The sequence below is a fragment of the Ursus maritimus genome, unplaced genomic scaffold (assembly GCF_017311325.1).
Source record: "Ursus maritimus isolate PB19 unplaced genomic scaffold, ASM1731132v1 scaffold_26, whole genome shotgun sequence".
Taxonomy (NCBI): domain Eukaryota; kingdom Metazoa; phylum Chordata; class Mammalia; order Carnivora; family Ursidae; genus Ursus; species Ursus maritimus.
In genome coordinates, this window is record NW_024425119.1 from 28,578,946 (window position 1) to 28,651,034 (window position 72,089).

The 72,089-nt window shown below is 39.2% G+C and overlaps 1 protein-coding gene and 1 long non-coding RNA gene across 5 annotated transcripts; one reads left to right on the top strand and one right to left on the bottom strand.

Annotated features, from left to right (window-relative positions):
* Nucleotides 1–1,673: 1,673 nt before the first annotated feature.
* LOC121105410 lies at nucleotides 1,674–12,892 on the bottom strand. Its single transcript, XR_005837895.1, has 2 exons — nucleotides 12,430–12,892; nucleotides 1,674–2,546 (listed from the first exon to the last, which is right to left on the bottom strand). It is a non-coding gene; the product is annotated as an uncharacterized LOC121105410 (long non-coding RNA).
* Nucleotides 10,265–40,009, top strand: RESF1 (retroelement silencing factor 1). Of its 4 annotated transcripts, none has more exons than XM_040642311.1 (6): nucleotides 10,265–10,368; nucleotides 11,700–11,793; nucleotides 14,507–14,702; nucleotides 30,345–35,418; nucleotides 36,707–36,790; nucleotides 39,290–40,009. In XM_040642311.1, exons 4-6 carry the CDS (start codon nucleotides 30,402–30,404, stop codon nucleotides 39,454–39,456), a joined length of 5,268 nt encoding a protein of 1,755 aa, XP_040498245.1. In that variant the 5' UTR covers nucleotides 10,265–10,368; nucleotides 11,700–11,793; nucleotides 14,507–14,702; nucleotides 30,345–30,401; the 3' UTR covers nucleotides 39,457–40,009. The 4 variants fall into 4 exon arrangements, with proteins under 4 accessions (XP_040498245.1, XP_040498246.1, XP_040498247.1 ...); XM_040642312.1 differs by having other exon boundaries at nucleotides 11,700–11,775; XM_008683464.2 differs by lacking the exon at nucleotides 10,265–10,368 and adding an exon at nucleotides 10,677–10,776.
* The last annotated feature ends 32,080 nt before the right edge of the window (nucleotides 40,010–72,089 follow it).

The window sequence follows — 72,089 nt, forward strand, 5'->3', positions numbered from 1 at the left end:
AGGAGTTTGAAGGAAATGAGAGTGAGGTAGGTTCAATTCCCAAATAATCCCATGGCAGTTTTGCCTTCTTTTGAATGAGGAAGAACAGTGGTGGGTTCTAGAATGTCCCTGCAATGGATAAATAGGTACAGGGGAGAGGAGATTATTTTGATGTGCAAGAGCAAAGTTCTTGTCTCACAGAGTCAAAAAATGAATCCCTCGAACAAAGGAGAGTGAGAAAAACAATATTAGTTTATTTAACAAGGATATAGAAAAAAAGCTTTCAGGAGTGAGAGGGGTCCCGACATGGTTGCCACTGAGGGCTTTTAGGGATGATCTTTTATAGAAAGCTAAGCACGAAACTTAAATCTTTTTAACATCTCTATTGATAGCACCGTTGAATAAGGACTAGTGATAACACCTTCTTGTTATAACAGCTATTTGTGACCAACCAAGACCCCACCTCTGACATCTAGGACAGGCTGGTCTGGTTTGTTCCCTTATCTCTGATTTCCTTTCATCTCCCACATTTTGAATTTTGTGAACCTGATCGCGTGGCCCCCTACCTATCTCTACCTACCCAGCCCCACCTGTCCCTGCCTTAAGCCAATCTAGAAGCAGAAAAATGCTAGCTATTTTCAGTTAACAATAAAGTCTGAGCAATGTCAGGGACTGTGAGGTTAAGTGCAGGTAATAAGGCTAAGTCACCAGACTGTGGCAGCTGCTTCATCACACCCAAACAAGGTGGGTGGCCTTTTGCAATGGGGTCAAATTAGGGGATGTAAATCAATGAGTCTCTGGTGTCCATGATGTTGTTGTTAAGACCCTTAGAGTTTGTCCTGATTTTTTTTATATATATACAAATAGAAAGAAAGGGTTGTGACAATTGGGGAACCCAAGGGTGGTGAGTCTATTCAGAGCAAAGACCCAGGTGTGTATAGGAGCCAAGGGCCAGCTATCCTAAAATGGGCCACTTTGGCATGAAGATTACTTCAAGTTAAAAAGCAACCAAAACCCAGTAGATTCAGGAAAAGCTCTTTATCTCCCTCTCAACTGTCTAAAAAGAATTTAGATAGGCGACCTGCTCCAGGAAGACAGCTAATCGGCATCACATTTTGAGGAACTAGGTATAGGGTACACAGGGAGGAACCTAGCAAGGCCTGTTTGAGCCCAGTCCTCTACGTCTCATTATTCCTGAGTAACCCCCCAAACATTTGTTTACCAAACATTTTCTTTTTTTCATCTTCCTGTGAATTGCATGCATTCCTTCCCTCTGAAGTCCCAGACCCCTAACCCCTTCTCCTTAGTTCAGAACGACATGTACACCTCATTTTTGCCTGACCATCTGTGGAATTTCCATGTCCATCTGGATTCCCTGTACATACAAAAGTAAATTTGTTTTTTTTTTTCCTGTTAACCTGTCTTATATCAATTTGATTCTTAGTCTGGCTAGAAGGACATTGGAGGGGACAGGAAATTCCTGATCCCTGACATGTGTCAACTACAGATCATATAAAGGGGCAGCCAGTACCAAAAGTTAGGAATGCGATGTCTACAATATCCCAGGAGTCCAAGAACTCTTCTACGTTATGCTTTGGTGATTAGTAAGGTAAGGTCCTGAAGAGCTTCCACTCTGTGATGGGAAAGAAATTCTCCATTTTGTGCAATAATGTCATGACCAAGTTAACATTTCCTGCCCTTATAGAAACAATGTTTATTGGAGAATGCCAGGTATGAGAAGTCTCCAAACAAGCAGTCTCACTTGTAAAAGGACGGCATGTTAACAGGAGGGGTCAGTTGAAGTCTGGCTAATTTGGGGAACAGAATGTCAAAGATGGTCCTTAAGAAAGAGAGGAACAATTCTTGTAGATTGATAATCATTGTTTGGTCAAGAGCGAAGCAGGAGACGAGGGTCTTCTCTCACAGAATTGAAGAATGAATCTCGCAGACAAAGGAGAATGAGCAAAGCCATAGAATTTTACAAAGCAAAGATACAAAGCTCTCAGGAGTGAGAGGGGTCCTGACCAGGGGTTGCCAGTGAGGGCTTTTATTGGCATTGTTTTATTTAAAACTGACCAGGAAACTTGTAGCCTTGCAATTCCCATGACGTCTTTTGTTGAGCAAGGTTTTATGATAACATCTCTGATGGTTAACTTTTCCTTTGAGGACTGGTCATTTTTTTGTGTGTGGTCATTTTCTGTTTTCTGTGGTCACAATGTAATTATCATCAAACATTTCGATCCTAGCAGTTAGGTCAGGGTGGTCTGATTTTTCTTCCTGATTTTTGTTTTTGTTCTGTCTCAGCGCCTGCATACCTGAAATACACTCGGAGCCTAGTTGGGGCCCCTATTCTTTCCCTACCTATANCAAAGTCTGATCCCTTCCCTATTCATTCTCCCCCCTGGAAGAGGATCCCTAACTGCTTTTAAAGAGTAGGGACGATGAGAGCTCTGACTTCTTCATGCTGGAAAGGGAGGGTGTGAGGGTGTGGCAGTCAGAGTCTACCCAGGGGTTGGTCAGGAGGTCCACGGTATGGCTCCGGAGATGTCGAAAGGCATGAGGACAAGCTGGACAAGCATCGACAAAAACAGAAAAACACAAACCAATGATTATTTCCACTAGCAAAATAGCATTCCTGAAATAATGACCCCATTCTCCAACCCAGCTGAACAATCTAGGAGAGACCCTGATTTTGTCCAGTTTGGCTTGAATGTCATTTATTAATTGTGAGACTTCATGAGAATTGTCAGTTACGTAAAAAGAACACATGTGTGGAAACTCTTTACAATCTAAGTGATGTAGAAGTAGTTAAGTAATCAATGGCTGCCCGATTCTGCAGAAGTCCTGCCCTAACTGCTTAGTTCTTGATTTAGAGCATCTATCTCCTGGGACATGTCATTTAAGGTTCTACTGAGTAGGCAGACAGTTTGTTTTATCTCATGGTGTAAGATTTGTCCAAGTGCGGGGAGTCCCACCAGGGAGAGGGCCAAGGCTGCTATTTCCCTCTCTGATAGGAGAGCTACATTATCATCACAATGGGGGTGGGAGGGTGGGATGAGGCAACTCTCATTGATAATGCGTCCCTGGGTGTGATATATCAATACTCCTAGTTTGCCTGTAGAACACAGCCCCAGGAATTGTTTAGGGATGATGTAATAGGCCATACAGGCACAAAACAGCTCCCATCTCTAGGGAGGTAAAAGTTCTTAGTTGGGGATGGGAAGTGTAAAATAAAATTGTATTGAGTAGTAGGCTCATTACTGGCTATGCATATGCAGTTGGCTCTGATTATATGTTTTAGATGTATTGGGGGTCTGAATTGCAGGAAAGTATTCCAAACTGAGTGGCAAGACTCTTGAGTTGTAAAACTTTGGCCTGGGTGGCCCCCACACCCACCAGACTATTGAAAAGCAAGTTTCGTGAGGAGTTACCGTCAGCATCACAAGACTGAGATTGCTTCATAATATTTAGAGCCATATGTATCCAAAAGTTGGATGGGGCCAATGGTCTTATGGGTTCCAGGTTTATAGTAATGGGAAGGGAACTTTTATAGTAACTATGGGGAGATTCTTTTCATATTTTTACACGGGTGTATTTTCCTGCATCTAATAATATACTGGAGGCCAACTGAATATGCATAGCCTGTAATGAGCCTACTACTCAATGCAACTTTGCTTTACACTTCCCATCCCCAACTAGTAACTTACACCCACCTAGAGAATGGGATCTGTTTTGACAAGAGGAGTGGAGGGTAATAATAGGTAGGGGCTATGGTCATGTGCAAGAAGGTGTGATGAGGAACAGCTGTGGGGACAAGGACAGTAGCAGGTGTGGAAAATTCTCAGACCATCAGTGTCTCTAACAACATTCAATGTCATTTGGATATCACCACTGATAATGAACTGACCTAACAAAACTGGGCTGAAATTCAGTCTTTAAAAACTAGTTCCCTACAGTGGTAGAATTTATCTGCCTTGACCATGAATCTAAACAGAATAGTAGTTTCAACAAAGAATGAATTGATGCCTCTTACATTCAGTTTCCCAAACTCAAGCTCTTAGCATCTGAATTGCTAGGGTATTTTCCTTTTTGACAGCGGAACTCTATGGCCACCTCCCACCCTCTTTCCTTTTTGTTTTCCAAATTGGCCTTGAATTTTGTTTTCCAGTTGGTAATTCAACTCACCTGATCTTTTTGGCTGTTCAAATAAACACAACAAGGAGATCACTTTACATAAATTGAGACGTAAACAGCGATTGTTTTTTTTTTTTTAAGGCTTTATTTATTCACTTGAGAGAGTGAGCACAAGCAGGGGGAGGGACAGAGGGGGAGGGAGAAGCAGGCTCCTGGCTAAGCAGGGAGCCTGACCTGGGGCTCGATCCCCAGACCCTGAGATCATGACCCTAGCCGAAGGCAGACGCTCAACCAGCTGAGCCACACAGGCGCCCTGAGAAGTAAATAGCCATTGTTAATGATGGGGAAGGATAACTTTCTGGGTGTTAATGGAAATTCTTACAGCCTTCAAAGGAAATAATCTGGCAATACCTGTTATGTTAAAATTACAATTCAACCCCACAGGCCTCCTCCTGGGAATCCTTCCAATGTTTATGGATTGTTCTTAAGTGGCAAAAATTGGAAACAAAGTGAATTTCAATTGGATAATGATACATTTTAACTAACTATTAAAAATGACTATAGCAACTGCCATGACCTGGAGGCATTGCTATGGCTTGTTGAATAAAGCCAGAATCAGAGAAGTGTGTACCATATGCTATTTAATAAAATGGTGACTAAAATATCTCTGTATGGGTGTGTATTTATCAATACATGGTTGAGTGAACATGGAGAAAAACACTGAAGTACAAATGGATGAAGGGGAATTGGTGGTTCATCCCTGCACCCAAACCATGTGTATTATTATTGAGTAAGTCTTGAAATCAGGTTGTGAAAGTCCTTCAAGTGTTTTTCAGGATTGTTATTGCTGTTCTTGTTCCTTTCTATTTCCAGGCTCATGTCTTCAATTATTCTCTTCTTGTCAAATCCAAAGGAGATTTTCCTATTTACTTTTCCTTGGTATTTAACAAATGGAACATTTTTTACTCACCTAGCTCATTCTCTTTCTTTGCCTGTGTAACAACATTCTCCTGGTTTTCCTTCTTTCTTTCTGGCTATTCCTTTGTATCTTTAAGGCTTATCCTTCTCTTGTGCCATTAAACATTAGAGTTTTTTGAGGCTTTGTCCTCATCACATTTCTCATTTTCCATTTCACATAAGGTAATACTCCTTCATATCCAGAGTTTTAATAAACTTTCAAAAGACTGAAATTTACTTCTCTCTCAGTTAAATAATCTAGCTGTTCCAGGCTGGTGGAGAGTTCTTCTTTACAGATCTTTCAGTATCTATTTTCCTTCCACTTCGTTCCTTAAACATTGCCTTGGGTAGGGGTTATAACCTGGAGTCTGTTATATTACTTCTCTCTTACTGCCATAATAAATTACCACAAACTGAGCTGCTTAAACAACACCTACTTATTATCTCACAGAATTCACTTCCAAGCCCTTTCAGGTTGTTGGCAGAATTTACTTCCTTTTCATGTTTTCCTTGTGGTCCCTTCCATTTGAGCCAGCAACAGTGAGTTGAGCCTCTCTTGTGCTTTCAGTCTCAGACTACCACCTCTGCCACATCTCTCTGACCTCCTCCCCCATCTTCCTCTTCTGCTTTTAAGGGGTCATATGATTACATTGGGCTGGATCCACCCAGATAATCCAAACTCACTTGCTTATTTTAAGGTCAGCTGATTAGTAATTTTAGTTATCTCTGCAAAATCCCTTTTGTAGGTAGACAACATAACCATGAGGTAACATCAGGAAGTAAAGATTACAAGGGCCAAAATTCTGCCTACTACATTCATGGATAGAATTTAATAATACCATGGATTTGGATGGTGAAGGAGTTTGGGACAGTGGGACAACCCCCCCCCAAACCACCCCCACTTTGGCATTTGGCATGTGGACTATTTTGAGCTGAAGGCAGTTAAGACCTTGTGGCCTTAGGAGAAACTTTTGCCCCTCCCTTTACTATATAGAAGAGTCTAAATTGGAGGGTCTTTCCAGAATAAGGGTTATTAGCAAAGATAAATTTTATCTGAGTGACCCATCTGTATGGCATGGCAAACATCTAATTACCAAACATCTGCTCTTTTCTTATCACCCTGTGAATTACATTCCTTTCATCTGAAGTCCCAGACCCCTACCCCATTCTCCTTAGTCCAGAGTGAAACATAGCACCTCATTTTGCCTATCTTTGGAATTTCCATGTGTATGTGGATTCCTCATACATACGCTATTAACTTTATGTTCTCCAGTTAATCTGTCTCATGTCAATTTGATTCTTTTTTTTTTTTTTTTTTTTAAGATTTTATTTATTTATGTGACAGAGAGACAGCCAGCGAGAGAGGGAACACAGCAGGCGAGTGAGAGAGGAAGAAGCAGGCTCCCAGCGGAGGAGCCCGATGTGGGACTCGATCCCGGAACGCCGGGATCACGCCCTGAGCCGAAGGCAGACGCTTTAACGACTGCGCTACCCAGGTGCCTTCATGTCAATTTGATTCTTAATCCAGTTAGAAGGACCCTTGAAGGGGACCTTGCTCCCTTGAAGGAATACTTGCTCCCTGATAACGGCAAACAATTAACTCTATTTTCACTAATGTTTTACTGAAATGTACCATATCCTTTGTTGATCGATTAAGAAGAGGGTGTGAAGCAACTAAAGTATTTATCTGGGGTGTTAGAGATTGCAATCTGGAAAACACAGAGTCCATCGAAATCCAAAGTATGCTTGAATTGGGAATTCGCAAATTATGAGTGGGAATCGCAGGCCTATAAAGGCAAAAAACACAAGTTAACGTAATTTGTTTTGGAGGAATTCTGATTGGTGCTGGCAGTTTCAACTGACTATCTAATACATGATTGGCTGTTTAGCTAACAAGTATTAGGTTATCTCTATTTCAGTCCAAAGTAGAAGGATGTGTCCCAAGAGGTGGTCCAGTTGCAACTGACAAAAGTCAAAACCTCATGGTATTCTGAGAATTGAAACAGAAGATGTGCACAGGTCTTACTTCCTCAATATCCTTCTAACTCCACTTGGAGTGACTGTCTTAGCAATGGTTACTTCATTTTGAATCTTCTTTCACATCTTTTATTATGAATGTTGGCAAAAAAAAAAAAATCCACAGTAACATAGCAGTATTAACAGTAAATTTGTCAACATAAAAATCACAGGGATTTTCATATTATTAGAGTTAATGCAGATGACCTTGAAATATCATTTTGGTCCATCAGTTAAAAAAAAAATCACAGCTGTTATTGGATCTGCTACTAGATCTTATTTGTCAATAAAGAAATACATATTACCATGTCACAATTAGTTTTTAAAATATTTTGAGAACTTTCATATTGAACTAATTTCCTTTGTAATCTTATATATTTTACTTTAAGCATTCCCAAACATTATTCTAAGTAGGAGTCTATGGGTTCTACTAAGCTACCAAAGAGGTTTATGGCCCCTAAAAGGAAAAGAATTCCTGTCCTCAGGAATTATGGTCCTTTGTATGGTTGAAATTTGATTATTGCTTTTTCTACATTGCAACTCAAACAAATGAGAATGATAGAGGAATTTTGGGTTAAAGCATTCCCTTAGGCAGAAGTTGCATACAACATTTCTGCTCAGACGTCATTTTGAGAACTGAAATGTGGCAATACTTAGCTGCAAGAGAGCTTGGGGAATGTAGCCTCCAGTTATGTGACCCTGTACCCAGTTAAGTATTATTAACAGGAAGGGGAAACAGAACATAGGAGACATTCAAGAAAAGAAAAAGAAAACCAATGACCTAATTTACAACTTAAATGAATAATAGTTACATTTGTATACCACTATAATTTCCTACTATAGACATGCTAATGATGTCATGCACTTTTCTTTCTTTTTTTAAGATTTATTTATTTATCTTAGAGAGTGTGTGTGCATGGCGGTGGGAGGGGCAGAAGGAGAAAGAGAATTTCAAGCAGACTCCCCATTGAGCACAGAGCCTGACATGGGGCATGATCTCATGACCCTGAGACCATGACCTGAGCCAAATGCTTAACTGACTGAGCCAGCCAGGTGCCCCATGTCATGCACTTTTCTAAAACATGTTTTATAAGTTTAGGAGTTAACAAGCCTTGAGGCTAAGTATTATGCTTTTGAAAGATTGAGATAGTATCTATAGTCAAATTAATTTTGAATTTTTGCTTTTGAATGCTGGGAAACATAGGGAGAGGATGTGTAATTTATGATAGGAGAGACAGCATAGAGCAATCTAATCTTTTGGGGAAATCTTTCCTCAGCCTGAACATCTGGATAACAAGATGTTTTGGCACACTGTTGTAAGTACCCGAAAGAGAAGGCAACGTAGGCGTGCCTGGGTGGCTCAGTCGGTTAAGCATGTGCCTTCGGCTCAGGTCATGGTCTCAGTCAGGGTCTGCTTCTCCCTCTCTCACTCTCTCTCTCTCTCAAATAAATAAATAAAATCTTTACCAAAAAACTTTTTAAGAGAAGGCAGTATAAAGTCTAGCCCTGGATTAAACATACTTTCAAGTCCTAGAGATTGTGTTCCCTTTGCAAGTCTCCTTGCTGGGGATCCTTCAGGGCTGCTATATTGATGAATGCCAGTTGTACTTTAGGATTTGTGGAAAGACCAAACACTTTCAGGAAGTCAGACAAGCATCACTTATCTAAAGGAGAAAGGAGAAAGTCAGCATAAACACAAAGATACATGGCAGAGAGACCAATGACTTCATCCCAAATACTGCTGTAGCTTCCTCGGCATTAAATCTTGCTGGTAAGCCTTCCTTAGGCTGTATAGGAGGGGGGTGTGCATCCGACTTTCTGGCAATGAAACTCCCTGCCCCTTGGGTTGATTTCTCGCAGCTGATCTGTGTGGCATAGGCTCTGGAAAACCCCTTCTCTGAGCCAAGTGCACCACTCCATCCTCCAGGACACAGTCTAAGTTATGTATTCGTTTACGTAGTGATCTCAAAAACCTATTAAGTAAGTACAGGTATCCCCTGCTTTTCACTCTTCAAAAGGTCTCCTAATGCCATTTAGCTTTTACTAAAGACCTACATTAGTACTTGTTTTCGCTAACTCATAGAAATCTGAAGAAGATTTTTGTGTTCATGAAAAAAGGTGATAAGTTAAAATAGCATTCAGCATTTATTTTACTGCGTGTACCCTGAGCAGCCAGAGTGGCACCACCAAGCTCCTTCCTTGGGAACTACATTGAGTATCTCAGCATTGAGCTGCTTTAGCTTTTAACTATGTCTCTGAGCATCTGTGCTTTATCCCAATTCATTTCATGCATCTGTTAGCAAGATGTGTCCTAAGGAAAGCCTAAAAGGAGTTGTTTTTTGGGTCTGGGAATGCCCAGAAATGTTTCCATATAAATTAATGGTAATTGCTTCCTCACTTTACACCATTTTGGCTTAGGAAAGTTTTCATAGGAATCCTCTACCTTTGGGTAGCAGGAGAAACCTGCACTCCTGTTATTCTTTTAGAGGCAGGAAAACTGAACAGAGACAGGTTAAGTGATTTTCCCAAAGTTGTATGGCTAGTGAATGGCATAGCCAAGATCAACCTCAAGGGCAAGGAATATCTCACTACGGCAACTACCCACGTCTGCCCTTTCTTATTCTTAACCACTCAGTCGTATTCCCTTATTTACTTCTTCCTATACAAGCCCTCAAATAAAAAAGGTCTATTTTCTTTGAGAAATTTCCTCTGTGTTAATGGATGTTCTCCCTATTCCAATGGCCTGGGCAAAAAAATTATCTCCTTAGCTTCACTTGGTGCGCTTTTTTTTCACATGTTTTATAGAAAGTTTGCTGACCCCATTCGCTAAATTATTGGTTCTGAGACCAGCAGCAGCAGCCTATCCCGGGAACTTGTTAGAAATCTACATTTTCAGCCCTACTTTAGCCCACTGAATTGGCAATTTTGCAGGCGGTGCTCTTTAATCCTTTTGTAACGAGCTCTCTCAACGATTCTGATGCAAGCGAAAGGCAGAGAACCACTGACAGAGACGGTTTCTCAGTCAGACAAGAGAACGTGCCTTTGCAAATCTCGCCGCCAGGGACTAGAAAGCCAGGCTGGCCACAACCTTACGTATGCGGGAGGCACTAGGACCCGGGCGGACCGCTGCCGCCCACGGCCGGGGGCGGGGCCAAGCTGTACGGGGAGCCGGGGCCTCGCTGCTCGACCCGCCCCTGGAGGCGGACCGAGCTGACTTAAACTCAGGGGCCCGGGAGGCCGAGCGTCCTGCCAGCTTGCCCGCGCTGGGCGTTGCGCCCGTTGGTAAGTGTGGGGCCGGGTGGTTCGCAGCGCGTCGCTCGCCTTCTCGGGTCCCCGGCGGGGCGCTGGGCGCCAGAAGTGCAGGCGCCCGCGGGCTAGGGCCCGGCGCGCGGCGGCGGGCGCTTTTGTTCTGAAGCGAGGACGGAGTCGCGGGGTCGCGGGCGCTCAGGCGGCTCCGGGCCTCGGCCCGGCGGCTCCCGCGCTCGGCCGCCAGCAGCTCGGCCGGCCGCCCCGCTCGTGGCCCTGCGGGCGGCGCGGGACTGGCTGTGGCCAGCCGCGGACGCCGAGCCCGAGCCGGAGGGCGGCGCCTCGCTGGGTGTTTTCTTTAAATTGCCTTACTCCTTGCGGTGGAGGTCGCGGGTGGAGAGAGCGAGTACGCATTTTGTTGAACTACAAGCGGTTGTTTAGGCGGTAGGTGTGAGAAAAGCTTACGTTTTTAATTATTTCCTGTCGTCGGCGTGAAAAAAAAAAAAATCTTTGTTTGGCATTTACTGTTTCTCGAGCGTTCCTTTCCTCCCCACCTCCATTATGCTGACCCTCCTGAAACTGGATTGCTCGGCTTGTATCTATCTCCGAGTGGCCCGCGAACGCCTCTGTTCCGCAGATGCTTTCTGTTCCTCAGCAGTAGTTAGTTCCTCGAGGCATTTTTAAATGCACAAATGCATATCGATTCTAGGTGTTCTCCAGGGATGCGAATGCCCTAAGCAAGTGTCCTTAAGGTCTTGAGTTCAGCAGCAACCTTCAGGGGAATCCTTTCAGTGAAAACAATTCATTTGTGATACTTTAAAGAGCCTATTTTTAAAATAGAACAGCCGGTGATGTGATTCAACTTGGGGTGAATAGGCGGGTCGCAGAGCTTGTTTGGGGGATTTTTCTTTTTAATGTTGGCTGTAAACCGTATGTTTCATTCAGTGTGAACATGCATGAATGTTAAGATTTCAGTTACTTTTTTCTAATGTACAGAGGAGATTCGGATTATCTTAAGTATTCCAGTCAGGAAAATTGCAAAGATAAAGTGTTTTTGTTTTAGAATGGTAAGACAGTAGTGAACCTGGAGGACCGCACATGAATTCTAACTTAAACAGTGAATGATACTTTAGGCCACACCTAGTTTCTATTTCTGTTACTTTGCACACCTAATACGAATTTTGTAAACTTAGTATGTTTTTGGTGCAACCTTAAAGGAACACAAGTTTTGCACAGCAGTGTCATACCAAGTAAACAGATTAGCATGTGTTTTTATTGTAACTTTAAGGTAAATTTCATATAAATAAAAATATATAAACTTTATATTGAATTATTATTAATTACGAAACGTTTCTTGCTCTTCCTAGGACCAAAGAAGTAAACGCTGTGTGAAGGGGGAACACATGTTTGGAGGGAAATGGGAACGTACACAGTAATAAAAGAGTAAGATTGTACTTATAAGTAAGTATGTTACCTCCAAGTAACCTACTTTAATTAATCTGTTAGGGAATAAAATTATTAATTAAATGAATCAGCATTGGTTAAACATTAAATGGTAGGACACAATGGATTCGATGACAGAGCTTGAGGAGAAATACTATGGTTGACATAGCATAGAGAATTCAGTTAATCTTCCAAAGATAAGGGAGAGTAGATAATGGTGAGGTGACTGGTTCAAGTTACTCAGGCAGAGGTCTAAAGATTGTTTCTTGATTTTTTAAAATTTATTTTTATTATTTCTGGCAAGGGATTGGGGTAAAGCAGCACAGAGCACAAGAGAACCATTCTGTGAGATACCAACCTAGAAAGCCGGAGTGATCACCTCCAGTGCTTCCATTCTGTAAACACCAAGTTGCATTAGGAAATATTCTGTAGTAATTGAGACCATGGCCTTGCAATGGATTGCTGAGCTTCAGATCTTGGCTCTACCATTTATTATCTATACAACCTTGGGGAAATTATTTAATCTTTTGCCTCAGTTTTCTTATCTGTAAAATGGGGATGACAGAGCACCTAGCTCATAACGTTGGGATAAGTTACATGATTTTTATTCATATAACATGTAAGGGGGCGGAAATTAGGAATGTCACACCCTACCTTAATGGACGCGGCAACTCAACCCCACGAAGTCGAGAGAGACAGTTCTTGATGCAATCACACGACGCTTTATTGCAGGACCAGCGCGCTGGGGCTCATCTCTTAACCCATTCAGGGGCAGCGGAGAAGAGCCCCGAGCTATGAATGGGTTAGGTTTTTATGGGGGCTTGTGGGCGTGACCCTCAGGAGACAGTCTTTGGGGTGTTTGCAGTTTCTACCCAATTAAGAGTCCGGTTGGCCAGTACAAACTGTCCAATAGGAAATTTAGGTCATGCCACTTGGCGCGAGGAACTATCAGAGAGTTCCAGAAGGTGCAGGGTGGTGGTCTTTCGGAGGGTCTCTCTGGGCGTCATCCTGGGTGGAGGGTGGGATGGTAACATGCCGGGGGGGGGGGTGATAGCTCTGGGTGGGATACAATTAGGCACCCCTCCACCCAGGGGCTCGATTTATCTGTTTATCTTTCGCAAGCAGGCGTGCACAGAAGCGAGAAGGCAAAGCTGTGGTTAGCATTTTTCCAAGTAGGTCCCTTCCTTAAAGTATTTGGGGCGCCCAAACTTTGCTTAAGGGGATTTTCAGTTATGTTCCTCCACGTATGTTTTCTTGCAACCAAACAACTTCAAATATGTCCTTTCATTCACACTTGGAACAGCTGCTCGCTGTAAGTGGTAAGTGGTCAGTAAATTTTAGCTGTTGACCTGTTAGAGGAAAGATATGTTATAGTCTAAGACAACAGTATGTCTAATAGGAAATTCAGTTTGCTCATTTAAGCTCTACGTTTATCAACTCTTTACCAGCTTTGTGTTGATTAAACCCTTCACTATAGATCCTTCTGTAGGTTCAAATTTTGTAGGGAAGTACCAAACACAGCTCTCGTTTTTACCTGCAGGCTTAATTTGTTGTTGTTGTTGTTTTTTGAAAGATTTTATTTATTTATTTGACAGAGACAGCCAGCGAGAGAGGGAACACAAGCAGGGGGAGTGGGAGAGGAAGAAGCAGGCTCCTAGCGGAGGAGCCTGATGTGGGGTTCAATCCCAGGACGCTGGGATCATGCCCTGAGCCGAAGGCAGACGCTTAACGACTGTGCCACCCAGGCGCCCCTACCTGCAGGCTTAATTTGAAATCAGGAATGCTTCTATTAAATTCCTTATTTAGGGCTGATTTGCCCAAAAGCCTTGTTTTTCCATATTATTGTGTGATGAACAGGAATCTCTTCCCGTTTAAATTGTCGATGTCTTGCACAAATAGTGCAGATGTTTAGGGAATTGATCTTGCTTTTAAAAAGATACTTATCGGGGGCACCTGGGTGGCTCAGTCAGTTAAATATCTGACTTTGGCTAGGGTCATGGTCTCAGGGTCCTGGGATTGAGCCCCATGTCTGGCTCTGCATCCAGCTCTGCTCAGCTCTGCTCTGTCCAGCTCCTCCCCGTTCTGTGCTGGGGGATGGCATCGTTTGCTTATCCTCCTTCCTCCCCACTCCTGCACGCACCCATGCTCGCTCTCTCAAATAAGTGATGTAATCTTTAAAAATAAGTAAAAAGGTATTTATAAAGGTGAATTTCCAGATTTATTTGTGTGTGTAACGAGGCCTTCTCCACCCTCCTGCCCCAATCCCCCTATGCAAGGCATACTCTGAAACAGACGTGGAAAACATTCAGTTTGAGATAGAGAGACACAGTTTACCAACTCTGTCTCCAGAAATGCAAGTTAAAATTTACTTTGTAATAAGCCTTGCAAAGAAAGAAGTAATCTTGTGGACTTTGAAGAATTCTAAATGCTTTGTTGGGAGGGAGCGTTGTGTGTATATTCTTGAGATCTTAAGTGTGCTTGTAAATGGAAGAGCAATGTTGGAGGCTGGCCTGTAGAGGTAAATGTCTCAAGTGAGACACTGGCTTGTAGTTATAATGACTACAGAGATTTAACGACAATCTCTAGGATTCTCTTGAGATGTATTAAATTACAAGACTTTATTTCTAAGTAAAATCTTTATGGTTAAGGTTGCAAAGTGTGTTATAAGAACTATTGTCCACCTTAGCTTTTAAGAAACAAACAAATCATAAGCAAATTATTTTTTTTTAAGCCCCAAAAGGTAATTTATTGGATCACATCATTTAGAAGTTCAAGTAGCTGCATCTTCGACTGGATCTATCATCTGAATCTAAGGAAAGAATATTTTAACGACTTTTGAGACACTCCATCTTTGAGCTCTGCTGTGTTCAGCATTGACTTCATTCTCAGACACACCTCCCTTCTTTAAGTGGCTGCAGCATCTCCAGGTATATATCCAGATAGCTTCAACTTGGACATGCCTTGTGTTTGGTTGCTTTACCAAAAATCTATAATTTCATTGGCTTTCATTGGGTCATGTGCACATATGTGCTAATAACAGGGAAATGCTGTGTTTGGTTTTTTAAACTACGGTTCAGAGATGTAATTCATATACCATATTCACTAATTCAGTTTGTCCATTTACAGAGTACAGTGATTTTCAATGTATTCACATGGTTTGCAACCATCACTGCAATCAATTTTAGAACAATTTCTTGACCCCCCAGAACAATCTCCATGCTCACTAATGATGTTGACTCAAATGACGATGAGGCTGTAAAGCGACCTAAAGGGTTTCTTTGGCGTCTTAGGGACTGCAATCTGGAACACAGAGTTGACTGAAATCCAGAGTGTGCTCCAACGGGTGGGGAGTGCAGGCTTATATAGGCAGAAACCACAAGGTTACATAACTTGTTTTGGAAGAATAATGATTGGTGCTAGCAGAATTTAAACTAACTGTAATACACGATTGACTGTTTGGCTAATAGGCATTAACATTCTCTCTATTTCAGTCCAAAGTAGGAGGGTGTGTTCCAGGAGGTGGTCTAGTTGCAGTTGACAAAAGTCAAAAGTTCATGGTGTTCCAAAAATTGAAACAAGACGAGCACAGGCCCTATTTCCCTAATATCCTTCTGACTCTATTTAGAGTGACTCTTAGTAGTGCTTACTCTGTTTTGGAATCTTGTTTCACAAATCACTCTCCACTCACCCCCAACCCAAGCATTCCCAGGCAACTATTAATCTAGTTTCTGTCTCTAGGTTTGTGTGTTCTGCACATTTCTTATAGATGAATTAATAATATATGATCTTTGTGACCTTTCTCTCACCTCACTTGTTGTTTCCAAGGTTTATCCATGTTGAAGTATGTATGTACTTCACTGCTTTGGCCAAGTAATAGTCCATTGTATGGATATGCCACATTTTGTTTATCCTTTCATCAGTTAACAGGCACTTGGGTACTGTAAGTAATGCTGCTGTGAGCATTCACGTACAAGTGTTTGTGCAGACATACAGTTTTAATTCTCTTGGGTATATACATATCTAGGAGCAGAATTGCTTCATCATATGATAACTATATTTGATCTTTTGGGAAACTGCCAGAGTGTTCTTCCAACTAGTTGAACCATTTATCTTCTCAGCAGCAATGCATAGTTCTGGTATGTCCACATCCATGGCAAACACTTGTCTTTTTGTGGTATGGCAGTGTTTTCGATTGGTGGTTTATGATGTTGAACATCTTTTTTATGTGCATATTTGCTCTTTGTAGATCTTTGGGAAAATTTGTCTATTCAGAATCTTTGTTGACTTTCAATTTGAGTTGTCTTTGTATTGCTGAGTTGTAAGAGTTCTTTATTGAATTCTGTTCCACTGATAATTGTCTATCCTGTTTAGTACCACATGGTTTTGTTATTGTAGGTTTGTAGTAAGTTTTGAAGTTGGAAAGTGCGAGTCCCCCAGATTTACTCTTTTCAAAATGAATTTTAGGATCAGGTTCTCAATTTCTGAAAAGAAGGCATCTGGGATTTTGGTAAGGATTGCACTGAATCTGTGGATGAGTTTGGGGAGTATTGCCACCTTAACAGTATTAAATCCTTTATTTCATTGAATATGGGGTGTTTTTCCATTTTCTTAGATCTTTAATTTCTTTTTTTTTTTTTTAAATTTTATTTATTTATTTGACAGAGACAGAGAGCCAGCAAGAGAGGGAACACAAGCAGGGGGAGTGGGAGAGGAAGAAGCAGGCTCCCAGCAGAGGAGCCTGATGTGGGGCTCGATCCCAGGACTCCGGGATCACGCCCTGAGCCGTAGGCAAACACTTAACAACTGAGCCACCCAGGCGCCCCTAATTTCTTTTTTTTTTTTAATAAAACTTTTTTTTTTTTTTTTTTAAATAAACTCCATACCCAACTTTGGGCTCGAACTCACCACTCCGAGATCAAGAGTTTTATGCTCTACCAACCCAGCCAGCCAGGCACTCCTGGTCTTTAATTTCTTGTAGCAGTGTTTTATAGAGTATAAATTTCTCATTTTTGTTAAATTTTTCCAAAATGTTTGATTCTTTTTAATGATACTGTAATGGATTGTTTTCTAGAGTAAGTGTTGTTTAGAAATACATTTGGTTTTTGTATTTTGAGCTTGTACTAGGCAACCTAGCTAAACTACTTACGTTAGTTTTTTTAGTGGATTCCTTACAGGTTTCTATATACAAGATGATGTCGTCTGCATTAGAGGTAGTTTTACTTCTTTATTTCCAATCGGATATCTTTTTTAGTTTTTTTTATTTGCTTAACTGCCATGGTTTTTTGCTTAACCCTCTTGTACAGTATTGAATGGAAGTAGCAAGAACAGACATCTCTGTCTTGTTCCTGATCTCTTACAGGTTAACCATTCAGTCTTCATTGTTCATTATGATGTAAGCTGTAGGTTTTTTGTAGATGCCTTTCATCAAATCAAAGAAATTCCCTTCTGTTTCTAGTTGAGTGTTTTTATCATGAAAAGGTGTTGGATTTGAAGGTGCATTTAATTTCCACCTATTAGATCCTTCTGCATCTACTGAGATGATCATGTGGTTTTTATTCTTTATTGATATGTTATATAACATTGATTTTTTTTTTTTAAAGATTTTATTTATTTATGTGACAGAGAGACAGCCAGTGAGAGAGGGAACACAGCAGGGGAGTGGGAGAGGAAGAAGCAGGCTCCCAGCGGAGGAGCCCCACGTGGGACTTGATCCCGGAACGCCGGGATCATGCCCTGAGCCAAAGGCAGACGCTTAACGACTGCGCTACCCAAGCGCCCCATAACATTGATTTTTTTTTTAACTTTGAACCAATCTTACATTTCAGGGATAGGTCCCACTTGGTTGTGGCGTATAATTTTTTATTTTTTTTAAAGATTTTTTATTTATTTATTTGACAGAGATAGACAGCCAGCGAGAGTGGGAACACAAGCAGGGGGAGTGGGAGAGGAAGAAGCAGGCTCCCAGCGGAGGAGCTGGATGTGGGACTCGATCCCAGAACGCCGGGATCACGCCCTGAGCCGAAGGCAGACACCTAACGACTGCGCTACCCAGGTGCCCCTGTGGCGTATAATTTTTATATGCTGCTGTATTTGGTGTGCTAGTACTTTGTTGAGGATTTTTTGCATCTGTATTTGTAAGAGATTGGTCTCTAGTTTTATTGTGATTTCTTTTCTGGTTTTGCTATTAGGATAATATTGACCTCATAGAATTAACTTGGGGGGCGCCTGGGTGGCACAGCGGTTAAGTGTCTGCCTTCGGCTCAGGGCGTGATCCCGGTGTATTGGGATCGAGCCCCACATCAGGCTCTTCCACTATGAGCCTGCTTCTTCCTCTCCCACTCCCCCTGCTTGTGTTCCCTCTCTCGCTGGCTGTCTCTATCTCTGTCAAATAAATAAATAAAATTAAAAAAAAAAAAAAAGAATTAACTTGGGAAGTGTTCCCTCCTCTTTTGTGTTTTAGAAAAGTTTGTAGAATTGGTTTTTAATATTTAAATTTTTTGTATGATTCACCAGAAAGCTATCTGGGACTAACCATTTCTTTTTGGGTAATTTTCTGGTTACTAATTCAGTCTCTTTATAGGCCTATTTAGATTTCCTGTATCTTCTACAGTCAGTTTTGGTCAGTGTGTCTTTTGGGGTTGTACACTCAATTCCATTGTACGTGTGGGGGGAGGTTCCCCCCACACCAACAACAAGCAACTCTCTGAGGACATGATGTGGGTATCCTACAATTCAACACAATTCTGACACTATATACCTGGAAGTAGCATCAGATTCTATAGCTTGAGGACTGAGTCCCACAAGACTGTCCTCGCCCCCCATTTAAGATACCAGTTCCAAGCCCAGGTTGTCCCTTCTGCTTCTGACCAACAGGCCACAGATTGGAGGTTTCTGTGACCCTCCTTGGACTTCAGATACCAGTCACAAGTCCAGATTGTTAACCGTACTTCTGACTAACTGTCTGTAGATCAGAGGTTTCCACAAACCCTTCTGTGGAGTCTATTAATTTGCTAGAGAGGCTCACAGAACTCAGAGTCATTTTACTTACTAGGTTACTGGTTTATTGCAAAGGATTTTAAAGGCTATGAATAAGTGGTCGTAGAAGAAATGCATAGAGTGAGGTATGTAGGCAGGAGAGTGGAATTTCTCTGCCGCCTCTGAGCATGCCACTCTCCCCAAATCTCCATGTGTTCACAAACCTAGAAGCCCTCTGAATCCTGTCTTTTGGGGGTTTTTTTGAGGCTTCATTACATGGTCATGATTGATTAAAAACATTGGCCATTGATTCAACCTCCCATCTATCTCTCCTTTGCTTTCTAGGGGTGGGGTGGGACTGAAAAGTGCCAGTCCCCTAATCACATGGCTGGTTTTCTTGGCAAATAGACACCATCTTTTGGTGTAGTCTAAAAGTCACCTTATTAACATAACCAAAGGCACCTTCCTTCATCACATCCCTTAGGAAAGCCTAAGGATTTTAGGAACTTTGTGCCAGAAATGGGGACAAAGATCAAATACATATTTCTTAATATAAATTGCAATATCACAGGGGTTTGTTCATTTCATCCAAATTATCAAATATATTGGCATACAGTTGCTCATAGTATTCTCTCTATTTTCAGTGAAGGGTTGGTAGTAATGTCTCTATTTCCTGGTTTTAGTAATTTGAGACTTTTTTCTTGGTTAGTTTAGATAAAAGTTTATTAATTTTGTTAATCTTTTCAAAGACCCCAGTTTTGGTTTTGTTCCTTTTCTCTATTTTTATATTCTCATGGCTAAAGTTTATGACAGCAAAGGACACAATATATGACCAACAGAGAAAAGAGAGAAGGCACAGGCAAAGTCCATGGAGGGGAGGTGCATGTTTCCAGGTTCTTCTTCCACAAGTACCGCATGGGTATGCCATCTCCACAGCTACAGATGGCAGGGACAGATGGTCTCCGAAGCATTTATGTACATTAGAAATTCTTTAGGACCCCAAAAACTATTTGTTTATGTAGGTTATATCAAATCTGCTTCTGCCTTCAATTTTTAGCCATGTCCTATTTTAGATGAGTAGTTGAGGGTGTTTATTGGATACTTCAAGTAGGCCACTGCTTTATGACAGTGCTAAAGATTCGCTGTCACAACTTCTATTGTTTTTTTACATTTTCCTTCCATGTGACCATGTTTTTGGACAAAGTTTGTGGCTAGGGTGGTTTAGAGCATAATTGATCAGTTCACAATTGAGTGATTGTCGTGGCTTCTCACCAAAACTTGCATGCTCCCCTGTGCTGGTTGGAGAAGGAAGACAGTAGACCCAGGGGATCAGGGTTGGGGGAGGAGGCAGAAACTAGTAATCTAATTTACCCCAGGCTGTTGCTACCTACCACCCTTAGTCAACATACTGTTGGCCAGTGGAAGATCTTAATCTAAGGACTCTTACAGCTCTTCAGTAGCTGCTGATTTTGGGAGTGAATGTCCTTGGGAGTGGTGTCCTTTGGGCCAAGGCTTATATACCTTATCCTTTAGTCATGATTTTCTTTGGTTTCCTGATAAGGCAAAGCAGAGTTCTCGTGTATGTATTTTCTAGACTACAGTTACAGCTCTGGATTTAAGTGGATATGTTATTCCTTGCCTGACCTTGCTAACAAGAAAATAGATTCTGTCCTATAGGTCTCTTCTGGTACTTCAGGTCCCCTTGCTTCATTAATCTCAGCCTTTAGTTTTATAAAATCTGGATCTTAACTCCATGCCAACAAAATGCCTCTGTTAACATTCTTGCAACCCAAACTTTAAACTAAACCTGGGACAACCAGAGTAGACAATAGAATGTGGTCTGTAGTGACAGAGGTACTGAGAGTGTGTAAAAATTCTCAGATTTTTCTTTGGGCCAATTCAGCCTGCTTTTTTGGTACTTATTTAGTTCTGTTCAGAGAGTTCGTCCACCTCAAGAGGCACAGAATTGGCTCACTCCTGTTACAATAGCAATACTTAGACTCCTAGTACTCTTTGTACTCCAACAGCATATTGCATCTTAGGTACCTTATACTTGCCTGACAAACTACTCGTGTACTTGAGGCACTTGTCAGGGATTTCTAGATATTTGAGACCACTACCCCTCTAATGAATCCTGTTTTCTTAATGCATCCTGTTTCCTTCCTTACCTGGAACACTCTAAAATGAGTTGCTAGGCAGAACTCCAAGGAAGGGTAACTGACTTTTTCATATGTGTTCTGGGATCTTTAATTCCCACTTCAGGGTATAGTACAACTATAAAGGTAGTCTGAAATTTGTCTCTGACCTTTTCTCTAGAGACACAAGAAAGTAGCTTAAACTTTTTAGCCCAAATGATAGTCAAATGCATTGCTCTGAACTTCATGCTGGCCAGTTCCAATGGGATATATGTGATTGCCAACACCCCATGCTGTACCTAGATTAATCAGTCAGCAAAAGTAGAGCAGTTTATTTCCCCTTCACTTGTTCTTCTAGGGAGAAAGCCATCGCTCTCATTGGTGCACCTTGATGATACCTGGGACATACTTCGCTTGCTTCCATCTGTGTGGGGAGCCTGGTTGTGGTCTGACCTCCACAAAAGGCCTGATCATCCTGCCAGGGATCAGGGTCAAGTCACTCTTTTCCAGTGTTGCCTAAGAGAAAGTAAAGTTAATTAGGATATTTGATTGAGTATCCTGTGCTTCTGAATAGAATTTGTAGCTGGACACGTGAAAGGTGGAGGGTGGAGATGTAGGGGGGCAGCTTCACCGTGGTACTCTGATTACCTTTGTCTTCTCATGGGCCGAATAGGCAGAGCCCAATCTCTGTCTGACCCATATCTTGGCAGGACACCCAGCAGGTCCTCCTGGAACAAAGGTTGATAACACTTGTGAGTGAGAAATGGCCGCAGGTTTTTTTTTTTTCTGCTGCTCTGGTGTCAGTTGAGCACAGTTTACCACCTCCCTTAGCCTTGAGATAGCTGCAGGCTATGAAATGACTACAGTTTGGAGTTGGCTCCTCAGCTGCCTGTGTTCTTAAACACGTTGGTATCACCCTCTGGGAATAGGGACACTGATGTTGGTTTTTCTGTTTTAAGTTGCATGTGAAATTATAGTCTTGTCTCTTTCTGTCTCTGGCGGTGTGGAGTCGTCACAGCTGTGATAGTAGGACTTGCAGCCCTGCTAGCTGTGGCAGTACTGCATGGCGTCATTCATATGTTCTGTCAGTTCAATGTGATCATGTATTTAAAGCATTCGGCGCAGTTCTTAATATATAGTAAATTCTCAAATGTTAGCTGTTACTTACAGAGTTGTATTACAAATAACACAAAACTTAGAATATTCTTGAAAGCCTAATTCAAGGATTGATAGCCTAACTCCTCCCATGATTAACGATACAAACAACCAGGGGTAGAATAGGCTGAGTAAATCATGATACTTTGGCATTCCTGAAAAGTGTCTCTTACACCAAAGTGTTGGTATTTGTGGTTTTGTTGATGTTATAGAAGTATCTGTAGCTTTTTGTAATGCAAATCAGTTTTTCTTTTTCTTTTTTAGATTTATTTACTTATTTGACAGAGAGCATGTGCACAAGCAGGGGAAGTGACAGAGTGAGAAGCAGGATCCCCACTGAGCAGGGAGCCTGATGTGGGGCTCAGTCCCATCCTGACCTGAGCTGAAGGCAGACACTTAACCAACTGAGCCACCCAGGCACCCCATCAAATCGGTTTTTCAATGAAAAATACTGGCTTTCCTCAATTTAACCACATCAGTGGACACTCCAAATAAATTCTGGTTGTGGAACACCTTAGAAGTGGAACTTAAAAAGCCATAAAGGAGAGTTCCAATTTAAAATACCAGAATTTCTAGTTTGGGTTTTTTTTTTGTTGTTGTTTGTTTGTTTTTTTCAGGTAGGAGAAGAGTATTCTATATATTTCTTAAGTTTCTGTATTTTTGAAGTACTGAAAGGCTTACAGATGGAATTGATGTGATGTTTATGGTTGACAACAGATCTGAAGGTAGGAGTTGGGAACTTTTTCCCCATCTAGAAGTTGAAATAGGGACTTCTTTTTAACTTGGTGTTCAGCACTTACAGATAATGTTTATTCGTTTGACAAACATTTATTGAAGCCTGCCAGACATTGTCTAGATTTGCATCTTTTGTGTTGCTCTGAGATGGTTTTTTTTTATGCCTGCCATTTTGGCTATTAATAGCATTGTCTTTCACTTTAATAATGTTCCAGTTTCTTTGATAAATAGTCACCCTTGTATATAAAACAATTCTTGATGTGGCTTAGTTTGTCCTATTCTTTCTTACTATTTCATCTGACCTATAATAGGCCTGGCCATGGCAAACCGTAACATAACAGGTCCCTTTTCATAGTGTTTTGTTTATGGGTGTGTGTGCTTGAGCGTTCGTGTTTAAGATAAATATTAATATGATTATTCCTCCAAGCTATGATTTTTAGTTATTTTTTGCTTTGTAAATTTCTGTAATAAGGCTAAATTACAAATAAAGGAAGCTGTTGGGTTGACAGTTTTTCATTTAAACTACATTCTTTGCATTATATGGATATAGGATACTTTAAAATGAAAAGACAATTCACAAATCTTTTCTTAACCTTGGTGAAGTCTTTATGAAATTTTTATATGAAAATCACATGCATTGTTACATATTGTCTCCTGCAGCTATTTGATTCTTTTTTTTTCCTGCTTCAGAAATTAATTTTGCAATTCATAGCTTACTGTTCATAACTTCTTATATTTTGAATTTTTAGTGACTTGCTTTCTTCCAGTTTTCTCATAGGATGTAATAGTAATAGTATCGTAAAATTTAAGGCCCCAAACTGGCAAACGTAAAGGTAGTTTGTCTAGGGGCACCTGGGTGGCTCAGTCAGTTAAGTTGCTGACTCTTGATTTTGGCTCTGGTCATGATCTCAGGGTCCTGGGATGGAGCCTGTGTGGGGCTACACGCTCAGCAGGGAGTCTGCTTGAGGATTCTCTCTCCCTCTGCCCCTCCCCCTGCACGTGCTCTAGCGTGCGTGCGTGCAAACTCTTTCTCTCTGTCTCTCTCTCTCTCTCAGATAAATAAATCTTACTATTTCCAGTATGTAAAAAAAAAAATTTTTTTTTTAGTTAAAACTTTTAAGACCTTTTATGATGACATACAAGGAAACCTCCATGTATCCTCTCTTTGGGGTAGGAGTGTGTGAATTGACTCTGATACAAGGGCTGCTTGCCTCCCAGTGGAGGCCATCACATCTTAACAGCATCAACATACTTATATTACCTGTTCAGACTGCAAAACCTGCCAGATAGGTGGGGTTAGTAGAACCAAACTTCGTGGTAACTATATCTAGAGTCATTATTCAGAGTGTGCTAATTTTACTATAGCTAGTAATAGCAAGGATGTTCCTAGAATTTCCCATAATTGAATATAAAAATCTGTGTTTTGGTGGCTTGATGACATCTGCTCCCGTTACTGGGCTGCTTGCTGATCCTTTGACTACTTGACAAAAGTACTTGAACTGTTGCCAAAGTGGAGAGAGCCTTAAGCCTACAGGCAATCAATGGACAATTATGTACTAACCTACAACTTAAGATACTCAATTTGTTTCATTCCCTACTAGAAACAAATGTGGGTGTATATAATGTGTTCCGTACTTCTCTTTCCTTGTTGATTTTTCTGCCAGTTCTATTCGTTATGGAAAATGAGGAATTGAAGTTTTCAACTCTTGGTGAATTACCTGTTTCTCCCTTGTGTTTTTGCTTCTTTTATTTTCATGCTCTCTTAAGGTGTTTTTAATTGTTTTATCTTTTTGTTGGATTGACCCTTTTATGGTTATAAAATATCTCTCTTTATCTCTAGTAAGATTTGGGTGTTTTGTCTGATAATTAGCGTAGACCTTCCGCAGTTCTGTGTGTGTATGATATGATACCTTTTTTATTCTTTCACTGTTTGTATCTTTGGATCTAAAGTGTGTCTGTTGGAGACAGCATTTAGTTAGGTTTTTGTTTTTTTTTTTAATCTAGTCTGACATTCTCTGTCTTTTGGATTGTTTAATCCATTCACATTTAATGTTATTGATATAATGGGATTTACATCTGCTGTTTATACTTTTGTTTTCTAGGTCTTGTATCTTTTTTCCCTCCCTTAGTATTTTCTTTAGCATTGCATGAGTATTTTCTAGTGTACATCTTAATTTCCTTAATGGCTTTTTTCACTGTATATTTTGTAGATGCACAAATTACTTTTAAAAATCATTTTTATCTATCCCTTTAAAGGTGTTAAGTATTTAAAATCTGACTTATGCTTGTGATTTTAAACCATACTAAAAGACTGTCATTGGTACAGAGGTAGAATAGTAAAGAATATGGGGCCCAGTGAGGTTTATTCTTTCGAATTCTGCCAGTCCTAGAGTATGTGTGTACCTGTGTGAATGACCTAATCCCATAGAGACAGGTTGATACCAGGAATAAAGGGAAGGGGAGTAGAATTTTATTTATTTTTGTTTATAATTTTTTAGATTTTATTTATTTATTAGAGGTCATAAGCAGGGGGAGGGGCAGAGGGAGAAGCAGACTCCCCGCTGATCAGGGAGCCTGATGTGGGACTCGATCCCAGGACCCTGGGATCATGACCTGAGCTGAAGGCAGACACTTAACCGACTGAGCCACCCATGTGCCCTGGGAGTAGGATTTTAAATGTAGAGATTTGGTAGGAGGAAGGTCAGCTCTGTTACTGGAGATGCATATTACATTTACAAGGGTGGGCTTTATAGATTTGATGATGGGATGATGGCAGATGATGCTATTTTTTCTCTCTGAAATATAAGCAAGCTGAGTTAGGGCAGGGGAACATGAGTGTGGGTTGGAGTGGCTGGGGACCAGGGAGGAGAGAAGAGATCTTAGAGAATAGGGGAAATTTAGTGAAACAAAGTAGAAATGGAATTGTTGAGCAGTGTTAAGTTTGATGTTTGTGTTCATGAAGTAAAATCAGTCTGCTAGCTTGTGCGATTCCCCCACCATCCAGAAAACTTCAGCTACTCCTGTGCAGAGAAGGAGATTCTTAAGTTCAGCCATACGTGGGGTTTTTCAGGTGAGTGCCATGATTGTCACAGGTGAAGGGTGATGATGGAGTGGGGTGGAGATTTTGGCACAAAGTTAATTTTTTCAAGAGAAATTAAAATGATAGATCATACAAATCTTGTCTCTGGTAATCTCCATTACAATATATTCTCAAAAGGTTTAATACTTGGTATCTGAAAGTAGAGACTCTGTAGTCAGAAAAAAGTCCAGCAAACAGCCTTTGACTCCCTCCCTCTAAATAGGTAGTTCAAGGATGATTTTCTAGGCTTCAGGGTTTTTTTTTGCCAGCAAAGAAGAGAGAGGAAAAAAGTAACCCCATGTTGGTCCTCCAGGGCTGCCCTAATGTAACAGACTGGGTGGCTTAAATAACATATCTGTTTCTCACAGTTTCAGTCTGGAAGTCCAAGATCAAGGTGTTTGGTTTCTCCCGAGCCTCTGAGCTTGTGGTCAGCCGCCTCCTCTATGTGACCTCACATGGTCTTTCCTCTGTGTGCATATGCCTGATGTCTCTCTTATTAGGACACCAGTCCTATTGGATTAGGCCCTATCCTTATTACCTCACTTCAATGTAATTATCTCCCTGAAAGGCCTGTCTCCAAATACAGTCACATTGCAGGTTAGGGCTTCAACATAGCTTCAACATACGAATTTGGTGGTGGAATGACACAATTTACTCCATAACAACCTCTCACCCCAAGTATGCATAAGAACTAAGAATTTATTAGTCATCATTAACTCTAGTAGAAGTGCTACTTTGTATTATGCATCTGCCTGATCATTCAGTTGTGTGTTATTTTTTTTTATCTTTTAAGTAAACTCTACCCCCAACATGGGACTCCAGACTCATGACCCTAAGGTCAGGAGTCTCATGCTCTACCGACTGAAGCAGCCAGGTGCCCCCAGTCAGTTGTGTCTTCCTTTCCTGGGAGAAGGCATGTGAGGAGTACACAGATCTATCTCTCTGGGAGATGTTCTTTTTTTTCTTTCATTTTTTTTTTTCTTTAAATTCAATTATAGTACATCATTAGTTTCAGATGGAGAGTCGGTTATTCATTAGTTGCATATAATACCCAGTACTCATCACGTCACATGCCCTCTTTAATGCCCATCACCTAGTTACCCCATTCCCCCACCTACCTCCCTTCTAGCAACCCTCAGTTTGCTTCCTAGAGTTAAGAGTCTCTCATGGTTTGTCTCCCTTTCTGATTTCTTCCCGTTCAGTTTTTCTGGGATCTGTTTTTAATCCAGAAGCATACATGCCTTCTTCAGTCTTGTTTTTCCTCTTAGTGAGAACACTATGACCCATAACTTAATAGATCTCAAAGAGCTGTAGATCGTTTTGGATTTTCTACATAACCTCTGTGAATAGTTAGTTTTATGTTTTCCTTCCTAATTCTTATACTTCCCAGGATCTCCAGTACAGTGATGAATAGAAGGGGCAATAGTGGTGTATGTTTTATTGTCAATCTAAATGTTTAAAGTTACCATGTATCTAAGGAAATTTCTGTTGTTGGTTTGATACAGTTTTCTTCAAATGAATGAATGTTGAATTTTATCAGAGGTTCTTGCATGTGTTGAAAGGAACTTAGCATTTTAAAAAATTATTGTTGTGTTATTGCTTTAATTAATTTTCAAATGACCTAGTATTTCTGAAATAACCCCAATTTGGTCAAAGGTTATCCTTTTTATATGTGACCCCATTTGGTTTGCTAACATTTTGTTTAGGATTTTTGCTTTTACGTTTTTGCAGGAGATTGGCTTCTTAATTTTCCTTTTCAGCTTTTGGATGACAGCATCAGTGAATGAGCTCTGAAGTGTTCTCTCTTTTATCCTTTGTTATATTGGATTATTTCTTTCATAAATGATTGCTAGAATACTCCAGCAAAGCCATATGGGTCTGGCATTTTCTTTGTGAGAAGATACTTAGTTATCAATGGCACTTCTTTAAGGAGATCAGTATTCTTCCTGGTTAGGTGTATTTTTCGAAGAACTTCTCTGTTCCACCTAAATTTGAAATGTATTGGAATAAAATGATTCAAAATAATGTTATTTTAACATCTGTAGGGTCTAGTGGTAACCTATTCCCAGTATTACACTTTGTTTAAAGATTGATTGATTTTATAGAGTGAGAGAGTACACACAAGCTGGCTAGAGGCAGAGGGAGAGGGAAAAAGAGAATCCGCAAGCAGACTCCCTGGCTGAGCACGGAGCCTGATGCAGGGCTTGATACCAGGACCCTGAGATCATGACCTGAACTGAAACCAAGAGTTGGCCACTTAACCAACTGAGCCACCCAGGCACCACCCCCCCCCCCGCCCCTGCCAATATTACACTTTTACTATGTCATGATCATGGGGCGCCTGGATGGCTCAGCCATTAGGCGTCTGCCTTCGGCTCGGGTCATGATCCCAGGGTCCTGGGATCAAGCCCCGCATCAGTCTCCCTGCTCTGGGGGGAGCCTGCTTCTCCTCCTCGCACTCCCCTTGTTTGTGTTCCCTGTCTCGCTCTGTCAAATAAATAAATAAATAAATAAATAAATAAATAAAATCTTTTTAAAAAATAAAATAAAATGTGATCAGTTTTGTCAGAGGCTTACTGATTTTTATTCTTTTTAAAGAATCACCTTCTGTCTAGTTGAATCTCTACATTCGTGTTCATTATTTTGTTTATTTCACTCTGTCATTTCTTTCCTTGTGTTATTATTCTTAGGTAAATGTGGGGGATTGTTTCCTTATTTTATTTTATATTAATTAATTTTTTAAAGATTTTAAGTAATCTCTACACCCAACGTGGGGCTCAGACTCACAACTCTGAGATCAAGAGTCACATGCTCAACCAACTGAGCCAACCAGGCACCCCTCCCAGTCTTGTTTTTAAAATACGTTTATTTAGGGGCGCCTGGGTGGCACAGCGGTTAAGCGTCTGCCTTCGGCTCAGGGCGTGATCCCGGCGTTCTGGGATCAAGCCCCACATCAGGCTCCTCTGCTATGAGCCTGCTTCTTCCTCTCCCACTCCCCCTGCTTGTGTTACCTCTCTCGCTGGCTGTCTCTATCTCTGTCGAATAAATAAATAAAATCTTAAAATACGTTTATTTATGCTATGAATTATTGTCAAGTGGTATGTGAACGTGGGTATAAGAGCATGTTATGGACTGAATTGCGTGTCCCTCTTTCCCTGTTCATAGGTTGAAGCCTTAACTCCTAATGTAACTATTTGGAGATAAGGCCTTTAGGAGGTAATTAAGGTTAAAAGACATCATAAGGGTGGGGCTCTGATCCAGTAGGCGTGGTATCATAAGTAGATGAAGAGGCACTAGAGAGCGCTTTTTCTCTCTGTGTAAGCATAAAGTGCGTTCCTTATTTCTCAGTTATTTGGCAATTTCTTAGTTACTTTTTTCCCCTGTAATTTCTAGATTGAGTCTACTGTAAATTAATCTGAATTACTGTAATACTCTGAAAATTGAGATTTGCTTATGGCTCAGCTAGTCATATTGATATGACTATTGATATGACATTGATATTGATATGACTATTGATACCAATATGGTCATATTGACAAAAATTCCATGTATGCTTAGAAGGAATGTGTATTCTGTATTTGGGGTGTACTGTTAATATGCTTAAGTTTGTTTAATTTTGTTATTTTAATTTGTCTTCATTTATTATGGTTATAGATTTGACCATTTTTAGATTCATCAATATACTGTTAGTGAGTTTAAGTTATTTTAACCTTTTTCGAAGGCAATTTGTCACTATTTATATAAATAATTTTAATGTCCTTTGACACATTGATTTCATTTCTAGGAATTTCCAGAAACATTTAGCCACAAATATAAAAGCATAAATACAGGAATGCTTAGGGTAGGATAGTTTGTAAATGCAGAGACTTAAGAAACCCAAATAGAGAACTGTTTAAACGTAAGCCAATAGAGGACTGGTTAAATGGGGATATACTCAGAAACTTTAATGTTATATAGACAATGAAGTTAATATATTTGTAGTGAAATGATAAGGTATCCCAATGATAGTAATGAAAATCAGACAAAAAGATAAAGTTTTCTTTATGTGTTTGTTTTTTATGTATAAAATTTTCCGAAAGGGAAGCTAACAGTGGACACCCCTAGGGAGTTAGACAATGGGGATAGACAATAAGGACTTTTTACCATGTGTTTGAAATTTTTTGTTTTGTTTCAGTGAGCATGGGTTACTTAGAATAAAGAGCCTATTAAAATAAATAACAACAGAAAGTATTTGCCACTTCAGTGTAACAAACAAAATCCTAACTGTATGATGTAGAATGAATTCCTGTAAAACACCCCAGAAATTTTATTGGTCTTTGCCATATTGTTGCATCCTCCTTTGCTCTTTCCGTTGTTTCTCTTCCCCAAATTAAAGATGAATCTTTGGTCTGAGGTGTCTGGAATTATGATAGACATAACATAGGGTAAACTAATTTTCTTGGAAGTGTTACATAGACACATTTTTAATAAAAGATCTTTATTTCCTACAGATCCCTGACATTCAAAACAACTGACTTTTAATACACTGCTGCTACATCAAATCAACAATGAATTGGAATGCAAAACCAGAGAATGTCACCTTACCACCACAGTATCCTAAAAAGCAGTCCTCTTTTTTGGAGCAGGCTTTAATAAATACACTTAACACAACATCTCAAAATTCTTTAAACTATCCTGGAAGTAACCAAGAAGCATGTATGTTTCTTGGTAATCCAAATCCAGTTTCACAGCCACTGCTAAACATCAGAAATTATACAACTCCTCAGCAAATCCCTATTCCTGATATGCATAATGGGACACTTGTGGCCTCACAAACTTCAGTGGAAAGAATCACATATGCAAATGTTAAAGGATCCAAACAACTAAATCACAATTTGCAAATGTCTTCAGGAGTTACACAAAATGTGTGGTTGAACTCACCAATGAGGAACTCTATGCTTTCTCATACAGGGGCAACTGTGTCCCATCAAACTGGTTTTGGAACTAATACACCTAATATACATGCACTACAGAATCAATTTGTAACATCAGATTCTTATTCTATGCAACTACAAATGATCCCTTCTAATTCTGCAAGAGTTCCTGTAACTTATCAAGGAGCCCCAAGACTTAACCCATCTTTATCAGAACGGCAGGTTGATTGGGCACAACAGTATACATCCAGTGGACTGACTTATCCAGATTACAGACCACTTCCAAAGCAATACAGTTACTCATCACGAAGCTGTTTGCAAGAGCCTACTCTTCAGAAACAAAACCCTATGCCATCTACATCATTGCATATTAAAAATAGTCACCCTCCAGATTCTCCACGGACTTTACAGTCAAAGCAGACTGCAGCCATACAGTCCTATCAATATGCAGTTGCTCAGACTGACAAAAGACCTCCGCCACCTCCGTATGACTGTAGATACACAAGCCAGCCTTTGCAGAGTACTCAGCATGTTATTAAACAGTCTTCTGTGGACATTCCTCAGAATCAAGAAATGCACTTACCTGAAATGAGGAAAGACTTTTCTAGAAGCTTTCAACAGCATTGGCAAAACCTTAATGAAAACGGCAGCACAGTTGGAAATTCCTGTAACTTGAAAGTAAATACCAATGTCACTCAGGCTTTTAATGAACCTGTTAGATCTTCTGTGGCTGGTGTTCAGACCCTTGCTCAAAATAATCAAGAGAGAAGAATAGACTCTTGTGATCTTACTTCAAATCAAGTACTGGACACAAGTGCCACAAAAGAAAAGTTAGTGAGGGATATTAAAACATTAGTAGAAATAAAAAAGAAGTTTTCAGAACTTGCAAGGAAAATTAAAATTAATAAAAATCTTCTGATGGCAGCAGGTTGTATTAAAACAACTGATACCTCTTACAGTGAATTAGCTCCAAATTCTGAACTGTCTCTGAAACAAACTGCCCAAATCCAGTCTGGACCACAGGTGACCCTAGGGACTCCAGAGGATAAACCACCATCCATGATAGAATCTGCAAAAGAAACACATAGAACACACAGTACAATGAATTCCAACATCCAGGACCCGAATTGGGGAAATCGTAACCAAGTGAATTCTGTTTTACTAAATTCTGTTTATTCAGAAAAGTTGCCAGTGCCAGACCAGTTGCATGATTTGCAAGTAAGGACTTCTTTAAAGGCATCAACTCTTGAGATTACCCAGGCAACATTAAATAACACCCAGATTTCATCAGGAAATGTCAACGTTGAACTAAATGTGCCAACAAATTCTGAAACACCTTCTGTTCCTCAGTCTACATCCTTTGAGGAATATGTTTCAAAATATCCAAATAAAAATACGCTAATTCTCAGTTTACTTACATGTAGAGATAAACCTCAGGAGAAATTATTAAAAAATGCGAGCAAAACTATTCAGGGTTCTAAACCACATAGTTTTGAAATTAACCCAAATACCCAAATCACTGGTAACCAACCGACTTTGAAAACCATGGAAACTTCAAGTACTTGTAATATAAATGCCAAGGTTTTAGACAACTCTTTTTGCCTTGAGCATAAATCCTCGACAAGTGGAGTGTCTTCTAAAAGTGACAATCACTTTTCCATGGAATTGCTAGCAACATGTCTTTCTCTGTGGAAAAAGCAGCCTTCAGAACCTACAGAGGAAAAACAGTATAATGAGTCAAAAAACAGAACAGCAGTTGGAGTTTCAATGCCTGTGGAAACGTGTGATAAGAGTCCATTTTCAGTTGTAGGACATTCTCAGAACAAGATAGTAAACACCTTACAAGAAACAGCTTTGTCAACAGTAGTACAGAATTATGAGTCTTCCAGTGCAACTGTTACAAAGGGAACAGAACTTCAAGTAGCTGTAGTGTCACCCTTAATTCTTTCAGATGTGAAAACATTGTCTGCCAAAGGAATAACACCTGAAGCTGTACCTGAAACACTGTATCCAGTTATTAAAGAAGGCAGTGTTTGTAGCTTGCAAAATCAGTTGGCAGAAAATACAAGTGTTACTGCTCCTTTGAAAGCTAGTCTTAAGGAACCAGTAGCAGGTACCACAACAAACACAAAGGTGTTCTCACCAATTCAGAAGGAAGAGCAAAATGAGTCAACTAATTCAGAAGACACACCTAATAGCAATCAAGGAAGGCATATCAAGTCAGAACCAGATACCGACTATTCTGTGAGTGAAGAGCAAGCCTCATGTAAGTCAAGGAACAGTGATACTGTTAGTGGTGATATGTTACATATTGACAATATTTGTTCTCTTGTTGAAGGTGATACATCTTACAATTCCCAGATAGCAAAGATCTTCAACTTGCCTCCTTTGAAAAGGGTTGAGCCACAGAAATCTCTACCCAATCACCAAGTGACAACTAAGGGACAACAAAAAGGACAAATAGATACCCTCACTGAAAGTAAAGACTTTGGTTTTCAAAATGGTAATTTTTTACAGTGCACAGATGTTTCACATAAAATAACTGATCAGACAGAATCTCTGCAACCTCCAGAAACATCTTTGAAGTATGTTAAAGCAGATAGTGGAATTCTAGAGGAGAGCAGCTTGGACCATATCACTAAAAAAGAAAGCATGGCTAATGATGTGTGTTCGTCTTCTATTCAGCAGGATAGTTGTCCTCAGGAAGTTGACTCGTCCTGCAGTTACACTACCCAAGATCCTGCAAGAAGTGAGATTCTCAGTGATAAGGCATCTGTCTTATACCTACATGATCAGCTGTCAGAACTTTTAAAAGAATTTCCCTATGGTATTGAAGCTGTGAACACACATGAAGGTTTTGTGGCTCAACAAATAAACCACATCCCAAAGGATCAGACTTGTGATAAAACTGGTTGTGACTCCAAGGACTTAACAGACCAAATACAAATTACAATATTAAACTCAGATCAAATGAAAGAATTATTTCCTGAACATGACAGTCAAGTCTGTGAGGTAGACAAGTTGACGGAACATCAGAAAGAAGAACCCGTAAAAAAAGAAGGAAGCGACCAGTGTGACCCACAAGCAGATACAGATGGAAAGACTGATGATAACTTAATGGATTCAGAGAAAGATGATGTCGATTGCTGTGCATTGGGGTGGCTATCTATGGTTTATGAAGGAGTACCCCAGTGTCAGTGTAATTCCATCAACAGCTCAACTTCGAAGGAAGAAAAAGGGGAAGATCAGTGTTCTCCTTCGAAGATCAACAGTCATAAACAAGGAGAAAGAACTTCTGATAGAAATGTCCCTGTTGGTTGTAGTAGTCCTCTAAATAATAATACGAAGATTCCTTTGACTTTTCCAGATATGAAAAACCATTTTCCTGAAATAGATCAAGGCAAAAATACAAATGGTATGCCCAAAACAAAACATCACAAATCACTGAAGACAGAACAAGAATTACCAGGTCAGTTTTTATGTAAAGGTGATAAAAAACTAGATTCCATGCAGAGTCACAAAAGAAAAGGAAAACTACAATTTCATGAGATAACTTTTCACACCAGTAGTAAAATGACAAAGTTTTCTCAAGAGAGCCTGCACCAGAAGCTCCTGGCACAAAACTCACGTCCATTAAAAGCAAAGGTGGGTTTTTTGACAAATAAAAATAAAGATCTACGTATGAAGAATAGTTCTTTGGTACAGTCAGTATCCCCAGAGAAAATAAAATTGAAAGCAGGTGGCTTGAGACAAAAAGTTTCAGAAAAAAGGAAGTTAGATGATGGGAGCATACTTGATTCTAAGATAAAGAGGAAGAAATATGATAAACGAGAGCAGAATAAAAATGTGGGAGATGGTTCCTTTAAATTATGTAATTTTTCGTCAATCACAAATGAAAGAGCTAGGGTTAAAGAAAAGGCAGTATCAAATATTAAGTCCTCAGGCTCTAAGGATAGTTCATCTAAAATTAATAGAGTTCTAACACCAAAGGAGTATTTGCAAAGGCAGAAGCACAAAGAAGCAGTGGGTAGCAACGCATCAAAGAAAAGCTATGTGAGAGATGTACCATGTGATTCTCAATACATGAAGCCCAGTAAACTTTCCATGCAAGTAGGGAGTTGTGGGAAATCAAATGAGAGACATAATAGCAGTGTGCAGACTTCTAAAGAATCCTTAAATATTTGTTCAAGCCATGGTAAAAATCTCAAGATTCACCATTCTGAGGAGTCTAAACCATACATTTCAAGAAATGTTAAGGGACTAGTTTGTGGAAAGCAAGCTGATAAAATGTGGATTGATAAAAGCAAATTAGACAAAAGTTTAAGCAGTATAAACAGTGAAGTGGAATTCAGTCAAATGCCTCCTCAGTCAAAGGATCAAAGGAAACTGTATCTGAACAGAGTTGCATTTAAATGCACTGAGCATGAGAGCATTTGTCTCACAAAATTAGACAGTTCACCCAGGAAGCTTAATAAAGAGAGGAGACCAGAAGATAAACCTCAGAGCCTCTTACCTGTGAAAGATGCCACAGAAAAACCAAATATGCTGGAATTTAAATTATGTCCAGATGGACTGATTAAGAATACAAATTCTGTTGATGACTGGAAGGATCTGCAGCCTTGTCCTAGGAAGGAGCAAGCCTCTGTGCAAGGTCTAGTATGATTTTTTTCATGGGGTCTGGTACACTGTAAGGCATTGTAGGTAAACAAGTGGGTTAGCACTACTTACACTATCTGGGTGGCTAGCAAAGGCTTAAATGCATTTGCCATTCCTTGGTATTTGTTTTTCTAAATTGATGGTTCATTGGGCAGTATTTAAGTTTATCTCCCCCTTACTGTAAATTGTCCTGGATCTGTAATGATGATGAGGTGTATGAAATTGTAAGGTTTGCCAAATACAAAGATTTCCCTTTGCACCAAGAAGCCTATATTATGAAAAGCATTCTTTGTGCTGTTAGAAAAGTGTTATACATTATTTCAAGTGTTTTGTTGATTCTCATATGGACTTTTGATTTCAAAGTCCTGTGAATTTGAAGTTTTGGTCTAAATATGAGGAGATAATCGTTACATACTAGTGAAAACTTTTTATACATATGGAAATGGTTCATCTTACTGTCATCTTTAAAATAGTTGGTGACTGTGTTACCGCAAAAGTTAAAGCATTACCAGTAGTCTACTCTTGAAATGGGAGGACCACGGAAGAAATACTGTCCAGTGTTGTTACCAAAGCCAGAGCATAAGCATGACTGTCAGTTAGCTGCTGAATGATAGAACTTTCAGTGTAGTGCCAGGAGGGAAGGAGAAAATAGAGGACTAATTTTTTGTGATAGTAAGGAAACGTGTAGGGGTTGTGGTTATTACATATAAGACATTGTGTTGAGAAATTCAGATTAGAGAACTAAAGGATTTGAATGGCAATCTTAATTTCTCCTGTGATGTTTAGATACGGTATCTGTTGGGGCACAGAAAGTTACGACGTAAATATAAGTTACCTTTTCTTGAAAGGAGATAGGATATATGATAAAATAGAGTTCAGAATTCATTTTGCAAAGTATTGGTGATTTCACTTGGCTTTATAAATAGATCTTTGGAAAGTGAGGCATGGGTGTAATAAGAACATTAGAAGTAGGTGGGGGCAATGGGAATGACTCTCTGTCTCATGTGCCCTTAAGTACCTTGAGATTTGTTGTTCAGCCTAAGAGGAGAAACATAATTCCATAATGAAGGTAAACTTTTAAAGCAGCTCCTTTTCCGTTTATGATTCGGGCGTTTGAAATGGAAGAAGGCAGTTTTCAGGCTTCTTTTAGACTTGAGTTATATGTGAATATATTATTTAATACTTTTTAAAGTCTGTTTTATGCTTATATGATTTTCCTTCATTATAGTACTAAAAGAGATATGAATGCAATTTCTAGAGATCTGAAATCAATATTTAAATAGTTTCAGGAATAAAAAGTACAAAAGAAGACTGGTTAAGAGGTGTAACTGAGGAGAAAAGGATGCCAGAAGCTAACCAAGAAATAGGTAAAATCATCATCTATTTAAGTTTTTATTTTATTTATTGGGCACTCGATTATAGTTGGATTATAGTTAATGAAACTATTGTGAAATTTGATTTTTATCCGTACTTGTAGTGATTCAATATTTGTGTGTGTGAGTGGTAGGAAGATATTTTTTGATATTTTTGTCATACTGTGGTGAGGGGAAGGAGTTCCTCTTAACAAGAAAATATTTCTTACCATGAGTTAGGTAAGGGGTTGGCATACTTTTTCTCTGTAGGACTAGATAGTAAATACTAGGTTTTGCAGATTATAAGATCTCCTAAATACTTATCTCTGACACTAGTGAGAAAATGGCAGTAGAACAATAAATGAATGAGTATGGGCTATGTTTCAATTAAACTTTACCAAATCGGATTAGAGGCTGGGCTTGGCCTGTAGGCCATGTCCTGTTTGCCAGCTCTTGAGTTGGGTTATTTACAAGTTAATCCATTTAATTCTCAAATCCAGGTAGACGGGGATGTCCCCATTTTATCAATGGGAGGTTAGATCATTTGACTGAAATTCCATGACTAGTAACTGAATAGGCACTTTAACTGGATCCCTTCTTTTGAAAGTTAATTAAGTGTGGAATTTCAATTATTTTGATGATAAGAGACTGAACCTCCTAGTTAAAATTTCATTTTGCAGTGAAGGGATTTGGGCTGAGGGCCAACCAGAAAAACCAAAGCTTTCAGCATCTGATTTAATTAATAGAACGAATGGACTTTGTTTTTAGGGTTTTGCATTGAGAACTAGAAACTAGGGTTCAGGAGTTTTATCTTCCTTTTGGTTAATTGAATATGCAAAGACAAAGAGTATGGAATTTCTTGCAAATGGAGGAAGGAGAATTTCACCATGAGCAACAATAAAGAGAGGAAGTGTGACAAAGTTGAGAAGAGAGCTTAAATATTATAAGCCTGTAGAAATGAAGTCTACACATTAAAGATGCATATAGGAAAACACTAAGTTGAATCGAAGACTCAACGAAGGAAGAAATGCACTCTTAATCAGAACAGGAAAACATCTGAAAGAGGGGAAAATGAATTTTAAGAGTTGTGAGAGGAGAAAACACTTCTAAAGTTGAACACAGGAATTTGAAAATGAGAAAGATGGAAGTGGGCATGGAGATTGGGCAAGAAAGGTCCTGGGAAATAGGAGAGACATTACCTCATAGAGAAGGTCAGAGGCACGATTGGAATCTGAATCTGAAAATACGGATATCTGCACAGATTGACCAGAGATAAGCATGAGCTAAATGAATGACATAAAGATAGCCACAAATAGGATGAACAATAAACTGAAGTTGAATAAACATCAGTACTCAAAATCATGATGAAAAAAATACAAATTGGGGCACAAGCTCAAGGAGATCTGAAGCAGGGTAGAGAAAAGCCAAGATACAAGTCACAGCTCTGTCAAAAGTATAAGATCAAATTACCAGGTTGTACCTGAAACTAATATTGTATGTCAGTTTTATTTCAATCAAAAAGTAAAGGCAAGTAAAATTCACCTGTAATCTAAAAAAGCCTGATGAGCTTCAGGGAAAGTGTGAAAGACAGAACAAATACCAAGATGAAGAGGTGGACAACGTGAACCAGCGTGAAGAGAGAGAAAAAACAAATGTCATGAACTCCCAAACAGATGCAAAGAAACATTTTTGGATAATTATACATCTAAATTTGGTAGCAAAGATTGGAGTGTAGATGGTGCAAGTTGTAAAACCATATCAAGTCAGAGTAAAGTACAGAGAAGAAGAAGTTACAGAATCCAATGGAAAATGACTTAGGGACCCATCTGGGGTATCAGTATTACATTATAAAAGAAAGCTAATGAGGATGTACAAGGATTTGAATCATGTAAAGAACCAAGAGGGCAAAATACTTGACTTGCTAGAGCAGCAGAAAAAGATAAAACAAGACTATTTCTAGAAAAGAATGGCTAGAGTGGGGATGAAAACCATGGGAATTCTAAATAGGAGGAATGGCTACCGAGAAATAGAGGCACATCTAGAAATGCAAGAAGTAGGAAAAACTGGGCCCATCAAAAAGATAATGAGGCTAATGCAATGCTTGAAATGGTCTAACAAAACAGAAAAACTACAGACATGTCTTAGAATACTTAATGTATAGCAAGGGCAGAGTGTTAAAATTGTCTTTTCCATTCAGTGGTTGGGACTGGCTGATAATATACTTTTTATTTTGCTAGTTTAGATAGCTGTTAAAAAGGTCACATCTATAATAGTGTGCAAATGGTAGTAGAACAGAATAGCCCTGGGCTGTGAAGATGGGATGAGAGTAGAAAATAGTCCCCAAAGAGAGGCAAGATACCCTGTGTATAATAGGTAAAAAGCCATAGTTTATCAAATTACTTTTTTAGTATTTTATCCCAAAGAAGAATGTAGGTTTTCCCTCTCCCTTTTAATTGATTGTAAATTAGTCACTAATACTGAGTAATAAAGTAAATAAAATTTCTATTTCCTTAGATAATAATGTTTTGGCTAATTCAAGACTCTCCAAGAGAAGCTTCAGTGCAGATGGATTTGAGACACTACAAAATCCAGTAAAAGATTCAAAAGCAATGTTTCAAACCTACAAAAAGATGTATATGGAAAAGAGAAGCAGAAGCCTTGGTAGCAGTCCTTTAAAATAACTTTGAGGCTAATTTTTTTGATGGTTCTGTAATTGGCACCAGAAATTTTCTGTTCAGAATATTTTTCTAGAAATGCTCAGAATTGCCATGGTAAAATCGCAAGAGATTTTAGTTACCACTTAGGTTATGTATATCATTGAAATTACTTAATTAAGATGGCTTGAGGACCTTACCCGTGGGCACCAGGCATAAGAAATGGATGGTATTTGTCAGGGAAACCACAAGGTATTGAATTTCAACATTATTGAACAAAGTTTACCATTGTTTATTTTGAAATGCTAACTATCCATCCTGAGAGAGGTCTGTTCTCAGTTAAGTACTTGTTTATTTTGGCTGGGACTGTAAATATGTTTTTATTTTTAAAGCTTATTAGCAAAACTTATTTTTTAAAAATGCTCACTGTGAATGTCAAAGTATATTCTGAAGTATTTTATACCTAATTGTAAACTTTGTCAGAAGTTTTGTTTTGTACTTGTTAAGCTGGACATAATTTTTGGATAATGTTTAAACATTACTTTTCATACTTGAAATAAACATTTATTTTTAAAATATATATGAAATCATAATGGTTTGTGTTTGATTTTCTACTCTCACAACAGGGCACATTTTAGAAGGGCGTGTTAAAAAGGAGAAATTTTAACAAGCTGTCAGAAGTAAATATTTTCAGATTGCATTCAGAAGAAGAACAAACATTTTCCTAGGGTCAGGAAATTGCAAGCATGGAAGGCGAAATGGTTCTGGGTTTTACTTTATGGCTACTAGGAAAGTGTTGTTATTTTCATAAAATTTCCATGCTATATGTATAGTTCATATTCATTTAAATAATATATTTCTGGGAGTAGGGAGAAATGGGGAGTTTAATGAGAGTATAGTTTCAGTTTTGCTGTTGTGTGAGTATTCTTAACACTATTGAACTGTACACTTAAAAGTCCTTAAGATAGTAACTTTTATGTGTATTTTATTACAAGTTTAAAAACTACATTCTGAAGACTTCAGAAGACTGGACTTCTCATAAAATGCTAAGCAGCTATGCTTGTTTCTACTAATTAATGGTCTCATGTCAATAAAAGATTCAGTTAGAAAAGCAATGGTTGGGAAAACTGCTGGCACCCTAGCACCCATCAAGGCAACGGCTTCAAACTGTGATAGTCATTACATTGATCATTGTATTCTTCACTGCTGGAAACACTCAATATTTTTTTTTAACTCATAATGTCCTTGATAAAATAACGAGAGTTGTTAATATTAATAAATCTCAATCCTTTAGTATACATCTTTTAAATATCCTAAGTGAGGAAAAAGCAATGGCCATTGAGAAAAAAATAATTTTTTGACTTGTAAACTGAACTGGTCCCTTGGGACATCATTATTACTTGAAGAAATCATTAACATTTTTCTCAACTACGTCTTCCTGACATTTCAAGGAAAAGAAAAACATTTGTTAGTGATAAAATTTAAGCTTCCCCCCAAAATTAGGATTTTGGAAAACTTGTATCTGCAACCAAGTTTGATAGCATCCTACTGCTAGATCTCTGAGTTCATCGGAAATATTAATGAATGTAATTATTTTAAAAATCTTTTAAGTAGGCTCCACACTGAATATGGGGCTTAAACTCAACAATCCTGAGATCAAGAGTCATATGCTCTACCAACAGCCAGCCAAGTGCCCCTGACTAATTATTGTTGGTGTTTGCTAAAGTATGTCAGTATTTGGAAGATCTGCATAACTTCGTGAACCAATATTTTCTGATGACCAATGCAAATTGATAAGAGCTCTACTCAGAATGCCAGGTAGACCAATGGATTTTAATAGAAGAATGCAAAAAGATAGCTGTTGTATCAAGCTTCCATGTTGCAACTAACCTTTTAGGAAACTGTCAGCTTTTGGTGCAGTATTGAAGAATATACGTGATCTGAAAAAGCTGGAGGAACATTCTTGTCCACATAAAAAGCCGTCTGTGTGTGAGATGGGATTTTTCTCGATATACTTGAACCAAGACATAGCTCAACAACAGGCTGAATGCACAAGTAGATAAGAGATTCGACTGAGTTCAATGAAGTTGGATCTTAAAGAGATTTGCAAAAATGAAAAAAAATGCTGGACTTTTCATGGATTTTTTTGTTTTGATATATTTTTTATTAAAATGCTATTTATATAACCATGTAATGGGTTTACTTTTAAATGAAAACACTTTAAAAATTTTTCATGGACTAAATATTGATAAATATCTCAAGTCCACAGTTTTTAAGATGGTTAAAAATAAGAGTGGTTACAGTGGTGATTCAGGAGCAAGCACAATTAGATGGATATGTCCAGTCTTGCATCATTGCTGAAAAGTCAGCATTAATTTTCAAGTACTTAAATAGTATAAAGCATTTAGAGTTGCATATAAGTAGTTAACAGTGTTGAATTGGCTGCTATCATTATTCTTTAATTGTTAATGTTTTCACATTAGGTGTGGCTTTTACATGTTAAGGCTAGAACCTTATAGGTACCAATGAATATTATGACCTTGAATTTCAAAGGGTAATTTCAGGACAAGATGAGAGAAGCCTACATAGACTATGAAAATCATTTTTAAAAAAATAGGGAAACCTAACTGGCTCAGTCCGTTAAGTGCCCAGCTATTTGATCTCAGCTCAGGTCTTAATGTCAAGGTTGTGAGTTCAGCCCCGCTTTGGACTCCACACTGGGCATGGAGTCTTCTAAAAAAATAATAATGAAATTAGTAAAAAAATAATAAGTCTTTTAGGTGTGTGAGGTTCAGGACAGTAGTATGTAAAATACTCTTTATGCATAATACAATGAAAGACAGGCTCTCAATGAAAGACCAATGAAATTCCTTCAGGAAGAAGGGAATTGAAAACAGAAGTGAGATGCAAGGGTGAAAGGTCAAAGAAATCAGTGGACATTTATCTAAAGGATGACCACAGAAAGAACACATTAATAGAACAAATTTTTAAAGGAAAAATAACGGTGAAAAAATCTATCTGAATGGTAACACTGACTAGCATGTTACATGTATCTTGTTTCCTGGACATGGAGATAATTTGCAAATAGTACCTATAATGTATGAAGCTTTGTGGGAAGTGTGGTACTACTATAGAAGCTGCAAAAATGAGTAAAACAAGTTCTTCCCTTAGGAATCTCCAATCCAGAAAATGAGAAGAAGTGTCCAAATGTGACTCAGTACTCATAAGAGGCATAAATGTTTGGGGAGATCCAGAAAATGAGAAGAAGTGTCCAAATGTGAGTCAGTACTCATAAGAGGCATAAATGTTTGGGGAGATCCAGAAAATGAGAAGAAGTGTCCAAATGTGAGTCAGTACTCATAAGAGGCATAAATGTTTGGGGAGATCCAGAAAATGAGAAGAAGTGTCCAAATGTGAGTCAGTACTCATAAGAGGCATAAATGTTTGGGGAGATGAAATGAGAGATAAAAAATAATTACTAAAGAAGTTTTCTTACTGACTTCGGAATGCCTTTTATTACCTTACCACAGCTAGGTTAATGCTTTCTCTTGCCCATCTATATCTAGATGAAAGTGGCCAAAACCAACTACTGGTCTTACCAACTAATTTTCATTTGAATTTCTCTTCAAGAGAAGGGTCCTGAGAAAGAAGCACAAATAACGTGTTGTTATTTTAATAGAAGCATAAATAATGTTGATTTGTTGTTACTATTTTCATGTTTGAAGGAATGCATTCAAGGTTCATTTTCTTTCAACTCTAGATATTTAAAAATAGAACTTGGAAAAGTATTTGAAACTTACTATATTAAGTTTAGACTGCAGAGCAGAGATTATAGAGTATGAATCAGGATTGCAGTGATACTATATACTTAAATGAAGACTGTCAAATCATCAAAACAGTCATCAGGCCATCAGGACTCAAAAAGCCTCTGAAATACTGAAGAAAGGTTGAGACTGACCGTCAGATTACTATGCTTCCAGTTTGGGAATGTGCCCTGAGAAGGGTGTGAGTACACCTTTAAGAAAGCATTGCAAGGGAAGGTTAAGAATGATACGAGTTGATAGCCATTTTGATAGTTCTGTAATCTTACAGATATCTGTAAAAAATTACAGATCTGTAAAAAAAAAAAAAATTCACAGTAAACATTGAGGTAAATACAGGTAACCAGAAAGTAATTAATGAGCCTAGCTGCCAATATGGTAGCTGTTAGCCTTATGTATATGTATTGAGCACTAGAATATAAAATGTACTAGACAGTTTGGATCTATGTTCTGGAGGAAGAGCCAACAGAACTTGATGGTGGACTGGATAAGGGAGAATAGAGGGAGGAATCTTGTCTCTGGATTGTGGCGCTGAGTGGGTAGAGAGGCCTGCCTTGCCTGCATGACTAGGGAGTTGGAAGTCTTTAGGCTGACCAGGAATTGATTTCTTTAAGCATGTGGCCAGTTCCCATGGACCTTTTACCTGAAGGCCAGCCTGCAAGGCAACAGTCTTGAATAAATTAACCCACACCTTTTAGTAGTTGAGTCAACCCAGCATAGCCTCTAGAGAGGAATGGACCCCTACTCAGCACCATTTTCGCAGACATCATTATTTTCATAGCTGATATTTCAAGGTAAATTTTATGAAATAATTGAGGCCTAATTTGAAATCTTTGTAATTTCTCCCAGCTTTTGCTTTGCCTAAGTAGAATGGATTTATCTATGGGATAACAGATTTTTTTTAATTAAAAAAAATTCTTATACTCTATGCTTTTTTTTTTTTTTTAAAGATTTTATTTATTTTTTTACGAGAGAGAGAGAGCGTGAGAGGGGGGAAGGTCAGAGGGAGAAGCTGAGCAGGGAGCCCTATGTGGGACTAGAGACTCTGGGATCAGGTCCGAGCCAAAGGCAGTTGCTTAACCAACTGAGCTACTTAGGCGCCCTAGGTTTTTTTTTTTAATAGCAAGAAATAGACTGTTGACCCTGAATTGAGCATTTCCTTTTCCGAGTCTTTTTCAGTCACTTCCTACCTGTCTTCTACTATCTGATCTCTCTGTAACTCCAAATTGATAATTTGCTTGAGATTCCAAGGTATTGTAATTATGGGGACTCAATGATCAGAGAACTGCTATTGTCACTTTGGCAACATTTTAGATGCATTATATTTCATTGGTCACTGGGAATGTGCCTGCTCTGATGGCTTTGAATTATATATCCAAAATATGACTCCTACCTTGTTAAAATTTTCTGGGGTCCAGGAACTCAGTTACTTTTAAGTCCTCATATCAAATATAAATCATATACTTACTCATAACTGTGTGGGCTGAGCACAATAACTTGTCATGCATGGTGATAATTAATTCCATTGCTTTTGGATGCTTCAAAGGATCTCCTAGGAAACAAAATGTGTGGATGGTTAGGTTTTGTGCTCAGATTCAAGTATGGCCTTTATTTACTTTTACTCATTGCCTGTTGTGAATGGTTATTTATTATTCACATTAAACCAGGAAGTTATATTGCCCTTGTTATACATATGAGAAAACTGAGCTACAGAGAAATAAGGTCAAACAGCTTTAAAGTAATAAAGGAGCACCTAAGAATTAATATAATCATCAAAAAAACTTCTAATTTGGGCCAAAACACCAAAATCAGTGATTGCAGTCCATTTCTCACCAAGGAACATTTCATTACATGATGTGAACATTTGTCCTTTCTCCAGTATTAGAAGTACTGGACTAATTTGCCGGAATATGTCTGCAGAGTGATCCCAGGATAGTTCTCACAGATGGCCCTTCAGCTTCCACCTCTGTTTGGCTTTGCACTTCTAAAATTCTAGTGGCCTTATGCTTTTTACCCTAATTTCTCCACCCCATATCAGTGTGACCTTAACTTTCCTTACTCTTCCCTTTTCTTCATTTGTGTTTTAGCACTCTATACCAGCTTCATAGATTTGGGACATACTATCATCATGTGCTTATCCTTTTGCAGAATGAAGCTCATTGTTAGATTGCTGCATCAGTTATTATCACTGTGTAAGGCTTAAACATGTAACAGTTTCTAAAGGTCAGAAATCTGGGTGTGGCTGGGCTGGGTGTGGCTGGGCTGGGTTCCTCCTTAAAGTCTCTCACAAGGCTAAATCATGGTTATTGGCTAGTACTGTAGTCTCATCTGACGGCTTGACTCAGGAAGGATCCACTTCCAAGTTCATGCATGCGATTGTTGTCAGGTGTTTCAGGCTGTTAGACTGAGTGCCTCAGTTCCCTACCGGCATTAGCCAGCAGCCTCCTTCAATTCTTTGCCATGTTGGTCTCTTTATAAGGCAGTCTCCAACATGGCAGCTGACTTTCCTCAAAGCAATAGAACCTGACTGTGAGAGCAGGCTAGAGGAAAGTCAGTCTTTTTGTAACTTAATTTAAGAATTCATATCCTGTCATTTTTGCTATATTCACTTGTTAGAAGTTCAGTTCACATAGTTGCAGTTCACATTCAAGGTAAAGGGGTTAGGGGTCACTAGGAACCATCTTAGAGGCTACCTACCACAGTCTTTACTAAATTAACCCCTAAATTCTTTTGTTGTGTACAAGTGGAAGCATGACCTTTCTGATTTACGTAGCTCTGTGCTTATTCCAGGGAACCTGGAAGTCTGGCTTCTTGTCTAAAATACAGATAGAAAATGATGCAGATGGTTCAACAGTTACTTTGCCTGGGCTTAGCTCCTTGACATGGAGTATAAGACCCCTCAGTAAACTTGCGCCTTGGCATTCCCTAAGAGATTACGCTATCTTGCTCCTATGTTGGTGGTTCATAACTCCAAAGACCAAGTGTGTTCTGTGTGACTGACAAAGGGCTTTGGGAGCTGTGCCTAGAAGCCCCCGTCTCTCTGTCTGCCTGTGCTTTCTTTCTTTTCTGTACTGTATCCTTTACTTTTATTAAAACCTTAACCTAAGAAAATCTTGTGGAGTCACATGAGACCTTTGAGAGATCCAGTCCCATGTAATCATTGCAGTTGGGGGGGACTGTGACCACACTGTCTGAATCCCAGCAGCGTCCAGGTGGCTGTGGAAACTCCCAGAATTAGTCAAATTACCCATGGGGCTGCAAAGAACCTCATTAAATGCCTTTCCCTAATGTCAGTTTTTCTGTGAGGGAAAGGCCTTTTTCTATCCTGCTGTCTATGCCACTCCCCTATTATTTCTTTCTTTGTACAGTACCAGCTTGCTGAATGTTTATACTGCTGCAGGAGTGCCCATCATGTTATATGACAATCTCAATTCCTAGATAAATTAGGAGCTCCTTGAATGCAGGGACCCTGCCTTAGTTACATTTGTATTCGCAGTGCCTATTGTCAAGCACAATGCTGTCCAATAGAAATGAAATGTGGGCCGCATATGTAATTGTAAGTTTTATGGTAGTCACATTAAAAGTGTAAAACTGGTGAAAATAATTTTAATAATGCATTTTATCTAACCAATGTATTTAAAATATATTGTCAACATGTAATATGAAAATTACAGAGATATCTTATATTCCTTTTCCTTTTTTTTTAATACTAAGATTTTTGAATTCTGGTGTTTATTTTATATTTACAGCACATCCTAATCAGATGCTCAATAGCCATGTGTGGCTTGTGGCCACTGAATGGGACAGCACAGCCTAGCACATAAAAGGTGTTCAGGTATCTCTAGGTACGTAAGAGGTACTCCATCTTTTTAGAATGTACCAATTGCTATGCCAGTCTGTGCTTGACACTTGGAATATACTATCTCAATACACACACAACCTTGAGAAGCAGGTATCATCATCCTCAGTGTTAAACAGAAAACCATTTGTTTTCTTCACCATTGTATACCCAATTCCTGACTTATTTTTAAAATAAATATTTATTTTATGAATAAGCGAAGGACTATCAACGAGGGAACATTTGAGCTTAAAAAAGTTTAATAACTTCTCCAAAGTGAGTCACAGAGTCAGGAGTCAACCCCAGCTCTCTGACTCGACCTCTGGGCTCTTCAGTCTCCTGCTATGCCTCCTCTATGGCCAAGTGAAGGAACTGATATGTTAACTAATAAGCAGCATATTAATAAGGACATGGAATCCTACCAAAAATACAAGAATCTAGCATGTATCACTTATGTGAAGCACTTGTTGAATAACTAAATTATCTGTCAGAAAATGTTTAAAAGTGGGATTATTTGAAAAAAATGTATTAAAAGGCACTTGTGATATGGTATGTGACCAATAAAAAATGAATTCTTATTGTAGCCAACCTTATGTATATCCTGCCACTAGAAACAGATGAGAATAAGTCTTATTTTATCTATTTTTTTAATTGAAGTATAGTTGACGCACAAATTAGTTTCAGGTGTACAACATAGTGATTTGACGAGTCTATACATTATGCTGTGCTCCCCACAAGTGTAGTTGCCATCTACCACCATACAACTCTATTATAATCCCATTCACTGTATTCCCTGTGCTGTACCTTTTATCCCCATGATGTATATGATTTATTTCACTTTATTTCATTTATTTCACCTTCTAGGTCCATTTCCCACATTGCAAGACGTCATTCTTTTTTATGGCTGAGTAAAATTGGCTCTGTGTGTGTGTGTGTATACCACATCTTTATCCATTCCTTTACTGGTGGACACTGCTGCTTCCATAATTTGGTTATTATGAATAATGCTGCAGTTACCGTAGGGCTGCATGTATGTTTTCAAATTAGTGTTTTCATTTTCTTTGGGTAAATACCCAGTAGTGGAATTACTGGATCATATGGTAATTCTATTTTTAATTTTTTGAGGAACCTCCATGCTGTTTTCCACAGTGGTCGCACCAATTTGTATTCCCACCAACAGTGTACAAGGGTTCCTTTTTCTCCACATCCTCACCAACTCTTGTTTTTTGTGTTTTTGATTTTACCATTCTGACAGGTGTGAGGTGATATTGCCTGGTAGTTTTGATTTGTATTTCTGTGATAATGAGTGATGTTAAACATCTTTTCACATGTCTGTTGGCTAATTGTATGACTTCTTTAGAAAAATGTCTCTTCAGTTCCTCTGTCCATTTTTTAATCTAACTGGGTTTTTTTTTTTTTTTGGTGTTGAGCTGTATAGTTTTTATTTTTAATTTTATGCTTTTATTTTTTTAAGATTTTATTTAAATTCAGTTAGTTAACATAAATTGTATTATTAATTTCAGGGATAGAATTTAGTGATTCATCTCTTGCATATAACACCTAGTGCTCATTGCAACAAGTGCCCTCCTTAATGCCCATCACCCACTTACCCCATCCCCACGCCCATCTCCCCTCCAGCAACCCTCAGCTTGTTCCCTGTACTTAAAAGTCTCTTATGGTTTGCCTCCCTCTCTTCTGTATCTTATTTTATTTTTCCTTCCCTTCCCCTATGTTCATCTGTTTTTCTTAAATTCCACATATGAATGAAATCATATGGTATATGTTTTTCTCTGTCTGACTTATTTCACTTAGCATAGTATATTCTAGTGTTCCATCCATGTTATTACAAATGGCAAGATTTCATTCTTTTGATTGCTGAGTAGTATTCCATTGTATATATATACCACATCTTCTTTATCCATTCATCTGTCAATGGACATCTGGGCTCTTTCCATATTTTGGCTGTTGTGGACATTGCTGTTCTAAACATTGGGGTGCATGTGCCCCTTTGAATCAGCATTTTTTGTCCTTTGGGTAAATACCTAGTAGTGTAATTGCTGGGTTATAGGGTAGTTCTATTTGTAACTTTTTGACAAACCTCCATTCTCTTTTCCAGAGTGACTGAACCAGTTTGCAATCCCCACCAACAGTGTAAGAGGGTTCCCCTTTCTTCGCATTCTCACCAACATCTGTTATTTCCTGAGTTGCTAATTTTAGCCATTTTGACTGGTGTCAGGTGGTATTCTTTGTGGTTTTGATTTGTATTTCCCTGACAGTGAGTCATGCTGGGCATTTTTTCATGTGTCTGTCGGCCATTTGTATGTCTTATTTGGAGAAATGTCTGTTCATGTCTTCTGCCCATTTCTTGGCAGGATTTTTTAGTTTTTGGATGTTGAGTTTGATAAATTCTTTATAGATTTTGGATACTAACCCTTTATCTGACAAGACATTTGCAAATATCTTCTCCCATTCTGTAGGTTGCCGTTTAGTTTTGTTGATTGTTTCCTTTGCTGTGCAGAAGGTTTTTATCTTGATGAAGTCACACTAGTTCATTTTTGCTTTTGTTTCCCTGCCTTTTTGGAGACATCTCTGGTAAGAAGTTGCTGTGGCCAAGGTTGAAGAGGTTGCTGCCTGTGTTCTCCTCTAGGATTTTGATGGATTCCTGACTTATATTTAGGTCTTTCATCCATTTTGAATTTATTTTTGTGTATGGTGTAAGAAAGTGATCCAGTTCATTCTTCTGCATGTTGCTGTCCAATTTTCCCAACACCATTTGTTGAAGAGGCTGGCTTTTTTCACATTGACTATTCTTTCCCCCTTTATTGAAGATGAGTTGACCATACAGTTGTAGGTCCATTTCTAGGTTCTCTGTTCTGAACCATTGATCTATGTGTTTTTTTGTGTGCTAGTACCATACTGTCTTGATGATTGCCTCTTTATAATACAGCTTGAAGTCTGGAATTATGATGCCTCCAGCTTTGGTTTTCTTTTTCAACATTACTTTGGCTATTCAGGGTCTTTTCTGGTTACATACAAATTTTAGAATTGTTTGTTCCAACTCTGTGAAAAACGCTGGTGTTATCTTGATAGGGATTGCATTGAATGTATAGATTGCTTTGGGTAGTTTAGATAGTTTAACAATGTTTGTTCTTCTGATCCATGAGCATGGAATATTTTTCCATTTCTTTGTGTCTTCCTTAATTTCTTTCATCAGTGTTCTATAGTTTTCAGTGTACAGATCTTTTACCTCTTTGGTTAGGTTTATTCCTAGGTATCTTATTGTTTTGGTTGCAGTTATAAATGGAATCAGCTCCTTAATTTCTCTTCCTTCTGCCTCATTATTCATGTATTGAAATGCAACAGATTGTACACTGATTTTCTATCCTGTACCTGCTGAATTCCTGTACCAGTTCTTGCAGTTTTTTGGTGGAGTCTTTTTGGTTTTCTACATAGGGTATCATGTCATCTGCAAAGAGTGAAAGTTTGACTTCTTCCTTGCTGATTTGTGCCTTCTATTTCATTTTGTTGTCTGATTGCTGAGCCTAGGACTTCTAGTACTATATTGAACAACAGTGGTGAGAATGGACTTCCCTGTCATGTTCCTGCCCTTAGGGGAAAAGCTCTCAGTTTTTCCCCATTGGGGATGATGTTAGCTGTGGGTCTTTTGTGTAAGGCCTTTATGATGTTGAGGCATGTTCCACCTATCCCTACTTTCTTGAGCCTTTTTATCAAGAAAGGATGCTGTATTTTGTGAAATGCTTTTTTCCCATCTATTGAGAGGATCATATGGTTCTTATCCTTTCTTTTATTAATGTAGTGTATCATGTTGACTGATTTGCAGATATTGAACCACTCCGGCACCCCAGAAATAAATCTCACTTGGTCTTGGTGAATAATCCTTTTAATGTACTGTTGGATCTTTTTTTTGATGAATTTTTTGATGAATTTTTGCATCCATATTAATCAGTGTTATTGACCTATAATTCTCCTTTTTAGTGGAGTCTTTGTCTGGTTTTGGGATCAAGGTAATGCTGGCCTTACAGAATGAATTTGGAAGTTTTCTTTCCATTTCTATTTTTTAGAACGAGTTTGAGAAGAATAGGTATTAATTCTTCTTTGAATGTTTGGTAGAATTCCTGTGGGAAGCCATCCAGCCCTGGACTTTAGTTTGGGGAGATTTTTTTTATTAACTGATTCCGTTTCTTTGCTGGTTATGGGTCTGTTCCAATTTTCTAGTTCTTCCTTATTTTAGTTTTGGTAGTTGATATGTTTCTAGGAATGTAGCCATTTCTTCCACTTTGCCTAATTTGTTGGCATATAATTGCTCATAATATTCTCTTATAGTTGTTTGTATTTCTGTGATGTTGGTTGTGATCTTTCCTCTTTCATTCATGATTTTATTTATTTGGATTCTTTCTTTTTTCTTTTTGATAATTCTTGCTAGGAGTTTATCAATTTTGTTAATTCTTTCAAAGAACCAGCTCCTAGTTTCATTGATCTCTTCTACTGTTTTATTTAATTTCTATATCATTTATTTCTATATCATCTAATCTTCTCCTGCTGGATTTACGCTTTATTTGCTCTTCTTTTTCCAGCTTCTTTAGGTGTAAGATTAGGTTGTTTATTTGAGACTTTACTTACTTCTTGAGGAAGGCCTCTATTGCTATATACTTCCCCCTTTGCTGCATCCTTAAGTTTTGGACTGTTGTGTTTTCATTTTCATTTGCTTCCATGTATATTTTATTTCTTCTTTAATTTCCTGGTTAGCCCATTCATTCTTTAGTAGCATGTTCTTTAACCTCCATGATTTTGTGGTCCTTTCAGATTTTTTCTTGTGGTTCAAGTTTCATACCATCATGGTCTGAAACTATGCGTGGTATGATTTCAGTCTTCTTGTACTGGTTGAGGCCTGTTTTGTGACCCAGTATGTGATCTGTTCTGGAGAGTGTCCCATGTGTACTTGAAAACTAGGATGAAGTGTTCTGAATATACCTGGTAGGTCCATCTGGTGCAGTGTGTCATTGAAAGCCTTGTTTCCTTGTTGATCTTCTGCTTAGATGATCTGTCCATTGCTGTGAGTGGGGTGTTAGAGTCCCCTACTATTATTGTATTATTACCAATGAGTTTCTTTAAGTTTGTTATTAATTAATTTATATATTTGGCTGTTCCCAAGTTAGTGGCATAAATATATACAATTTTTAGATCGTCTTCTTGGATAGACGCCTTTGTTATGTTATAGTGTCTTTCTTCATCTCTTATTACAGTCTTTGTTTATAATCTAGTTTGTCTGATATAAGGATGGCTACTTCAGCTTTCTTCTGATGTCCATTAGCATGATAAATTGTTCTCCACCCCCTCACTTTCAATCTGGAGGTGTTTTGCGGTCTAAAATGAGTCTCTTGTAAGCAGCATATAGATGGGTCCTGTTTTTTATCCATTCTGATATGCTCTATCTTTTGATTGGAGCAGTTAGTCCATTTGCTTTCAGAGTAAGTATTGAAAGATATGAATTTAGTGCTATTGTATTATCTGTAAAGTCACTGTTCCTGGAGATTGTCTCTGCTCCTTTCTAGTCTTTGTTGCTTTTGGTCTCTCTTTCCCGCTCAATAAGTCCCCTTTAATATTTCTTGCAGAGCTGGTTTAATGTTCACAAACTCCTTTAGTTTTTGTTTGTCTTGGAAACTCTTTATCTCTCCTTCTATTCTGAATGACAGCCTTGCTAGATAAAGTATTCTTGGCTGCATATTTTTCCCATTTAGCACGTTGAATATTTCCTTCCTCTCCTTTCTGGCCTGCCAAGTTTCAGTGGACAGGTCTGCTGCTAGCTTCATGTGTCTACCTTATAGATTAAGGACCTTTTGTCTGTATCTGCTTTTAGAATTCTCTCTTTATGTTTGTATTTTGCATGTTTCACTATGATATGTCATGGTGTTGACCTATTTTTGTTGATTTGAGGGCTGTTCTCTGTGCCTCTGGGACTTGAATGCCTGTTTTCTTCCCAATTAGAGAAGTTCTTAGCTATAATTTGTTCAAATAAACCATCTGGGCCTTTTTCCTGCTCTTCTTCTTCTGGGACTCCTGAGATATGGAGATGATTTGATTATTTTGCTTTATGGATTTGCCAGGTTCCCTAAGTCTACCTTTGTGACCTAATAGTTTTCTTTCCCTCTTCTTTTCAGCTTCATTATTTTCCATAATTTTATCTGTTCTCTCCTCTGCCTCTTCAATCCTTGTCGTGATTACATCCAGTCAGTTTTGCATCTCAGTTACAGCGTTTCTTATTTCAGCCTAACTAGTTTTTAGGTCCTTTATCTCTAGAGCAAGGGTTTCTCTGGTGTCTTCTATGCTTTCCTCAAGCCCAACTAGTGGTATTATGACTACTAAATTATTGTTCAAAATTCTTGTTCAGATATATTGCTTATATCTGTTTTGAGCTTGTCCATGGCTATGATTTCTTCTTGAACTTTCTTTTGGGGAGCATTCCTCCATCTTGTCATTTTGGCAAAGTTCCTGTCTTTTGCATGTTATGAAAGCTTGTTATGTTTCCTGCACCTGGGAGTAATGCCATATTAAAAAGGAGTCATTCTCTGTCCAGGGCCTGGCCCTTCAGGAAGTGTTTCTGTTGTATGCTGTGTGCACTCTGCTGTTGTGTTTTTTCTGCTCTTTCCCACTGGTCAGGCCTCTGCAGAGTTCCTCCTTATTTGCAATGGGGAGTATTTGGACCTTTAACTGGGTATGCTTTGATTTGTTTGTTAAAATAAGCCTGGGAAAAAAAGAGAAGAGGAGAGGAGAAGAGAGGAGGGGAAGGAAGGGGAGGGGAGAGGAGAGGAAAAGAGAGGAGAGAAAGAAAAGAGAAAAGAAAAATCTTGATCCAAAAAAAAAGATTAAAGGAAAAGGATTGAAAAAACCAGAAAATCAAAAAACTATAAGCCTGATTCCAAAGAAAAAGAAAGGAAAAAAAGAAAAAGAAAAGAAAAAAAGAATCTTCGTCCAAAAAATAGACAAGGAAATGAAAAAAACTAAGAAAAAAAGAAAAAACGATAAGCCTGATTTCCAAGGAAAAGAATGGAAGAAATGAAAAAGAAAAAAAGAAGCCTGATTCAGAAAAAAATAAAAGGAAATTAAAAAAACAAACTAACAAACCAAAAACTATAAGCCTGAGGAAAAAGCCAAAGGAAAAAAAGAAGGAAAAGAAAAATACAGCCTGGTCCTATTTCTACCAGAACTGAAGGTGAAACTTTGAAGCGCTCTGTGATCAGTAGACTCGGTGCACGCAGGGTGCTGCCCGTGCTGGTCTTCTGGTGGATAGGCCTGATGTGCTGGCTCAAAGTCAGTCCTGCCCCAGTAAATATCCACTTGCCAGGCACAGAGGGACGGGGTTTGCTGTAAGTAGCTCCTGCCTTCACTGGGGGATGCTCTGTTGTTCTCTGAAGCCTGACCATGTTGGTGGCGAGGGTTAAATGGTGCCACCCAACTCTTTCGTCCCTGGACAGGGGATCTCACAACTCATGCTGTTCAGGAAGCCCTCACAGAAAAGCAAGGGCCATCAGTGCACCTGGCGCCACAGCTCTCCTACATTTTATCTTTGGTGCACATCTGGGATTCAGAACTCCATATTTTAAAGGACCTGGCACCCCACAGATCTGCTCTTTCCTCTGGAGTAGAGCCTCCCCATCATGCTGTGTCTAGTGTCCTTTGTCCCAGAAAAACTTCCACACCTATGTAGTGCGTGGAATCTATGTTGTAGCACCACAAAAAGCAGTGACCAGGTTATCCACCCTCTGCATGCACCTCTGTCCCCTGCCGATGAAAGGCTGTTTGCTGGTGCCTGCAGGGTTTTGTCCTTGCAGAGGCAATAGACCTTCTTCCAAATGTACTCCGGAAGGGGAGTGTTCTTTTCCAGTGCAACCCAGGAGATACCTACACCACTCTGCGTGTTCTCTGGCCTGTGCCCTCCTTCTCCCCAGGAGTGTGTGCCACAGCTCCACTCAGGCAGAAGTTGCGCACTTCCAAAACCTCAGAGTTTGAGCACCACACACTTTTTGCAAAACACCTGTGACCCTCACTTCCCATTCCTCCCCAGTCTCTGGTCCAGAGAGGTTTTCTTCTTGTGCAGACCTAACACTGTACTCTCTCGATCCTTCTCTCTTTCTCTCCCTTTTCTCTCCCCACAGAAGGGGCTCCTACCCCTCTGTGGCACAACAGGTTTTCTCTCCCCCAATTCACTTCCATACACCTTATTCCTTTAACGCTGTCTTCCTTCAACTGTGGGGATCCTTGCAATCCTCCGATCAATTTCCTGGGAGTTCCAAGTGGTCTGACCTCAATACAGCTGTATTTGAGGGGTGAGGAAAGCCCAGGGTCCCCTACTTCTTTGCCATCTTAACTCCTGATGAGTTAACTTCTTTGTATATTTTGGATATTAATCCTTTATGAGATATATCATTTGCAAATATCATCTCATATTCAATAGGTTGCCTTTTAGTTTTGTTAATGATTTGCTTTGCTGTGTGAAAGTATTTTATTTTGGTGTAGTCCCAATAGTTTGTTTTTGCTTTTGTTTACCTTGCCCAAGGAGACATATCTAGAAAAATATTGCTAAGGCTGATGTCAAAGAAATTACTGCCTATGTTTTCTTCTAGAAGTTTTATGGTTTCAGCTCTCACATTTAGATCTTTAATCCATTTTGAGTTTATTTTTGTGTATAGTATAAGAAAGTGGTCCAGTTTCATTCTTCTGCAGGTAGCTATCTAGTCTTCTAGCAGCATTTATTGAAGTGACTGTCTTTTCCCTAAGAATAACTCTTTTGTTGTTTTTTTTTTTTAAGTGGGCTCTATGCCCAGCATGGAGTCCAATGCAGGGCTTGAAGTCACGATCCTCAGATTAAGACCTGAGCTGAGATCAAGAGTTGGATGCCTAACCAACCAAGCCACCAAGGTGCCCCCCCCAAAAATAACTCTTTTCTATAGCCTTTGAGTTAGTATATTCCAGCATCCTATCGACTGTTCTTTTATGAAAAAATTTTGGATATGATTAAATGTAAAGCAGACAGAGAGCACTGGTTCATTTACTTGTGTGGCAGCTACAAACCAGTGTCACCCAGACGGGGCAAAACCAGCACTAAGTGACTAGCAGAATCTGTGTTGGGATTACCCTATTTGGTTTGATAGACCTTTAGGAATCTTGCCTATTGGCCAGTTAAAGGAAGATCACCACCACTCCTACTTTGGAGTAGCAGCACTTTGTGCAGTGGCGCTGTCCAATGGTTCTGTCTCTACATGGTCTAACAGTGTAGCTGCTAGCCACCTGTGTCTACTGAGGAACTGAATTTTTAATTTTATTTAATTTTAATTATTTTAAACTTAAATAGCTAGATTTGGCTATTTGACCACATGTCCCTTCTTGGATAGTACAGTGTGAACAGAGTGGGTGGCAAATTTCCACAAGTGTATTTCTCTGTCACTGGGATCCCCATAGGCTTGTGCAAGTTATCAGTGGGACCCTGATAGAGCCTGTCTAAGGCCTTATCTGAGATCCCTTGTGGGCTGTTTTAGTACCTGGCTGCTCTCTGGCCTCCTGACCATAATTCTTTCAACCTCTAGGACATGGACATATAATAATGAATGTACTTGCTTGTAGCTCAGATATCTGCCTTTGAGCATTTTCCTTTATAGACTGAAATTTGTGATCTTGATATTTCTTAGAACATTGGCCCCTTTCTTTGATGATATTATGCTAATTGGACCTGAAAAACAGAAAAGAATAAGCATTCTATAAGATTTAATAAAACGTGCATGCCAGAGGATGGAAATAAATGTTGTAAAAAATTCAAGGACTTCCACATTAGTGGAAGTCTGACAATAGTCTGGCACGAGTTGTACCACCCAGTGCAAAGAAAAGAGGCATGGTGTTTGAAGAACCTCTGTGGGGTTTGTGGGCAACATACACCATGTATGGATATGCTGTCCTAAGGAATTTATAAAGTAATTCACATAACTCCAGATTTATACATGGCCCCAAGCAGGAGAAGGCTCTCCAGCACACGCAGGCTGTGGTGCAGCTGCCCTGAGGCCAGAGGGCCTGGGGGGCCCAGTGGTACAGGAAATTGCTGTTACATGAAGCCTTTCAAAAACCGTTCTTGTTTTTTGTTTTGTTTTGTTTTGGGGGGTTTTATTTTGTTTTGTTTTTTGTTTTTTAGGAGAATCCTAGCATCATGCCCTATGTTGCTGACAGGTATTCTCCATTTGAAAAGAAGTTCCTAAATTGCTTCTTAGGACCGAACTCTACTATGCAGCCTGAACTGTCCATCATGATGGGGTGCTCTCTGATTCACAAAACTATATAATTGGGGAGGGGGGGGCTGAGTAGTTCAGTTTGTTAAGCATCTGACTCTAGATTTCAGCTCAGGTCATGATCTCAGGGTCCTGGGATCAAGCCCTGCATCAGGCTCCTCACTCAGTGGGAAGTCTGCTGGAGATTCTCTCTCTCTGCCCTTTCCCCAATGTATGTGCGTGTGCGCACTCTCTCTCAAATAAATAGATAAATACATCTTTAAAAAAATATATATATATATTTATATAACTGGATTGGTGTGGCAGCGTTTCATTGTTAAATACATTTCATTGTTAAGTGAAAATAGTATATTCATTACAATCCAAGCAGATCTTAAGGCATAATTAAAAACATATAGTCAAGTCGCCCCAGTGTTCTGACATCCCTGGGGCTTTCTACTTCTTTGGCTTTCCTCTGTCCACACATACGGCTGCATGAGGAGTGAGCAAAAGGAAAGGAAGGTTCTGGTTTATGAGTTGGTTTGTTTAGTATGCTGACTCTAGCTGGAACTATTTGATAGCCCTACTTAGAGACGATACTAAAAGACAGTGATAAAGCCAATCTCACTGTGGCCTGCCACCAGGAACAGATGAGAATAATTCTTTTAGGCAGCTTTTGAGTTCCTTATACTGAAATAGCCCACAGCCTTTATAAGAGCAAATTCTTGGATGTGATTAAATGTGAAGTTGAGACAAAGCACTAGTTCATTCACCTTTATAGCATCTACAAACAGACTAAGTAGGCAAAAAACCCCCACAACATTAAATAACTATCAGAACATATGTACACAATGCCCTGTCTGGTTTGGTAAACCTATTAAGCAAGAACCAAAGTGACTGAGGAGCCAGTGCATCTGGTTATCAACTTTGGGCTTAGGTTGGTAGATATTCTGATGTATGAGTCAATATGGATTCATGGACAGTGGCTAATGGTCAGAAACTTCGAACAAGATTGACACATTGGTGTCAAGGAAGCCTGGGGGGAAAACATGTGGAAGACTCTCAGAATGTGCATAGTGTGACAAATCTGCAACCCATACCAATGCTCATCAGAGGGCATCCCTGCAGAGTAGGCTGTCAATAATCAGACGGACAGTATATGCAGTCCTGTGGGTCAGTCAACCTCTTTCACCAGCCACCCTCCTGTTTGCATTATTAATAGGCCCATTTATAAAGTGAGATGGCAACAGGGAAGGAGGTTCTGCATGAACTTCTCCTCGCTTCTGCCTCTGCTAGGTACCCAGGTGCTGTGGGTCAAAGCCATGCTGAGTCCCTGACAGAGCACACCATTCTCCAAGGAACTGATGAGCTACTTGGAGGCAGATTGATACATTGGACACTTTCCATAATGGAGGGAGGAGCAGTTTGTCCTCTTGGGCATAGAAACATGTTTCAGATATGGCTTTACCTTTGCTGCCCCAAACGCTTCTACCAGCACTAAACAGAAGGCCTTATTCATTGCTATTCATGTTCCATACAAATCACCTCAGACCAAGGAGCATATTTACAGCAAAGGATGGAATGCAGTGGAATTACACTCACAGAATTCGCCAGCATTACCACAGGCCCCAACAACATTTGGCTTGACAACATGGTAGAATGGCCTGCTAAAAACTCAGTTACTATATGAGCTAAAAGAAAATTACCTTACAGGACTGGGGTGCTGTTGTACAGGATGAATAACTGACTTAAATCAGCAGACAATATATGGTGACATCCTGCTCATAGCCAAATATATGAGCCCAGGGGGTAGTGGTCCAGAATAGTCCTATTCCATTTTTTCCTTGTTTTTAAAAATTTGAGATGTAATTCACATAAACATCTAACTATGTATAACTATCACTATAGTTATACATAAACTATGTATAACTATCACCACTATCTGCTTCCAGAACATTGTCATTCTCTCTAAAAAAAAGCTGGTAGCCTTAGCAGTGTCCTTCAATTTCCCCTCCCTCAAATCCCAGGTAATCTCTCATCTACTTTCTGCCTCTGGGGATTTGCCTGTTCTGGGTATTTCTTATGAACAAAATGACATAATATGTGGCCTTTATACTTGGCTCCTTTCATTTAGTAAGATGTTTTCAAAGTTCATTCATGTTGTAAAATGTATCAATACTTCATTCCTTTTAATGGCTGAATAATATTCCATTGTATGATCTTTTATTTTATTTCTATTATTATTATTTTTAAGTAATCTCTACACCCAAAACAGGGCTTCAACTCATGACCTTGATATCAAGAGTTGCATGTTCTCCAGCTGAGTCAGCCAAGCACCCCCATGGCCTTTTATTTTAATTTTACTTTTAATTTTTTTTCAAAATTTTATTTAAATTCTAGCTAATTAATGTATAGTGTAATATTGTTTTCAGGAGTAGAATTTAGTTATTCATCACTTACGTATAATACCCAGTACTCATTATAACAAGTGTCCCCCTTAATACCCATCACCCACTTAGCCCATCCCCCACCTACCTCTTCTCAGCAACCCTCAGTTTGTTCTGTATTGTACAGAGTCTCTTATGGTTTGTTTCCCTCTCTCTTTTTTTTCCTCTTCCCATCCGTTCATCTATTTTGTTTCTTAAATTCCACATATGAGTGAAATCATATGGTATTTGTCTTTCTCTGACTTATTTCATTTAGCATAATACTCTCTAGCTCCATCCACATCATTGCAAGTGGCAAGATTTTATTCCTTTTGATGGCTGAGTAATATTCCATCGTGTGTGTGTGTGTTTGTGTGTGCGTGTGCGCGCGCATTTGGGCTCTTTCCATAGTTTGGCTCTTATTGATAGGCCTTTTATTTTTAAACATAATAATCCACTTAAGGAAGATTTTCTTCCCAATCTATAACCATTGGGTTCAGTGGGTTTGAAAGTTCCAATGTCCAGTGAAAGAATGTTCCACTAGTGAACACTGACATAGTTCTGGTATTTTGGTAGCTGGTACTCCCGCCTACCATTTTAGGTTCCTCATGCCGCTTAAACGCCAAGCAGTGAAAAAGGGATCACTGGATGGGTGTTTGATCCTGGTTACCACGGGGAGGTTGGGTTGCTGCTGGCTATTGAAGGAAGGAGGTCAGTTCAAGTCGGCAACCCATGAAAATGGAAATGAGGGAACAGATTTAAGAAATGCAGAGCAGGTAATATTGTCAAGACTTTTGACTGATGAGGTGTAGGGATTGAGGACAAGGAAGGACTGCTGATTTAGTGGTTCTTTCTTTAAGTTTCTGTATCTGTTTTTAAATTTTCTATGTATTTTTCTATTAGTTACTAGGAGAAAAATGACAAAATAGCCAACAATAATTACAAAATACTCAAATTCTCTCAGTTTTTCACTTTTGTTTTCATGTCTGTTTTGAGACTCTGTTATTAGGTACACATATATGTTTGTATTGTTATGTTTTCTTGAGAAATTGATTCTTTTCGTTGTCTACTTATCTGATATACACAGCCACTCCAACTTTCTTATGACTAGCACTTGCATGGTGTAACTTTTTATGCTTTTTTAACCTATTTGAGTCTTCATTATTTTTTCTAGCATATGAACAACATACAGCAGCATATATATATTTAATATTACTTTTGTTCTTCATATATTGAGATAGTAATCCTTTGCCATACTTGCTGCAATTATTTTTTTGAACTATATTTCATTGATCTCTTGTATTAGTGAATTTTTTTTTAAAGTTTTATTTAAGTAATCTCTACATACCCTATGTGGTGTTCAAATTCATGACCCCGAGATCAAGAGTCTCATCACTTCCTACTGAGCCAACCAGGTGCCCCTTAGTGGATTTTAAAAGGAGAATTCTTTAAAGGAAAAGTGGACATTGAGACTACCTGCCTAATTTTTTTTTTGTTTAAGATTTTATTTATTTATTTGACAGAGAGAGACAGCCAGCGAGAGAGGGAACACAAGCAGGGGGAGTGGGAGAGGAAGAAGCAGGCTCCCAGCAGAGGAGCCAGATGTGGGGCTCAATCCCAGGACTCCGGGATCACGCCCTGAGCCGAAGGCAGACGCTTAACGCCTGAGCCACCCAGGTGCCCCTGCCTAATTCTTTCTTCCAGTATAATGTTGCCCAGGAACATAAAACTGTAAAGAATACATAACTTCACTATTTACCGTAGGATATGTCTGCCAGTCAGTGTATCTGGGGGATCATCTGTAGGAACAGCTCTCCGATTAAGGTAGCAGCTTGCTCAGCTGGAAAAGAGCTTGCTTCTCTGACAACAGTTTGCTTATCAAAAATGACTTTAAAATCCTCACTTTGTTGTCATAAACTTTTCCCAGTTCCAACCAGGTCTCCACTTGGAAGGACCTTCTTTAAACCAGTGGAGTCTAGACCTTCAAAGCCTAAATCCGTAACCCTTCCTTAATCCACCTACCTCACCTCCTTCTGAGTCACAATTAAGTCAAGGTGGCACTGCTCTCTGCTGCAGTACATTTAATAAACCCAACTTTGAGTAGCTTTCTCTGGTGGTCTAGTGGGAAGTTGACAAAATTTTGAAAGCGAAATGGGCATTTTTGTACAATTTGTAGGCAAATAAAACTCTCTGTCAAACACTGAATCTATTGTCTAATCCTACTTCATTTTTTCTACTACTCACTTATCTAAACCAGATTAAAATGACAATACTTGTTTTGAGCCAACCAAAATAATGAAAATCTGTGAACATTGTTAAGATCAGATTTTTAGGGGTGCCTGGGTGGCAGACACTGAAGTGTCTGCCTTCAGTTCAGGTCATGATTCCAGCATCCTGGGATCGAGCCCCACATCGGGCTCCCTGCTCTGCTAGGAGCCTGCTTCTTCCTCTCCCACTCCCCTTGCTTGTGTTCCCTCTCTCGCTGGCTGTCTCTCTCTCTCTGTGTCAAATAAATAAATAAATAAAATCTTTAAAAAAAAAAAAGATCAGATTTTTATTTTGCCAAATACTTATTAGTAGGCTGTCAATATAAAGCGTAAATATTAGTAATCAAGATTAAGACTCATATCTTTTAAATGAAGAAACTACACAGTTACTTTTACCTCTACTTTTGCATCTACAGTATTCCTAGTTCCTTTAGCTGAATGTGGTCATTTATGGAAAATAGACTATGGTTGGGTTTCTTACACTTTGAATCTCAGAGCGGCATCTTTAGAGTACAAATCTTGTCAGCCCTCTGCATAAGATCTTCACTGACCTGGCATTGCTCCGAAGGTAATTTCAACACCCTTCATACAGGTAAAAGGCCCTGCATCCTCTGGCTCTTGCCTGCCTGTCAAGTGTCCGGTCTCAGCATTTCCATCCCTCTTGCTGTTTCCCAACACCCAAGCTTCCCTCCTTTCTTTGAACCCTCCAGACTCCTCTGACATTGAAGGCCTTCACATTTGCAGTTCTGTTTCCTGGAACATTCCCGTCTCTGCAGCATTTCTTTCTCCTCCTCTAAGTCTAATCCTTTTGCTTTCAGCTTAGATAGCACTTCCTAGGACTCATCCCCAGGCACCCCAGTCTAGATTAAGTCTTCCTTTCATAGTTTTCTTTGCAGTGTGCCTTTTCCTTCCTGGCACAAACCTTAGTTGTAAATATATAATTACTTGCATACTTGTTCCACGTTGTCGCTCCCACTGGGCTCTAAGTTCTCCGAGGCACTTTCTTTACTGTGCAGCACAGTGTCTTTCTCCTAGGAGGCCCTCCATAGATACTTGTGGAACAGATGAGTCAATTTTTAAAACTCGCTTTTCTTCATAATTGTCCTCTCAATATAGGAAAGTATGCTAAGTAAAATAACATTTTTTCTTTTGCTAAGTTTTAGACAAATTAGTTACAGCTTAGTTATGACTGTATCTCGGTAGGATGACTTGAAGGAGTTCCACTTTTCTGGACCTTTCGTATAAGATCAAATGCCGAAAGCGCCTCTGAGTAAGGAGATTCTTGGGTGGCTTCTTGCTTTCTTAGCTTATCACTTTCAATGAACTGCTCCCCCAACCAATGTCCTCTACTCCCTGCATGTCTGTTCATGATAAAAGGGTCCTCGTACTTCAACAGTTAGCAACTTCGTGAAACGAGGGAGGCTTATCAGTCTCAGCATGCTGGTGCCAGGACTCCTAGGAGCAGGAAAAAACAACCAAGATTTAAGTTTCTGCAACATCTGGAAATATAAGTTCTCTTCCTTCAGTTCTTCAACTATTAAAAAAAAAATTAAGTTTTTTTAAATTCCCTGATCCTAAAGAGATTAAGTCTATTGGAGAAAATTGGGAAAATTCTAAAGAAATTTAAAATGACCTCAAATCCCACCATCTGTAGGTGACAATGATTAATTCTTAGGTTATTTCAAATAGCTTGTGTTTAGGGCCACCTTCAGAGGCTGTTTTGGGTTTAGGGACCATCTATATAAGTTTACTTCACTCCAGTCTCAATGACTTTTTTGCAACCCTTTAAATGTTTGAAATTCTGTGCCCCAGGGCCTTTGTACTTACTGTTCTTTCTGCCTGAAACAATATCTGCTCAGATAGCTACATGGTGCACTTCCTCCCCCACCCTTTATACAGGCACTCAAATGTCACTGTGATAGTTAAAATTTATGTGTCAGTTTGACTAGATCATGGAATGCCCAGATATCTGGTTAAATGTTGTTTTTGGTTATGTCTGTGAGGGTGTTTCCAGGAGAGATTAGCATTCAAATTGGTAAACTGAGTGAAGTGGTTTGCTCTCAATGTAGATGGGTGTTATCTGTTGAGGGCCTTAGTAGAACAAAAAGTAGAAGAAAGATTGAATTGCCTTTCTGCCTGTCTTTATGAGCTGGGATATTGATCTGCCTTTGGTACTCCCAGTTCTCAGGCCTTCAGAGTTGGACTGGACTCTACCATTGGCTGTTGGCTCTTAGGCTTTTGAACTATACCACCAGCTGTTGTGCATCTGCAGGTTACAGACGTCAGATCTTGGGATTTTTCAACCTCCATAATCACATGAGCTAATACCTTATAATAAATATCTCCCTCATTCTCTCTCTTTTCCTATCTACCTATCTAGCTTGCTAGCTAGATATATTTCTTCTGTTTCTCTGGAGAACCCTAATACTGTCACTTTTCAGAGACACCTTCCCAGGCCACACTATCCAAACTACACCCTCACCCTTGGGGCTGATTTATTTTTCCTCTTAGTATCTATTACAATATTTTGTTATATAATATGTTTATTAGTTTATTATTTCTCTCCCTGCTAGAATTGAAATCTCTGAGAATAGGACTTTGCTTTGTTTCTCGGTGCCTATTTTCATTTATCTAACAAAAATGTATATACCATTTCCTATGTGCTGGGCACTACCATAAATGTTTTAAAAATATGAACTCATTTTGTCCTCATGATAATGTTCTGGGGTAGGTACTATTTATTATCCTTCTTTTATAGATGAAGAAATGGAAGCACAGAGTAGTAAAGTACATTGTCGAAGGTCACACAACTAGTCAGTGGCAGAACTGGGATTTGAATCCAGGAAGTCTGGATTCTAGAGTCTGTACTTTGGCCACGATTGTCTGCTGTATAGAATAGTGCCAGGCATTGTAGTAGGTGCTCAATAAATGCTAGTTGGATAAAAAGTATTTTCCTATGATCTTTCTTTGCCCAGGTTTGAGCTAGTATTTTTAAGATTTTTTTTTTTTAATTTGCCAGAGAGAGCATGTGCACAAGCAGGGGGAACAAAGGCAGAGGGAGAAGCAGTCTCCCCCTGAGCAAGGAGCCCAATGCAGGACTCAATCCCAGGACCCCGGGATCGTGACCTGAGCTGAAGGCAGACGCTTAACCAACTGAGCCACCCAGACATCACTCGAGCTGGTATTTTGTTTCAAGGTAAAAACTGCATCTTTGAATTATGTATCCCAGGGCCTACATTATCTGTCTCAGATGGGCACAACCTGACCATCAGCTGGTTGGAAGGTCAGGATGAAATCACTGCTCTCTGACTCCTACTAATATCTAGGATCGCAGACCATTCATTGGTGGCATCTTTCTAGTGTATGAATCAGATCAAAAGATTTGAAAAAAAAAGTTAAAATTTTTTTTTTCCTGAAGGTAAATAAATGTAAAATGAAAACAAGCAGGAGTGAATGTCGGCACACAATGCAAATTGACACAAAAATTTAAGATAAAACTGGAGAATCTAGAACAGCGTTTTGCCTGGGGTGCACCCCATTAGCAATACTCCCACCAGTAAAGAGAAGCCCACTCACTCTCCTAGGAGTAAGACCCTAAGGAGAGGCTACTTATGGGAATGCTGGAAGGTGGAGGGCCTATAGGGGATGGGCAGAAAGGAAGCAAGAAAGAGTAAATAATCTGCGCCATGAAACCACGAGTTTGGGCTGTTCCAGTTCACAGTGTGAGTCTTAGCTTGTTCCCGCTCCCATAGTAGTGGCAATGGGGAGGACAGTGTAAACACTCAACCAAATGGCTGCCCCATTGTGGGTGAGTTCACACTTCTGGAAAATGAAAAATACGTGACTGTTTACTTTCCCTGTCCTTCCCTGTTCCCGCCTTTAATTTTCTGCCACATCAGTGGGAATCTTTTGCTAGAGAGCTGTGCTCACTTTATAGCTTGATTTTTGTTTACGCGGGGGCCAAGGACATTCCTTCGATGTTTAAAGAGGCAGAAGACAGAAAAGAAAATGTAAGTGATTCCTTGTCCTTGAGCCTGGCTTGAAGTCTAGGCAGTGGAGCAAAATTCAGGCTTAAGGGTCTTCGGGAGAGTGCATTAATAATTAGTTTATTCAAATTACTGAATGCTAAAGCCAACAACATTTTAAAATTTTAGTCAGAAAACTACCTGCTCTCCCCATCTTACGAATGTTTTAGAGAGGTGTTAAAGAAGAACCATCCTGGCACAAACAAAGACACTTCTTGATTTAATTATATAAAGTTGAAGAAAATTGAAAGATAGTTCTCACAATGTGATTTCTTGCTTTTTCCCCCTCATATTTATGCCCCTATTTTGTGAAACATTCCATTTTACAGTAAGATTCTCATAGCAAGCTAGTATTATAATCCTAACTTATAGAGAAGGACTCTTGAGATGAAGAGGGTTTGTCCAAAAAACTCATGGATGGCGAATGGCAGAAGCAGACGTAAACGGGCATCAGGACAAAGACTGCACACACACTGCTACTTTATGTATTTCTGAGTTACGAGTGAAAACAGGTGCCTCCTAACTCGATTAATTTTTTACTCACTCTTCAGCAATCTTATACTGATGCAGGAATCAAAAAAGAGAGGCAAGAAGGTTCTAATATCATTGGCTCCATCATTATGTCTCCTGGGAAAGAAGTTCCTTCTCATTTGAATATGGCTTTTGATTTCTTTTTTTCCCTTTCTTTGTGAGTCAGTTTGCTCTTGGTTTTAAAACTTTTTATTCATATAATTCTACAGAAGAAAATAAAGGAGAAACTGTATTGTCCGAAACATTTCTGAAAAGTCCTATCAACTAATTTAGAAACAAAACAAAATCCTTTAATTTGATTATGGGTGTTCAGAATATGTTTCAGAAAGGATTGCATTCCTGAGCAAACCAAGAAGTAATTTGGAGCTGGGATAAAAATGCGTCTGCTCAAAGACTGGTTGGGAATTGAGAGGCAATCTCAAGTAGAGGACTAGGCTTTGAAGCACTAACTAGAACAGGAGGAACAATCACGTGTTCACCAACTGGTGGGTAGACAAAACAGAACAAACTGTGGTAAATGTGTACTATGGGATGTTACTCAGCAGTAAAAAGAAATGAAGTGCTCATACAACCTGAAGGTACCTTGAAAACATTATGCTATGGGGCCCCTGGGTGGCTCAGTCGGTTCAGCATCTGCCTTCAGCTCGGGTCATGATCTCAGGGTCCTGGGATCTAGTCCCACATCAGACTCTGCTCAGCGGGGAGTCTGCTTCTTTCTCTCCCTCTGCCAGCCTCTTCCCCTGCTTATGCTCTCTCTCTCTATCAAATAAATAAATAAAATCTTAAGGAAAGAAAGAAAGAAAAGAAAGAAAGAAAAAACATTATGCTAAATGAACAAAGACAGTCACAAAGTACTCCACAAAGTGTGGAGGGATTGGGGGGGTCACAGGTAATGACTACATGGTTTCTATCTGAAGTAATGAAAATGTTCTATAATTGATTGTGATATGCCTGCACAACTGAATATGCTAAAACCCTTGAATTGCACATTTCAGTGGGTAAATTCGATGATACCTGAATTATACCTCAATAAAGCTGTTTAAAATGTTATTATTTATTTATGTATGTATTTATGTATTTATTTATTTATTTAACTTAATCCCCTTTATCTCTTTCGTTCAGCCCTGCATCCACCACTGCTCTGGCAACCACAAGTTTGTTCTCTGTATTTAAGAGTTTTTTTTTGTCTTTTTTTGTTGTTTGTTCATTTGTTTCTTAAATTCCACATATGAGTGAAATCATACGGCATTTGTCTTTCTCTGACTAAATTATTTCATTTAGCAAGTACCCTCTAGGTCCATCTGTCAGGGCTGCTTTTAGGCAACAGGCCTGAGCAATGGAAACCTGAGCAAGGCAAAAGGGCCCACAGTGACCACCAAGTTGAATATAAACAGGCTTATTAAGTGACCCACCTCAAAATAGCCATCGGCCCTAACTGGCCAATGGGCTACATGCAACCAGGCACAGTTCCTAAGATTACCCAAAAAGGAAAAATTCCATCCCATATATCCTTACTCCACTCTGTAACTATGACCCCTCCCCCACTCCTCGTGGCTATCTCTCCTTTGCTGTCCTGCCCACTGCTCTCTTGCAGTGTATTCAATAAACTTTTATCTCTTTTGTTCTGCTTTGGGTGAATTCTTTCACCACCCGCTCTGCCAGCCCCCACCCGATCTGAGCACCCCACATTTGATTGGCTGGGGCCTCTCCCCAGATTCTCCAGGAATTTCTTGGGACTTTCCCTTGGTGGACCAACTATGGTACTCCTTGGGGAACTGATGACCTCTGGCCAAGGTTACTCTTTGGTGAGGATCCAAACCCAGGGGAACCCTGCCAGACCACCCTTTCTGAAAGGGTGACGTATTTCCCCCCTTGCCTTTCAGAGGGACCCTTCCCTCCCTCTCCTTTCTCTTTTCAGCTCTTCTGTGGTTAACCCTAGCACTCCTCAGACAACTGAAGGTCTCTGGCCAGCGCAGCTCCCCGGTGTGGTTTAAAGGTCTAGGGAACAGGTTGGACTACCCATGCCTGTGTGGTCAAAGGACCACTTTCTCTCCCTCTCTCACTCCGTCTGCAGTTCATCCAGGGCAAATCTGCACACATTATAGACTCAGTTGGGACCCTTTCTTGATGCTGGCTGACTCTCAGCCGCCTTGCTTTTTTCCATCCCCTTTTTCCCTTTGTCCTGTGGATCCAGCCACCATCTTGATCTATGGGCAAAAATTACGTTCCCACATGTCTGAGTGGTGAGTCCTCCCTCTCCTTTTTCCAACCCAATTTGGCCACCCTGTGTCCAGCTTTCCCTCTGCAGGGGATGCCCCAGCAGGGATTGCTATTGCCATTTGCCATGACCCTCTCCTTGATGGGACACCCCAGTAGAGTCAGCTGCACTGTATAAGGGCCAGTCATTTTTCAAGTCAGTGGAATGCCCTGACTGAAATCACAACCATGAGTCAGAGCTCCATTCTTTTTGATGGGATGTCCCTTTGGAAATCAGCAGCCAGTCTTTTCCACTATGGGACAAACCGCCTGTATTCCTTCGGACACACCCTTGGGCTGTTTTCTTAAAAACTGGGAAAAATTTGACCCCCACGGCCTGAGATGTCTCATCCTTTTATGTAATGCTGCCTGTTCTCAGTACAAACTCCCAGATCAAGAGGTATGGCCCCTTCATGGAACCTTTGTTATAATATTACTTTCCAGCTTGACTTCTTTTGTCAGAACCCCTCCAAATGGTCAGAGTTCCTATATATGCAGGCCTTTATGCCATTGTCCCCCAGTTCCCAACCTCCACAAAAAACGTTGAATGTATCTTGCTCGGTTTCATGGCCCATCTGACCCTGCAGCCATTCTAGATGACCTCTCTTTTATATTACCCCGTCATCTTTCCCCACCCCCTGAAGGCCCAGGGACTCCCCTGGACTTAAACCGCCCACATTAGATTTTCCTACAGGTGCCCCAGGTAAAAGTTGACAATAGCTAACAAACTGATTGACTTTTAGTGGACACAGATTCAACAGTCGGTATTAAAGCTAACTTAAGTTTGTTGGCTTAACCAATTAGATATGTCTTTAGAGTTACCAAAATTAAATATAAAACTTTTATTCTACCAAGGTTTACTAAAGGTCAAATAAGCTCATGTTATCTCTGTTGCAATTCGTCAGCAAAAAGATGGCTTAAAATGATGGTTAATTTTGTCTGTCTCATAAAGTTCTCATGGGTACTTGTTAAGAGAGTTTTCAAAACCTTTGGTAACCTGAAACCTTGAAGTTTTACAAAGTTAAATGATAAATTGGGTTGAATTCATTGGATAGCTTAAGTCTTTTCCAAATAAGGTAAAATGCCAAAGCATTAATTACTAAACATAAGGTTTATCTGCTTTTGACTTTGTATTTTAGAGAAACTAAAGATGCGTGGGTCTGTTGGGAAACATGCTTTGTGCCTTATTGAAAGATTGTACTATGAAAAATGCATGTTCCTAAAAATTACAAAATGTATTAAAAATTTACCAGTCTATAGAATCCTGGTGTAATAGACAGTTCACAATTGGTTACTACTTAGGTTTTCACTGGAAACTAAGGTTTCTAAGAGTTAAAATTCTGCTAAATGTGATTAAGACTGATGGAAATGATAAGTAAAGCAGCTTTGTATGTAGGAAAGCGGGAGATGTGTAAGAAAGATATAAGGAATGAGAGTACATTTTTATTGAAGGAAAATAAGGTAATTTTGTCCTAAAATGAGACTAGTTATTTAGAGAAAAAAAGGCTTAGGACAAACTCTGGTATAAGGTATAAGGTTGAATATCAATAATCACTTGATATTCTGATTATTGAAGTGTTATGTGTCACAGAAAGAATGGATTTCCTTGTCAGCTACATTATAATGAACTCTCATACCAGATCTTTAACTATGTCCATTTTTGAGGGTTTCTTTTTGTCATTTGTAGTTATTCTGATGCTTTTGCAAAATGAGTTTTGTCTAAAGGAGATTCATGAAAAGGACTTTTTTTTTTTTTTTAACAAATACAGGTGTTTAATATCTTTAAGATCATAAAATTGTACTAGGTAAGAATTTCCAGAACTAACGAAAAAAACTGCATCCAAACAACTAGAATTGGTAATATGGGACTGAATGAATTGAAAAAGATGATTATAGTTTTTGTGACTCTTGTTTGAAACATTGCTGGTTCTCTACTATTTGCTCTTCCACATTCAGAGTTTTCTCTTAAAATATCTATGACTTATAGAAATATAATAAAGTATTCCTTTGTGAACAAATTGAAACATTTAACTTTTCTCCCAACCTGAACCTCTGAAATTCAGAAACTTTCATTGAGTATTCTTTCCTCCATGACAATTGTAATTATTTGCAAAAGTTCATTGAGAATCTGTTCTCCTTGTAACAGGATACCATTGGAAACATTGGTTATATTACCAAGGCCTTGACTGAAATGTACTTGAGAGAGACATGCATAGATTCAGATATGACCGAACAGCTCTAAAGAATTAAGGTTGACTTTATGGAGCTCCTTAGAAATGTTGGCCTGATACCTTGCTTAGAGATTTCCCAGCAGCCTTACCAGGTGAGTAAAGAATGTCACTTCCTAGCAGGTGCAGGAACCTCAGGATATTTTGCGGACCTCAAGAAGAGGAATTCACCCAAATCTCCAGGTATTATGGGCATGTCTGATGGCAAATATTTGGCTTGGTTCTGGCCTTGAGAGTCTATAAAAAGTTCAATCTAGAGATTCCTTTTGAAAAGTTCCAGCAAAGCAAGTTTTAAAGAATCTATATGGTCAGTTACTATTCTTACTGAGCTTACGTAAATAATTAGGCCAAGTTTGTTAAAATGGAATTGTTTTGCAAATGAATTAGTCTTGATTTGCCTATCTTCGGAAAAGAGGGTGATTTTAGAGAGAAAAATTATGTTTTGATAACATACCTTTGTAGATGTTAAATTCTAGCTCTGAATGTCTTTGAGTGTTTGTTGTTTGCCTAAGCTGGACAACTTGAGGTAGCCTTCAAAGACTTTGCCACAATAGCTTAAAAATAGATAATCTTTGTGCTTGTTATTCTGTGGGGATAATAATGGGACCCCATGGGCATATGATTATTTGAACAGTTAGAAAACAGGATGGACTCACCAACAATTGTGTACCTCAGCTATCACCTTGACCAATTCTGTGTGGCTGGGATGACAAAATCATTCCTTAAAAGCCAGAACGTACCCCACCCCATGGGGTTAACTATGGGCTTGTGATGGAAATAGTGGATGGCCCCACTTTCCTTATGATTAGATAGAGCATACACTTGGGGCATCCATATTCTCAGACAAGTCTTCTCCCACTTGCCAGTGATTCCTCATAATTAGGATATTTGTTAAGGCTAGACATTAAACAAAGAGGGCTTCTTGATGGTTTTATCCCTTAGCTTTATTTGTTCTAGGAGCTGTCTCTATTGATGTAAAATTGCAAAAGAGGCCTTA

Excerpts from the sequence above, each read along its gene's own strand:
- RESF1 (XM_040642311.1), top strand. The coding sequence starts at position 30,402 with ATGAATTGGAATGCAAAACCAGAGAATGTCACCTTACCACCACAGTAT. Across the intron at positions 35,419-36,706 it reads GGAGCAAGCCTCTGTGCAAG|TTTCAGGAATAAAAAGTACA; the intron begins GTCTAGTATGAT and ends ATATTTAAATAG. Across the intron at positions 36,791-39,289 it reads AGAAGCTAACCAAGAAATAG|ATAATAATGTTTTGGCTAAT; the intron begins GTAAAATCATCA and ends CTATTTCCTTAG.